A 68,611-nucleotide genomic window follows, 5' to 3' on the forward strand; every position below is an offset into this window, starting at 1 on the left:
GGAGAAAGATGTGGCAGTCTGCTTCAGTCAAGTTTTACAGCTTTGGAAACCCTATGGGGCAGTTTTACTCTGTCCTATAAAGTCACGACTCAACGGCAATGGGTTTTACCTATTCTTTGTTCAATATCCTTTCCTTTCTAATGCTCTCATTCTGTCTTGGTTCCTGCTCAAAAACCAGAGGCTCCCTCTTCTTACCTTATAGAATGGAAATGCAATGTGCCTTTCAGCTCATCTTTCCCCTTACACCTAACACAACCTTTATGCTCTAGCCTGGGGGCAGCAAACTTTTTCTGCCAGACAGTAAGTATTCTGGGCTTTGTGGGCTGATGGCTGCAACTACTTAACTGTCATTGTGTCATGAAGGTAGCCATAGACATTAGATAAGTGAATAAACACACCTGTGTATAAAACTTCCTTTATGGACACTGAAATCTGAATTTCATTTAATTTTCAGATGTCACAAAATATTAGTCTTGGTTTTCCTTCAGCTATTTAAAAATGTAAAAAGCATTCTTAGCTTGTAACTACACAAAAACAAGCAGTAGTCTGGTTCATGGGAGAGCTAGTTTGCTGACCTCTGCTCAAACCCTGGGTTTTGCAACCAGGTAGCAGGGAAGTAATGATGTCAATTCTTGTCGTACAGTCTTTCAACATTTACGAATTTCTCTAGAAGTTTCCTGCATTCAGAAATTATCTGGCAGGTTAGACTTTGTTCAGTACTCTGGAGTGATTACACCTGCTACTCCCACTTCCCCCTCCCCCCATCCTTTAACTGGTCCCAGTCTATGTATGTATACTAGTTGGGATTTATTGTCAGTAAAACGCTGTTCTGTGTGGGTGTGTAAAATATTGTTTTTCTGTTGATTTTCTTTTCTTTTACTAGCCCAGAAGACTATTATTATCATCTGGCCTAAGATGTACCTAAACAGAACACAACTGATTTTGTTAAAGTCAAGCCAAGTCTAATTTTTGTCTTGGAACTGTTTTCAATTTTAACTTTGAAATAATCACACTTACAGAAAAGTAGCAAGTACAGTACAAGTGATTTTTATCCTGAGCCATTTGTAAGATGCTCACCTGATGACCCATCACTCCCTAATACTTTAGTGTTTATTTCCGACAAAGACATTGCATACATCCACAGTTCGGCCATTAACATCAGGAAATTGATGCTATTACCATCTAATTCTCTGACCTCTTTCACATTTCACCAATTGTCCCAATAATGTCCTTTACAGCAAAATAATCTAGTTTAGAATTGCATTTTGTTGTCATGTTACTCTCCTTCAGTCTGAAACAGTATCTTCGTCATTCTTTGACTTTGGTGACTTTGACACTTTGGAAGATTATAGGCTAGTTATTTTGCAAAACGTCCCTCAATTTGGATTTGTCTGATGTCTCCTCATGATTACATTCAGGTTTTGCATCTTTGGCAGGAATATCACAGAAGAGATGCTGTGTTCTCAATGCAACCTCCTGTGGTGGAGGATTTAGATTTCTCCCATTACGAACGTTCACATTGTTCACTTAAGGTGGTCTGCCAGGCTTCTCCATTGGGAAGTGACTTTTTCCCATTGTAATTAAGAAATACTTTATGAGAAGTTACTTTGGAACTAGGTATGTATGCTGTTCCTCATTAAACTTTTCATTTGCTTATTTCTTATTTATATCAGTATAGTCACATGTTGTACTTAGATGCCACTGAGTTGATTCCCGACTCATAGCAATCCCACGGGGCAGAGTAGAACTGCCCTATAGGGTTTTCTTGGTTGAAATCTTTATGAAAGCAGATCACCAGGTCTTTCTCCGGTGAAGCTGCTGGATGAGTCTGAACTGCCAACCTTTCAGTTAGCAGCAGAGTGCTTAACCGTTTGCATCACCAGGGCTTCTTATAGACACACAGTTCCCTATTTTATTCAATGAGTTATAAGCAGTTAATATTTATTTTGATGCTCAAATCTTCCTAGAGAAAGTCCCTTAAAGCTGGCTCGTGTCCTTTTGACATGTCCCCATAATTTTTTACTACTTCTTTGCTTTCTGGCTTATCTTGTACTTCTTCTGGCCCAGCCACGGAATCCGTCATCTCTCCAAAGAGTCTTGGCTCCTTTCAGTGGAGACTGTGGTGCCCAGATCTGGATGCTAGGTGTGCACATGCAATGTGGGAGGGGGGTACTGCTCCAAGGCTCGTGCAGTAGACATAGCTAGAATGTTTGTATACACATGCATACAAATATATATACACACATACATTTACATCTATATTTCTGTATCTACGCTGAAATTCACAAGTTCACACTGATATCTCCATTTCAAACCCAACACCAGAGTTTTTCCTTTTCCAATTTGTAACATTGTCTCCAAAAATAAGAAACCTGGCTTCCATTAGTCTTAATGTTTTTGCTTGTGTGATCAAGCCCCCCTATTTCTAACCAGCCTGCAGTTGCTGCTGTCACCCCTCCCCTGCATGGATGCCTTTCTCATCCTACTTGAGGTCTGACTCCCTGCCCCAGGTCACACCACCAGCTTCCAAGTGGACCACTCCTACACCAGGCCTCACATCCTGTGGATACCTAGCTTGCTCTGTCCCACGTAACAGCTGAATTGTGGGTAAGGAGAAAGCACTGTGCAAGTAAGAAGCCCCGAAGCTTAAGCAGCAAGTTTGCTTCTTCAGGGAAGTTAGAAAGTGCCTAGGCCCAGTGCTTGGCAACAGAGCGGGCATAAAACTTCAGATACTGCTGAAGGACTCTGTATCCAGCCTGCTTGTCTGTTAAACACGGACCCATGACTTGTTCCACCCTAGAAAACAGGTCCTAATGAACTTCTGCTGTTCAACCAAAAATGACACAGACTGACAATAAAGTCTTATCATTTTAACTGACTTTAATGATTATTGCTCATCTGCAAGGATTAATATTGCATTCATTAAAAATCATTCAATACAAAATAAACTTGTTCCTCCCAAGTTGCTCTCCACACGCTCCCTCTGATGCCAGACATTTTTCCACAGTGTCCTTTGTTACATGGCTTGACAGAGATGGAGCCCTTACCTATTATTCCTATGGACACAGAAATTGATATGGGAGCTGGGACAGGCCGGAGGGCAGCAGGACCTGGCCCCTTCCTTCCAGCAGAGCTGACGCGTGATATACACTGTTGGCCAGGTTACCGCCCCTAATGTGGATGTGGTGTTCTGATTGGCTGGTTAAGTGCCCTGGGAAAAAGGGCTTGAACCGTTAGCATCTACAGAGAAGAAAGGGTGGTCACACTGGCAAGGAGTGGGAACGGACTCAGTGGGGAGGAACAGAGGACAGGGAAAAAAGTTTTGGCAAGACAATTGTCCCCTGCTAGGAAGCTGCAGGTGAAAGCTTTCCTTTCTTATGTTCCTGTTTTTAACGTCTGTCTCTCTGATCAGTGGCAATAGAGAAATGAAATTTTCTAGTACCTGGCACGAATGCCGACCCAACTTTGAAGGATCACAAGCTAGAACAAGTTGAGGATTGAGAATCTTGGATAATTATATAGTTAAAGCTCGTGAGCAGAATAAAGCTCATCTGACCATGCAGAGATGCTGGTAAGCAGGGTGCACGGCATGGGAACGCAGCTCTCCTGATTGGAGAGAGCCTCCCTGGGGATTCTTCCCGTGCGTGAGCCAGGACCTCCTGATTACTTTCTTTCTCTACACACAAACTGCCCTTTAAATCTTGGTTCATAAAGTTTTTGCGGTATGGGTCTATCAAAAGTGGCACCGTTTCGGTAAAACTAATGTTACATAGGGCCTGAAGTCCCAGACAAATTATACACAGCTAGATTTCTCTCACCCTGGCCCAATTTATCCTTCTTCCTCCCATCCACCTCTACCTCCCTTTAAATATTTTAGGCTGCAGAAGCACAGCAGACCAGAAATTTGCTCTTAAAGGATAAATCCTAAAGAGGGAGCTCAGTGCTTTATACTGCGTAGTGGCTCAAGAAATTCGCCTTCAGCACAAGCTATACAGGGCAGAGCTGATAGACTTTGCTGTTATGGCCCCAGCTCACTGATGCTATAAACTATAGAAACAGAGGGACTTATCAGAGCTTGAGACCAGCATTTCACTAGACTCAACTCGGCACTCATAGCTCCAAAGGTTCAAATAGAGGAACTGGTAACAACTAACCAAGCACTGAAGCAGTTCCTCAGTGTTAACGCTAAGAATTTTTTTTTTGTACAACAGAAATAACAAATGCTAGGGGACAAAATTCAACTTAATAAAGTGCAGTCTGGTTAAAAACTAGAAAAACGAGAGGGTTTACTAGGAGTAGACGAAGGGCTGTACTGAATCCAAGTGGGCCTACTGGACCTTAATAAACAACACTCATTATTACACATCTCTGAACCAGACATACCACCTTTACACAGGAAACAGGGCTTGGAACTTCAGAGGGAAATTAACATGCACCACCTATATCTAACCTACCTGGCTGGTAAGCTACCAACCCCGCTCCTCTGAAGAAGTGAAAGAGCACTGATTTCAGCAGCTGAGAAATGGGCTCTTTTAAGGCAATTTAGACATTGCAGATTGTTCCACATAGAAGGTACCTTAGCATTTCCTGTTAATAAGGTACCCGATTAAGACTAAAGTCCCCAGAAATGGTAAAGAAGGAATCACCTTTCTGGGCTGGGAGAGTAAAATCCTTCGTTAGTGACTAGGGTGAGGAATCTTGAACCTCAGTTTCATCTAAAGAGCCATGAAGCAAGTTCCTGTGTGGTCTGCAGAACTTGGATAATGAGATGAAAAACAAGAATGAAATTATGGGGAAAAAAAATCAAGAGGAAAGGAGTATGAAGAAAATAAAAATTATCTTAAAAAATATTTCTTTTAGATTTGTGTGGTTCATGTGGACTGGTCCTTGGTAATATGGTCCATTAGTATCTGTAAAGAAGGAGAGACTGGTCAGTACTCCTGTCTTCCATATGTGAGTTCCAAGACAAGAATCAGAACCAGCACATTCTCTAGGTCCCTCCAGGGCCCAAGCTGGGGACCCCTGCAGTCATTCCCAGGCCATCTGTGGGCTCAGCATTCTTCCCTGTTCTTCCTCAGGGTTCTGATGATGCCATCTCTGGTTTTTACCTTCTGCTCCCTAATAATATAACTTAGTGGTTTTCAACCCTGACCACACATTAAATAACCTAGATAGCTTTCAAAATAACTTTGCCTGGGCCCCATTCCATTCCATTCCAATTGTATCAGAATCTCTGGGGGTGAGGACCAACCTCTAAAATTTCAGAAAATTCATACTTCTTCACATCTACCACTGGATATACAAGTTCTCTGCCTACTCAGTTAATCTGAAACAGAGTTCTTGTATTCTCCAAAATCAGGTATAGTTCCTCATCTTCACTTAGGAAAGCTGGCTAGCCTGCTTCGTTTACTACTGGGGAAAAGGGCCTTTCAGAAGAACCCTGTGGAAGAACAGGGAAGAAATTACCTGTAATAATTGGGTTTGAATGGCCCATTTTTGTTGAGTCCCAGATATTTTGCTTGGTCATCTGTCAGCTCTGTCAGGTGGGCATCAAATGACGGCAGGTGCAAACTGGCAACATACTCATCTAGGAAGAGCAAAGTGGCAGGGGAGAGGACCACATTTTAAATACTCCTTTCTATTTTCATTTGAAGATCTTGAGAGTGTGGGCAATGGATGGAGTGACTTTGAAAGAATCCACAACTTGAAATGGTCAATTAAAAGAAAACCTCAAAGCTGTCTTTCTGGCAGGGAACTTCTCTCAGTATATCCAGAGTGCACTTCCCTTACCAGGGTGACAAAATGGGGTGGGCTTGTATCACCTTCTCCTTCTCTGGCAAAGTTTTTAGCCATCACCTCAGTGGCCAACATGCCACATACTACTCTCATGTTTCTACAGCAACCTCCTTCAATGGATTAAATTATAGTTAAATTATGAGTCAAAGCAAATACTAGGAAGCTCATAAAGAGCTTTGTGTCATAAACACTTATTTAGGATAAGAACAATAAAGGCCTCAAATCTTAGGATCATATATTTCTAAGGTAGCTAGCACACATTTACTATTCTTCGATAGTATGGATAAGCCTCCCTGGCATTGCCTTTATGAAAATGAAAAAAAAAAAAATTTTTTTTTAACCAATTTGAAGTAAGCTGTGGGAGGGGCTGAGAGCAAGAAATTTTAGCTTTCAGAGGTCAGGGATTTGGACTGACCAATGAGAGATGGGAGGTGGGCACCACTGTTCAAAAAGGTAAAGAACTAGAGATGATGCATTATGTAACATGAATACAGCGGGGCAGTGTCTGGAATTACAGGCAGTCAGGTGAGAGGTGGTCTGCGTATCTACACAGAAGATGGACGATAAAATTTGTGATTGTTTCTCTCTTTTTGGTCCCAGGATATACTTAGTTGCACTGGGGAAATTGAGACAGTTCACGAACTTATGAGGTTACTTAATATAAGAGCATCTACCCTAAGCCACAGTGCTAAGCACTTTTACTCATCATCTGTAATTCTGAATACAATGCTGCAATGTATGCACTGGTATTCCCACTTTACGGATAAAGAAACTGAGACTCAGGGGGATTAGAATTTGTGCCGAGGTCAAACAACCACTACATGCTAGGACTGGGATTAGAACTCTGACTCTAAAGCCAATGCTTTTCATGATACTCATTTTACCAAACCACGCAGCTGTCTGAGGATCAGTGTCGGTGTCTACTCACCCATTTTCTTAGGGAGCAAGTACACATCTTGTTTGTACCGTCCCTCAGGTGCATTGTAGAGTTCTATTAGTGCCAGTGCCTAAAGTGGGAAGGGAGGGTCAGAAAAAACAAACACTTCTTTGATGGGGGCATAAAAATAAACCAGGTCTAACAAGGTCTTAGTAGGAAGTACTACAGTGATCTACCATAGCAACAGCACCCAGGACTCGGCCTGGAATAAACGCTGGCACATACCCCAACAGGATTTGTTGGTGGTTTTGTTTAGTTACTGATAAAAGAACAGACTAAATACAACTAAGCTGGAACACTAGATTCTCAACCAAAACAGCCAACTCAAACGGATGCCAAACACTGACTGTGCCTGACTAATGACTCTTTTCTATACCTGAAGAAGCCTAAGTCTTGACAACTTATGACCTGAAAAAAGAACAGGCTGATAACACAGCACAGCGCTCACTTCCGAGAGGTCTGACCTCCCCCGCCCCACACTCATCGGAACTCTGATCTCTGCCCAGTCCCACTAGTATCACTGCAGGATAAGCAGGCACTGTGTCACACACCTGTGTTGTAGCTGTGATGGACAGAACAAACGTGGGGACTGTGGAGCAGCTCAGATTGAGCAGACGACCCTGAAAAGGTAAAAGAGAGCCCTGGCATCAGCTGTGTCATCCCTGTGTCTCAGATCCAATGTCACACAAGTCAGGCAAGAACAGGAAAGGGCTTTCTATCCCTCTAGACTCAGTCAGAAGAGGAAAAACTACGTTTCAGATCAGAACTCCAGGTTTTATCCTATTTTCCCTAAGTCTACTTGAGTCTGAAAAGCTGAAGAATCAGTTGTGGTAAGGAAATAGTGTTTCTTAGTAAAAAGTAGAATTTTTGAGTGATTCTATTTTGGGGATCAGACATTTTGAAATTATACTTCTATCAAAAAACAACATTCAGGGAAGCCTAGGTCCAAATATTTATTCCCTGCCTCCACCCCAACTGCTATGGTGCACTGCCAGGGCTCTTCTGTGTGTGTACCTCTGCCAGGAGAACGACGCGTTTGCCATCTGGCCAGATGACATGGTCCACCTGAGACCGTACTCGTTCCCATGTCAGCTCAGGAGTGCGGAGGCTGGTCTGAAAAGAAGGCACAGCAGGTTGTGGCTATAATGGAAGGAAGAGGAGAAAGGCCCAGCAAAAATGAATGCGATAAGCCTTACCACATCAATTTCTGTGTTGGAGTGGCCCATATTGCATACAATACAACTGTTCTTCATGCGGTCCAAGTGCTCCCGTGTCACTACATTCTTATTTCCTAAAAGGAAAGAAGGGTGGCTGAGGAAAGAGATGCTGGGGGCAAAAAGGTATCAACTGGCTTTCAGTTAGAACATGCAAGAAGAAGAGGTTTGCTAGCATCTAAGATCACGTACACACTATGAGGAAAGAAGTGTGCATATAACTCTTTCGGCTCAGTTTAGTTTAAAACTGAGCGGGACAAAAAGCCACTGGGGAGAAAGGCTCTTTGCTCTGGAAAACATGCTAAGGTTCTGATAGCTTACCAGAACTCTCTAGTTCTGAGCTTTAAACCTAGCACCAACTTCATATGGAAGTCAGTCAGACAACTTCCAAGATTTAGCTTCTGAGTTAACACTCCTCTATGTACATCAAAGCACTGATACTTACCTGTGCAAGTTATTACGACATCAACTTGCCGGATGACTTCATTTAGCTTTACCACCCTGAACCCATCCATGCTGGAAGAAAAGGAAAGAACATTATGACCAAAGCAAGAAGGCAGTGGGAGAGAAGCTGGTCACAAAATGAGGCAACTAAATCTTCTAAAGTCAGATCAGTGCTACCTCACAGGGATGACAAGTGACCAGCTGTATTAAACGACACACACTGGCCTCTTCAGACTCCCCAAGATTCCACCCAGGAAAGGAAATGCCAAGAAGCTCTAGGAAAGCCTCAGGATTAGCAATCCTAGCTTTCTTCCCCCCTGTGAGATTTCTGCGAGGAAAGGTGAACGTGATCAATCATGAGCCCTCAGGAATATAAGGTACCCAGAGTGAATCTAATAGTATTACCAATCTGCTCTTACCAGGCCTGGAGAGCACAGATGGGGTCGATTTCTGTGATGTAGACAATTGCTCCAAGAGCCTTGAGAGCAGCACAACAGCCCTTTCCCACCTGCAGAGCACAAGAAAGAAGTCAGGCTGTCAGGCTCATTAAGGCATGGGTGGTGGGTTAGGCGGGCTGTTTGGGAGATGGGAATTAACCTTCCTGAAATCACTCAGCATCTAGTGAGCACACGCAGGGATGCTCCAACCCCAGGCAGAGCAGAAATGGACCCAGATTATGCTGTAAATCTTAAAAGTCAGACAGGTAATTTAGCAAACATTTCATAGTAAGGGCTGGAGCTTTGCATAGTAAAAAAGATCAAAGAAATAAAAGGTGTTATCATTAGGGAAACAAGGCCAAGGAAGAGCAACTATAACCTCTAATTTCTTATTCTGAAAAACCTGGTAACTCTTACTTGAGATGCATCTATTTAAGAACCGTCTAGCAGGTTAGGAGCTTCCATGGGTCATAGCTGATGACAATAAAATCCCCCAAAACCTATTCCAGTTTAGAAATAAGCAACTATATACCACTTTGGACCCCACCCTCCACTCCAGAGCAAGTCACCCGTTGGGCTAAAATGCTACATATGCACTTGAATTAAGCCTCACAAAAGATTTTGTTGTAACTGGGGGGAAATGATGCTGAGATTCCATTCCACAAGACAAACTGGTGAAATCTGAAAACTCACTTCATTTGAACGTCTTACTTACAGCTCTGAATAAAAGACTTCTGCTATTCTTTTGAGATACATTCTTTAAAAGCAGACTTTAAACCCTGCATGAGTGACTCTAGACTGACAGCACAAGTCTTCACCCAACATTCCTAGTAAGTCTACGAAAAGACAGAGAGAGACATTGAGGCCCAGCTATTTACCTCACCATAGCCACACACCACCACTTGTTTCCCACCAAACATCACATCTGTAGTCCTCTTGAGGCTGTGGAAACAGACAAGGGCTCAATTCAAACATAATTAACTCAAACAGTCCCTCTGCATGAAGTTAAAAGCGTGGAGCAATGCCCCTGACAACTGCAATTGGAAGCGGGCTGAGCTCAGTACGAAATGGGCCCTCTAACAAACTTTTAAAGCCAAGAGATGATCAGGGGACATGGCTGGAGTGATAGCAGATGAACACTGCAACCCACTCCAAATCTACCCCCCTAAAGTTTCAATCTCTATAAATTTCAACCTACCCATCCAAAATGGATTCTCGGCAGCAGTACAAGTTATCAAATTTCTGTTTGGTAACAGAATCATTGACGTTCATGGCCGGAACACAGAGCTTCCCAGCTTTGGAGAGCTGATACAACCTAAAGGGAAAAGAGGCCACAAAAACCAAGTTAGCCGCTAAAGCGTAAAATGTGGCAAAACCTGCCTAATTCTCTTCAAGGTCCACGCTGCCCTCCCAGCCTTATTAACTGCCCAAGGTACTAGTCAACAAGATCATCTCTTTGTCATCTCACCTTACTTTTTATTTTCTTTTTCCCTGCCCCCTCCCCTACTTTCTTCTTAGAAGAAAAAAAAAAATCCTTTCAACTGAAGAAATTTACTTCTCTTACATATTTCCTTACACCAACATTTCTCAAGCTTTAAAAATCCATGGCTACTTCTGATAAACAAAGATTATCATTGATTCTGAAATGGGTCCCTGTGTGTGTGTGAGAGCATGTGCAATATGCCCCTGACTGAGAAACACACTTTCAGTTATCTTTTATGTATCCCCACAAGCCAACAATATTTTGCCCAGTTTTATTTTCTGGAGTGTGCATAACGAATAGTTTTACAATAGGATGTTTTTCTTTTTTACATATTTCAAATATAAAATTATAATACAATATTGAATACAGTTTTTCAAGGTACACTCACTCCCCACCTCCCAACACTGGCTGAGAATCACTCAGTGGAGTAAATGGGAGAGAAAAATATGTGAACTAGAACCTGAAATAACTTCCTTATAAGGTCACTTTGGTTTTTCAAAGAATAAAAACTCGAAAGTCTTGTCTAGTGAAGATGTTCCCATTTAGTTACTCTAAATCTGGAACACAGCCCTAAAGCCTAACAGAGACCAGAAGAATTTGCTGAGGCAAGGACACAAGGGGCAGCTACTCCAGAATCTGTTACCTGTGAACACCAGTCACGCTCTCTTCCACAATGCCTCGGATCTTCTTAAACACGTTTGGATACTTCTTATAAACCCAGTGGGTTAAGTCTCCCCCATCATCCAGGATCTATAGAACAGCCAGAAGACTTCTATGGGCATTCAGGCTGCTAGAGCTGGGGGGAACTTTGAACCCACTTTCTGCACTAGTAAGAGAGCCCTGTATGTTTTGGCAGAGCACTTCTTAGAGCTCCTTAGAGCAGGCTTAGACAGTGGAAATACAGCGAAATTTGTTGGTGTAAAATGGTTAAAAGGATTTCTAGGTTTGTCCTAGGCTATGACGTAGAGTATTATTAGGCTTATCACAGATTCATCTTTACTCTAGAGTGTTGAAATATGCGGACCCTTTGAACGCAAAGGAGAGCTGGAGTGGAAAGAAAAAAACTAGAATCGTACTAAAAAAAGGTACCACATCATTTCCTTCTAATTCATTCTGCTGTGCTCGAGTCACATGTGTTCAGCTAGTCTTACCCTTCCCCCACCTTTCCATTCAGTACTCAGTACCAATTCTGAACAGGTACCAAGCTAAACACTTTAGCAACAAAGTCAGTGCGTAGGACCAAACATCCAAAACATATTTAGGGAACCATGCTTTGAGGGAAAAAAGGAAAATCTATTGTCAGAAGTACAGGACAGATATGCATTATTACCATGTTGGCCTGCCACCCATCCATGTTCACACAGCGGTCAATACACCACCAGAAGTCGTCTTCTGACTCGCCCTTCCAAGCAAACACAGCAACTCCTATTGAAACAGAACACATCAGCTGATTCTTCCTTTGAGGAGTGCCCTACTCCACTAATGCTTTCTGAGAACCCATGAAGAGAAAAAGACCAAAGAAACTATCTATCCTGGAAAGGAAACAATTACCAAGAGCAAAAGGAGTCAAAATAGTACTTTCAGATCAGAAATTACTTTGGTTAACATTTAGAGATTAAAAATAAATATTCTGGAGCCTTGAAATGTTATTCTGTTAGGGCTAGTAATTTCACTTAGAACTCTATCAGAAGAGAGAAAACAAAATGAGTATAATACAAAGTTGTTTAGTAGAGCATTATTTATATTAGCAAACATCTTGAAACAACTTAAGTGTTTAACCTTAGGAAAACAGTGAAGTAAAATCACATGGTGATGTGAATGAGTATTACAAACAATGCTTTCAGTGTTTTTCAGTGAGCTGGAAAACTACTCTGAAAATATTTTATTTAGGTTACAAAACTGTACACACTCTAAGATTTATTTCATCTCTGTCAAAAATGAATTTAAAAACAGGGGAAGATAGGTCAAATATTATCTCTGTGTAGTAGAACTATGAATTTGTTTCTGGAAATTGCTAAATTTTCTGGAATAAATACTTACTGGAAAAAAGTGAATAACAAAACCAAACGTATTATAAAGTTACTTTCTGAGGATTCCAGGAAGATGAGAGGTCCTTAAAGAAACTTTATGATGACTTGCTTTTGAACATTTTAACATGACAAATTATTTCATGTTTAATTAAATTCACAAGCAGTCCATGTATTTTTCAACCCAATATCGAATACCAAATTGTGAACTATAAACAGAGAAGATACTTCTTCCCTGTGTTCTCTCTCAAAACTGATGAGACTTTTGATGAAAAGAGACTTGTTCAGCTCAAATTTATACAGCTTATATAGTTTAATATTTGTACTTGTTCACTTGATATTAGAATTGGGCATTTCCCCATGTCATTAGATTATTTTCAAAGATCATTTTTAATGACAGCATAATATTCCATCATAGATATGACATTAATTTTATTATCCAATCTCTCCCGGTTGATGTTTTTATTATCCCCCAAATTTTATAGCTCCTAGACATAAATGATACTGTAATGACAATTTTGATACACAATAGTTATGTTCAGATAATTATTTTGAGGCAAAGTTGGTGAAAAAAGTTGAACTTACCAGCCTCAGCCAGTGCTGCAGCCACTTCATTCTGAGTGGAGTAGATGTTGCAAGCAGACCAGCGGCACTGAGCCCCCAGGGCACAGAGTGTCTCAATCAACACCTGTCCAGATGCGTGGGAAGACAGGGTGAAAAAGAAGAGGCCCAGACAGCAGTGGCATGCATGCAAATCTCATTAAGAGAACAATACCCATCACCTCTGAACCAACAGGTGCTATGATGGGAGATTAGAAAAGCGTTTTGTAACCCAGTTAGGTGGCACAATGGTATCTAACTTTACCCAAAAGATATGTTCCTAAAAGTCTTAATAACATTTTTATAACAGTCGTATTTTTGCAAATCTAGATCTTCCTAAGTCAGGTTTGCTAAAAGTGGATTATAACTACACAAAGTAGAGAATTCCATTATTGTATAACAGGGAGGTCCCACCTAATAGTTAGCATCTGGAGGTTGGCTAATAAGGAAGGAGAAGAAGTTTAAAAAAAAAAAGAAAAAAATCTGTTCCTTTCTTCTCCTTATCAGAAGTCCCTCATTTTTCTCCCCATGAACTCACCGCTGTCTGGGCTGTGATGTGTGTACAGCCCACTATTTTAGCACCAGCCAAGGGCTTCTCCCCTTGAGCACGTTTCCTGAGTGAAATCAGAGCAGACATGTCTGTGAAAGAACAGAGGATTTGAGCTAGGTGTGCACTAGCAACATTATCAGTTCCCTTAGTGACATCTAGGGCTGGCCTGGATTTGCTGAGATATGGTGAGACGACGCAGAACAACTCTGAACTTATTTCCATGATGACTGGCAGTGTCAAAAGCAGAACAGTGAGGAGTCATCATCCGATCACTTGGAAATCCTCTCTTCCTCCACTGCTTCAGAGGACTGAATAGAAAATGAAGGAAATTCTCAAAACTGGTAAAAATGGATCAAAATGGAGGATGAGTGTTATTCATTTGGGAGGAGAAGGAAGTAGCTATGGCACTGACTAATGAACTCCTATATGCAATCATCAGACGAAGAAGAAAGATTTTAACCTCAGCAGAAGCCACTTGCTTCTGTTTCCCCAGGCTGCCTGAGCCCACCGTGTCAGTTTGGTTTCCCTACTCCCTCCCAATATAGAACATGCCCTCAAGGTGGAAACAACAGGAGAACCATGAGACATTACTGGAGGTGGGACAGAGAAATCAAGATTTAACCAATTAAGTGTCAGTCACTTTTACTCTTGCTCCAACAGAGGGTGCTCAGGACCAAACAAGATCCTAGGTCACCACATCTTTAGCTTAAAACCCTGCTAGGTCTGCTGCTTCTGGGATATCTGGGTCTCTGTGATTGGCAGAAAGAGCCCTGGTGGTGCAGTGGTAAAGCGCTCAGATGCTAACTGAAAGGTTGGCAGTTTGAACCCACCAGCTGCTCCTTGGGAGAAAGATGTGGCAGTCTGCTTCTGTAAAGATTTACAGCCTTGGAAAACCCTACAGGGCAGTTCTACTCTGTCCTATAGGGTCCTGCAGAGTCTACTATAGAGTTGGAATCAACTCGACGGCAATGGGTTTGGGTGTTTTTGGTTTGGTGATTGCAGGTATGGTAGGATCCTACAGAACTAACCACCATATATAGTGATCTAGGATTTGCTGATTCTGCAACGGAGATCTCTAAATATAGTGCCAGGAGAGAAGAATAGAAGCTACTCTGTGTGTAATTACCACGTGCTGAGAACAGGAAAAAGGGAGAACAAGAACCCTGAGGCTCACGCTCCATACACAGAGAAGTGTTTGTCAAAAAGTCCAGGATGCTGTATTTTGCCGAGAACATCTTCAAAAGTGAGTTTTCAAGGCTTAAGTTGGTTCTGGATCCTGACGACCAGCAAGAGGGCTGCTTCTGGTCCCTTTGCCCATTTGAGTCCCTTACTCACTCCCTTTCTTTACCTTGCTCTGCAATTTCGATCTCCCGGCGTCCAAATTCTGCCTGCTTTATGTTCTTCACGCAAAAATTGCTGCTGCCCTTGGAGTTGGTTTGCTGCTTCTCTCGTGGGGAAACCTCATCATCAGAGCTATCTGTGTAGGATGCAGCTAAAGCCAGGAAAAGAAACAAGGACAGAAAAACCTCAATGGCCCCAATTCTACAGAGCGCAGCCCTGAAGGGACTCCCATTTAAGTTAAATGAACTCTCTTAATTGGAGCCACCTTTTACATCACTCTCAGTTCTAGGGTCTAATAGATGGTATGAATGAAACTGCTGAGGATCTTTCACTGTTGTGGCCCTTCTACCCATCCTGATGCCACCAGTGCCTGTGACAAGGAGCCACTAATCCTAACCCTGTGTCAGCTCTAGTGAAACCCATAAAATAGGACTACTCGGTACCAACCTGGACTAGAACTAGACAAAAACCGAAAACTAGGCAAAAACCGAAGAATAATTTAAGCAATAAGAAATGCTATTTCTATAGATCACTGGTTCTCAAACTTAAGCATCTAAAGCATCTATCAGCAACATGTGGACGGCTGATTAAAACACAGATTTCTAGGCCCCACACCAGAGTTTCCCAGTCAGTAGGTCTTGGTTGGAGGCCAAGAATTAGCACTTCTAACAAGTTCCCAGGTGTTGCTGATGCTGGTCTGAGGACCACACTTTGAGAAACATTGCTATAGATAAGATAATCTTACAAGGGACTTTACACTAAGTCGCACTGAAGGAATATAGAGATGGAAAAAAATGGCACAAAATGCGAGCAGCTTTGGTTCCACTGCCAGTCATGGAAGTCTGTCCAAATGATCAACTTTAAAAAACAGATGCACATAAAAGTTAAAAATGTCATTTTAAATAGATATGCAAGAGGATGTGCAATATTACTCCTTTCCTCTCTGAACTGAAATTTTCCTCATCACTGTCTCTGCCAGAGAATCAGGTCTCTCTCACTGACTGCTACACATAGGTCCTTCTTCAGTCCAGCTAACACAACTACTACTAAAGGTTATCGTCCCCACTATGACAATTAAACTATATCACTAAGCTTTTTAAAATGTTCTTATAGGTCCCCATACTACATGGCCATCAAGATCTTTGAAGACTTCTTAAAACCTTCTTCACCCATTCCATCTTTCTTCCTCTTGTAACTCAATCTTTCAAAATTAATTTGTCTTCTTTCTTAGGTATAATCAGCCTGCTTGTCACCTACCACCTTTCATATTTGTCACTCTAAGGTACCTTTTCATTTGTGATAGCCACTATATCTGGAACCTTTTCTTGCATACTTATCCCCACAGTGAATCCGTATATTCATTTATTTCAGTACTTAATGCTGTATACCACATTTGCTCTTGTCTGCCTATTTTGTCTCAACTAGGTTATCAAAGACACAGGACAAAGACAATGCTTTTTGGTTGGTTGGTTTCCTTGTTTCTTCCTTGCACATCAACATCAAATCCAGTCCATAATGTTAATAATACAGTGCAAACAATATTCTGGCAAAAGACAATGACTAGCTTTTGGTACAAATCTCTTTGCTGACATGATTAGCCATCTGTGACCTTGGGCAAGCCTCTTAATCTCTTAGGGACTCAGTTTCCTCAGTTGAACAATGAGCTGGTTAAATTAGATGCCCCTAATGTTTTTTCCAGTACTCAAATCCCAAGATTTGGTATCTCTTTCCATGTTAATATTCATAACACCTTCTCTATAGTTGAGAGCATCATAATTCTAATCAGAAAAAGACTTTACTGACATAGAGCTAAAATAGGAGGAGAGAATTAAAAGAATTTGGGTCACATAATAGTCATCTGAATCCTTCCCACTCCAGAGGTTAACAGGGGAGGATACTTCTACATAAAGGGTAACCTAATAAATAAAAGAGCTAAAATGTTAATTTTTATTCTTACAATCAAGCAGCGTTGGGACAAGAAATAAAAAGATAGGTGGCAAGGGATATTATATAAATAAACTAAGCTTCCAAAGTACAATTCTTCTTCAAGGTCACTTCTGTCAGCCAGAATACCACTGATTCCCTCCCTTTGTGTTGGAGGGGGAATGGGAGAGGGGATAAATGTGGGAATGGGAACCAGCCCAGTACTATCAACAAGTCACTGGCCACAGACCACACACAGAGACAGCCGGAAGAAAAAAGTCTCAAAATGACAAAAGCTTCCCCAGCTACGAGCCTGGCTGGGGACTTCCCACTGCTCAGCCATTAATTATCAGCGTTTGGCACAAAAATGGGCAGTTCTGACATGAAGTATTTTCAGATTTCAGATAAGCGAAGGACTCTGGGCAGTGAACTAGCTCAAGGCTCGGAGAGGACACGAAGCTCACACCTACCTGAACTGTAGCTGTCAGTGGAGGACTGGGAGATGGAGCGAGACAAAGATCTTCGGCCAGTCTTGGTAGGGAATTTGGTGAACTCCTGCATGTCATCAGCAAACTGGATTTGCTATAAGCAGAACATAAAAAGTTGAAAACTTATAATAACAAAGACTATGAAATGTTCCCTTTTTTAAGGCCATATGCTGTCTTCCCTAAAAGCCAACATTACCATGTGGCTCAGAAGTGAGGGAGAGTAGAGGTTACTCTGATTCCTCCCCAAATGCCAATTACTGTCACTTACCAATTGTCTCAGGAGGATTTTTTTTTTGGGGGGGAGGGGTGGTGGTGGTTAAGACTCAATCTCTTTTAGCATTTATTCAATTTTACAATCCTTCTTTCTCACATTCTAGTTTTCTTTCCCCTTATAACCTTGACATGTTAAAATAAACTCTTTACCCTTCTTTCCAACTCTATCGAAAAACAGACACAACCTCATAGCGCTTCTGTTTACTTCAGAATATTCCCTTGTAGCATATTCTTACCCTGAAGTTGGCAATGGTCTTGATTTCTGAAAGAATCATAAAGAGATGCCTAGAAACGCTAATAGACGCTGAGGTGCTAATAGAGCCCACCCATATTCTATACTTCACAAAGCCAACGTAGCATTCCCTGGGACTGTCTACACTCATTAAAGATTTAAAACAAAGAATATACCGATGAAAAAGATATAAGAAAAACATGCACACATCACAGTAAATTCCAGCTAACTAGGACTAATTTGAAGCGGAAAATAATGACTTGGTAAACTCTGGATTAGAAACTTCCTTAAATGAAATAAACCAGAACTAGAGAATTGTTTGAAAAGTGCTTGAAAGACTGGCTTTAATAAACGGCAAACAGCTTGCAATTATTTATAAATAAATTACTGGATGCTTCTAAAGTACATGGAAATACTTTCTTCTATTAAATGGTTTAAACCTCTCTCCTAAACTGTTTAAACTCTGATAAACATTTTTATCAAAATGTAAGATAAACTTCAGCCTCCTAAAATAAACAGGATGGTATGAGACTATGAATTGCGAATCTCCTCCATATCATCACAATCTGACTAAATCTGAAAAGGTTCCCTTGGAGAATCCATTAAGCTAAACCTTTAGCAAATATCTCTGAAAATGCAAGCTATTACAGATTAAAATCTTCTCTCCATGAGGCTAGCAACATAGCTGTGGCCACTCTCAAGCTAGAACAGTGAAGTGCTCATTAGTTACAGCTGCAAAACCTTTCCCTTCTCAGTCACGAGTACTCTCCAGCCAGGGAAGTACCACCTTACAGACTGAAATTCAGCTTAGGCATAGGCAGCTAAAATGAACAAATCAAAAACTGAATTAGTAGAACCCACAGGTTACAAAGCAAAAATCAAGGGAGCACAGATTTGTGCTTTCCACTTTCTTTCTAGCATGATTCACACCAAAAATGAAAGCAGAGACTAACAGCCATGCAGTAACGATCATGTATACCACTATTTGGCAAGCAGGCCCCAGGGGAAATACCTGGGTATTCTTCCACTTAAAACCCACCCAGACTCAACATCCAATTGAGCAAGTTTTTTCCTTTAGGCTACTCTGTGAAATAAGGAGAGGGCAGATACCACTGCCTGTTTTATTAAGTCTGAGGACAGATCCTAAAGGCATGGAACAAAAAGACCTTCACATCCCAACACGTAACCCAGGGCCCTGCACATAGAAGGCACTCAGTAGATAATTGTAGAATGCCTTACCCCTTCAAAATTCTTTATTCTGTAAGATCAAATCAGTCAAGTTTCAAAATAAATAATAACAAAAACTCAAGCTAAACCACATATACTGCAACTTGGTTAACAAATATCTTTGTAAGTCCAAAGCAGCTTTTTTAGTTTTAGATGCTGAAACTTTAATTTTAAATACCTTAAATGTCAAAAGCACAAGTGCCTTCCAAAAAAACACTCAATGAGATAGTCACAGGTCAGCATTAGTCCTTCTAGATAGAATTTCCCACTGCAAGTTCATGTGACTTCTGCAGTCAGCAAAGCTTGTTTTACTGAAGAGATTAATCCAGGACCAAGGTAATGACTTTCAACCCAATATGCAGTTATTTTGCTGGTTTTTCACAATCAAGAGACCAGCAAAGCCTTTTAGAACAGAGGCAGCCGTTCCGCTACCAGCCTCTGTGCTGCTGGCATAGGCAGCCTATCCGGAAGTTGTTCTCCTCTCACGGCTGTTAGGCCTCCCTCCTCTGTTCATCTTTTTTCAAAAGGTTCTAGGCACATTCCCAGATACCACCTACCTGGGGGGTAGGGAGAAGGGAGGAGAGAAAACTACAGTACCATTTGCAGTTTTTTAAATATGAAAATAGGCAGCTGTGGCAAAACAGAAATGTTTCTTCAGCAACCTAAGAATGGAATTAATAGTCATAATCCTACCTTGTATTAATACAGCTCATCAGTAGCCTAAAGCTTAGCAAAATCTTTCCCATTTAAAAATATTAGACTGTGTTGCAAGAAGCTTACTAATCATATTCAAATAATGAATATGGTCTATATGTGAAGTGGGCAGAACGTTAACTTAAGCCATGACCTGGATGGGTGGCTGCCTGCACTTGAAGTTCTTTTATACTCACTGCTTATAAGGGGATCTAGCTAATACATCAGCTATACAAGCTGCACGCTAACCTTACCTTCTCTCTGACCCCAACCTATAAGCTGAAGATACATTGTATCACAACTGCTGTTGTGGAATGCATCTGCTCTGCCAGTTTCCTCCAGGCCTGCTAGCTCCACTGGTTGTCTTCACAGCTTGTAGCTGTTTTCCCCCTGGTGAAGTACCTCCTGGAGTGTTGTTCACCTTCACGTTGTAAACAAAGACACTGCCGCCAAAAGCAACTTAGATGTCACAAGTTTTCTCTCTAGTGAAACCAGATCTTAATAACAGCCTTCTAACTGGGTTGGACTCACTGCCATTAATGCCAAATATGATAATTTGGGTAAAAACAAAATCCAAAGACAACTGCAAAGCTGTTCTGTTTATATTACTTCCTATCATTATTAAGTATTAATTGGTATGTTTTACTGTTATCTTCAAATCTAGATCTATAAGGGAATTCTGAGTCTTAAATATGATGCAGACAGCAGGTGAAGGAGGGAGGAAAAGGAGATAAAGTGGTTCAAGTACAAAAAGTTATCTTAAAGTCAAAAAGTTCTGTGAAACAACTATTTTGTGCTTGGGTACTCACCACCCCAGAAACAGCCTTACCAACAACTGAGTAAGCACATCAGTGTTCCATTCTTGAACTAAAACTAATCTGAGAAAGGTTAGGAGGTCATATTGACCCATTCTCCAAATAGCACATCCAAATACAGAACTCTACTTGCTGTGTCTTACAAACTCAGTTAAATATCAGGCCAGTTCAACATGCTAACTATTTGAAAGCACCTCTTCGAACAGCTTAGCTGGCATAATGATGGACTCTCTTCCATGAGAACGACACAGGAAAGTTCTACTGAAGAAACGATCTGGGGTTACATTCACCACCTAACGGTAAGTCTGGTGATAGAGTGAGCTGAGAGAATTGTACAGCACTTATTAAGAAAAAGGGGTCACAGGCAAGCCAAACAAGTTATAAGCCTCAAAAAGAAAAATTGTTGTATGGTACTCAGTTGACCCTAATTGATATTTTTTACCATCAGACGTTGAGAAGTTTACTTCCACAAACACACGGCCTATGTACTCATGGTTCTTCCCAAGTACCACCCAATTTTGCCTTCTAGCTCCTGAATAAGAGAGAATTAAAAGCTACCAGAACCCCACTATGGCTAAGGGGCGGTGATAAGGATAATACCCATGGTGCATTACATTCTTTCAGTCAACACATTTAATGGGCACCAACTAAGTACCAGTGGCTGTTGAGTCGGTTTTGACTCATGGTTACCCCATGTATGTCAGTCAGAGTAGAACTGTACTCCATAAGGTTTTCAATAGCTGATTTTTTAGAAGCAGACTGGCAAGCATTTCTTCTGAGACACCTCTGGGTGGGCTAGAACCACCAACCTTTCGGTTAACAGCTCACCACGCTAAACCCAGGGCTATTCCATGAAAAATCAATGAAAGGAGAGATTTTAAAGTAATGATAACACAAATGGCTTTGTCAGTGAATTTACTGTTCCTTTAGGAACATGCTAGGTACTATAGTCTTCATAGTTGTATCTACATATTGCTTAACTTAGGCCTCCAAAAATCACCTTATTAAACTTGTTATTTCACATGACTATCTAACAGCTTTTAATTTTCTCTGAAAGGTTTCCTCCTAAGGGTGAAGAACTAGGCTCAAAGGTAAACAGCAAGTATTAGAAAAACAAATCATTAAGAAAGCATACCTTAGAAGTGAGGAGAAGGACTGGTCTTTTTTACTACTGAGGATTATTTGAAGGGCCTGTATCCCTCTTTTGGTACCCTACCGAATATCTGGAATATTCCCAATTTTATATATTCTGTCCCATTGTCTAGCATATTGTGTGTGCAGACTTTTCTGTTTAGAAATTATGGTCAGCATAAGCATATTTTTTAAATCAACACTTAGCAAATGAGTACTAAAAAAGTGACCATTATAAGCCAGAAATTTTAACAAGGTCAATTACTAAACAGTGTGCTAGAACACCTTCCAGGATTCCTATTATCTTTTCTAATCCCTGTTTCATACATCATCTGGCTAATTTATTCTTTCTTCTACAGATTCTACTTTCACCTACTCTTTTTTTCAGAGGAAAGGAAGAGGGAATGACTGTCAGCCTCAGTACCCTTTCTTGCTAACTTTCAAGCAATCAGTCCGATCCCCATTTCAGACAAATCCAAAGAAGGTTATCAAGAAATACCAACTTCTTGGTACAAGAAACAGACAAGTCTGAATATCTTTCACCTCAATTAGGTAAAAGAAGTTTTCCCAAAGAAGGACATCCCCTTCCCAAAATGATGCCCTCAGGCACACCCACCAGAAAACAACTTATCTCAAGGGAATCGATCTCAGGCCACAGAGTTGGATCCACAGCCACTTTCAGTCACTTGTTCCATTCCCTAGTGCAGAAACCAGTCTTCTGAGACTCAGTCAGTTTTGGCTGCTCCCTGCCCTCCCTCCCTGTCTCAAGTTTCTTAAGTTCTCAGTCTCCCCAGATGGGGCCTGAGTTTCTGGGGAGGAGGAGGTGGGCAAGCTGACTAATCACAGCACACACCTCCCTCCCCCACTCCACCCGTCTGTGTCTCAACAGTAACAGGATACAACACACACACACTGCTAGAATCCAATTCCACAGTCAGAAGAAACGCTCCTTTCAAAATGGGACTCAACTTGATCTTTTGTCAATGCTGGTGGGAGAAAGGGGTGAGGTAACACCAGGCACCACACTGCTGACTCACTTAAGTAGTGAGGAAGGGGGAGGTTGAAAAACTCTGCCAAATTTTACCCTTATAAGCGATTCCCTCCCACCTCCCTTCATATGAGACAACATACTTTACTGGCTTTCTATTATCTCAAGTGCTCTAGTGAAAATGAATGGTCTGGGCCTCCAACTGCCAACTAGATGTAAAATATAAGAGGTTAAAAAACAGCAATAAGTAGGATAGGGCAGGGCTTCCTAATCTTTTTTCCAAAATTTTATTTTGTTGTTCAGTACACAGCAAAACATACGCCTATTCAATAGTTTCTACATGTAAAATTTAGTGACACTGATTACACTGTTAGTGTTGTGCAACCATTCTCACACTTCTGAGTTGTTCCTCCCTCATTAACATAAACTCACTACTCCCTAAGGTTCCTATCTAATCTTACAAGTTGCTGTTGTCAATTTGATCTCATATAGTTCTTAAAATAGCATAATGCTCAAGGTAGACATTTTCTACTAGGTAAGCTAAACTACTGTTCAGTTTTAAGATGACTTCAGGGGTTATTTTTGTTTCAAGGTTTAAAGATTATCTCAGGGCAATAGTTCCAGGAGTTCTACCTTCCATTGCTCCGGAAAGTCTAGAGTCCATGAAAATTTGAAATTTTGCTCTGCACTTTCCCCTTTTGACCAGGATTCTTCTATGGAATCTTTGATCAAAATGTTCAGTAACGGCAGCCAGGCACCATCTAATTCCTCTGGCAAAGGAGGTAGTTCCTTCACGGAGTACATTAGCCACACAATCCATAACAGCCCCCTCCCGTGCCCCACTCCTGACTCTCCTTCTTCCTCTGTTGCTCCAGGCAAACAGAGACCAATTGTTGTGCTTGGAATATCTGCTTGCAAGCTTTTAAGAAACCAGGCACTATACAACGAACAAGGAGGTAGAACAGAAACACTGGACAGGTCAATTAACTGGAATGTCCCATTAAACCATGACCCTAAACCTCCAAACCAAGGAACCAAATCCCATGAGGTGTTTGGTTGTACATAAGCAGCCACAGCAACTACTCTTTTTTTTTTTTGTCACTGTTGTAAATATATCACACAACTTTTTCCAATTCAACTTTTTACAGCTGTACAACTTACTGATAGTAATTTCAATAACCGGCTGTGCAATCCTATCCTTAACTGATGTGATTTTTCCATCACTGTTAACCCTTGTTTCTCCCCTCCCTCCCGCCCTAATAAACTCTGGTCTCTATATATTTGCCTTTTTCATCTTTTTATATAAGTGAGGTCGATGTTTGTCCTTTTGTGATTGGCTTATTTCACTCAGCATAATGTCTTCAAGTACCACCCATACTGTAGCACATATCAAGACTTCATTTTTCCTACTAGCTTAGTAGTATTCCATTGTATGTATGTATCACATTTTGTTTATCCATTCATCTGCTGATGGGCATTTAGGTTGTTTCCACCTTTTGGCTATTGTGAATAGTGCTGCAAAGGAACATTGGTGTACAATTCTCTGTTTGAGTCTCTGCTTTCAAGTGTTTTGGGTACATACCTAGGAGTGAAATTGCTGGGTCGTATGGTAGTTCTGGAGCTCTGCTGGCACAGTGGTTAAGAGCTTGGATGCTATTCATAAGGTCAGTAGTTTGAATCCACCAACCGCTCCTTGGAAATCCTGTGGAGTAGTTCTACTCTGTCCTACAGGGTCGCTATGAGTCGGAATCAACTCGATAGCAACAGGTTTGTTTTTTTTGGTTTATGGTAGTTCTATTTTTAGTTTTTTGAGGAACCATCACACTGTTTTCCATAATGGCTGTACCATTTTGCATTTCCACCAGCAATGGATAAGGGTTCCAATTTCCCCAAATCCTCACCAACATTTTTTATTTTATCTTAGCCATCTAATGGTAGTGAAATGGTATCTCACTGTGGTTCTGATTTGCATCTCTCTGAGAGCTAACGACACTGAGCATCTTTTCATGTGTTTGGTGGCCATTTGAATGCCCCCTTTGGTAAAATGTCTATTCAAGTCCTTTGCTCATTTTATGACTGGGTTGTTCTTTTGTTGTTGAAGTTTAATATATATTTTGGTTATTAAATCCTTGTCACAAACATGGTTTCCAATGATATTCTTCCAGTTGGCAGCTTGTCTTTTCACTTTTTTGGTAAAGTCTTTTGATGAAAAAAACTTTTAATTTTCATGATTCCTATTTTTTTGACTTATTTTTTGCTGTTTGTGCTTTTTATTGTATTAGACAATCTACTATTGAAAGCTAGGCCTGACAGCGTTGCCCCTGCTTGTTCTTCTAAGAATTTTATGGTCTTAGTTTGCACACTTAGGCCTTTAATCCATTTTGAATTTGTTTTCGTGTAGTGTGAAGCAGAGATCCTATTTCATTTTTCTGCATGCGGAAATCCAATTTTCCCAGCACCATTTATTAAAGAGACTCCTCCTTCCCTACTGAATAGGACTCAGCACTCCTGTCAAAAGTCAGTTGACCAGAGACATGTGAGTTTATTTCTGGACTCTCAATTCTATTCCATTGGTCTATGTGTCTGTTGTTAACACCAGTACCAGGCTGTTTTGATTACTGTAGCTGTATCCACTGCCTCAAGTCGATTCCGACTCACAGCTGTATACAAAAACAAATTAAAAAAACCCCGCTGCCGTTGAGTCCATTCCAACTCATAGCAACCCTACAGGACAGAGTAGAACTGCCCCCATGGGATTTCCAAGGAGCAGCTGGTGGATTTGAACTACCAACCTTTTGGTTAGCAGCCATAGCTCTTAACCACTGCGCCACCAGGGCTCCAAAGCTGTATAGTATGTTTTAAAATCAGGAAGTGGGAGTCTTCCTACTTTGTTCTTTCAACATTGTTTTAGCTATTCATTGCCTCTTGCCATTCCATATAAAGCTGAGGATTGGTTTTTCCATTTCTGCAAAGAAGGCTGTTGAAATTTTGATCGGAATTGCGTTGAATCTATAGATCACTTTGGGCAGTTGTCTTAGGATGGGTTCTCCAGAGAAGAAAAGTCAATGAAGTGTATAAATACACATATATAGAGATTTATTTCAAGGAAATGGCTCACGCAGTTGTAGAGGCCGGAAAATCCCAAGTCCGTGTGTCAGGCTGGAGGCTTCTCCTGACTCACGTAGCTGAAGGGGCTAACGAACCCAGGATTGGCAGGTAAGACAGTAGGTCTCTGGCTCACAGGCTGCGGAGGCCGACAAATCCCAAGATCAGCAGGTAAGATGGCAGGCTGCTGGCTCACAGGCTGTGAAGACTTGATGAATCCCAACATGGGCAGGTAAGCTGCTAGCTCAAGTCCTAAGAACAAGAGGTCAGATGAACAGCTGCAGGATCCAGAGCAAGCAAAAGCCAGCAAGCTTTGCCAGAAAGTCCACCTATATTGGATACAGGCCACACCCCCAAGGAAACTCACTTTCAATTGATCTGCTGTTCGTAACAGATTTCACCAATGTTAATTACATTATATAAGATCTCATTATGGAGGTGATTGTATCATTACACTGCTGCCAAACTACATCATAACTGCCAAACCACTGAGAATCATGGCCCAGCCAAGTTGACACACCATCTTAATCATCACAGTAGTACTGACATCTTAATATTAAGTCTTCCAATCCATGAACATGGAACATCTTTGCATTTATTTAAATCTTCTTTAATCTCTTTCAGCAATGTTTTATAGTTTTCATTGCATAAATCCTTCACATCCCTGGTTAGATTTATTCCTAGGTATTTTATTCTCTTAGATGCTATTGTAAATGGAATTGTTTCCCTAATTTCCCTTTTAGACTTCTCCTTGCTTGTGTATAGAAACCCAAATGATTTTTGTTGTTGACCCTGTACCCTGCAACTTTGCTAAATTCCTTGATTAGCTCTAGAGGTTTCTTGTGGATTCTTTGGGATTTTCCATTCATAGGATCATATCATCTGCAAATAATTTTACTTCTTTTCTAATCTAGATACCTTTTATTTCTTTTTTTTGTCTTACTACTATGGCTAGGGCTTCTAATACAGTATTGAACATAAGTGGTGAGAGGAGGCATCCTTGTATTCTTCCCGGTTTCAAGGGAAAAGCTCTCAGTCTTTCTCCATTAAGTATAATGTTGGCTGTTGGCTTTTCATATATGCCCTGAATCATATTGAGGAGTTTCCCTTCTATTCCAATCTTCTCTAGGGTTTTCATCAAGAAAGAGTGTTGGATTTTGTCAAATGCTTTTTCTGCACTCACAGAGATGATCACGTGGTTCTTTCCTTTTGTTCTATTGATGTGGTATGTTATGTCGATTCATTTTGTGATGTTGAATCATCCCTGCATTCCTGGAATAAATCCCACTTGGTCATGGTCTATGACTCTTTTAATATACTGTTGGGTTCTGTTCACTAGTATTTTCTTGAGGATTTTTGCATCTATATTCATAACAGATATTGGCCTGTAGTTTTCTTTTCTTATAGTGTCTTTTTCTGGTTTGAGTATCAGGGTTATGTTTGCTTCACAGAATGAATTAGGGAGTACTCCTTCCTTCTCTATCTTTTGGAAGAGTTTAAACAGTACTGGTGTCAATTCTTCTCTAAATGTCTGGTAGATTCCCCAGTGAAGCTGTCTGGTCCAGGACTTTCTTTTTTTGGGAGGTTTCTGATCACTGATTCAATCTCTTCACTTGTTATGGGTCTGTTAAGACTCTCTATTTCCTCTTGAGTCAGTTTGGTCAGGTTGTGTGCTGTTCCTAATCTTTTTAAAACCACTATTTACAACAGGATATAGCACACATCCACACTGTTTCAATCCTATTTAGCTAGCTACCTGTTGCCTGGCCTGTCATACCTCCCATCCTCAATCCCACCAACCCCAATGTTATATAAAAACATGACAGTTATCCTTTTTTCCCGAGTTATCATTAATTCTAGGTTTAAAGAAGAAGGAAAAAAAAGCACAGGTGACTGAAAAAATCTAGGTCCCTGGAACATACCCACAACTTTGGTGATACACCAAATTTTCCCCTCCACCACTGCTGCACTTTCATGTTATTTATTTTTCCAACTTTATTATGATCATTTTCAACAGATAAAAAAGTTAAAAAAACAGTATAATAAACACCCATGTACTCTCCACCTAGATCGAATCTTTCCACTTTCCAAATCAGTTTTCTTTCCCTGTACTTGTACAAACACTCATATACTTTCAAATGGTTCTGCAAAAAATTACAAACATTATGAAAATTCAACTATAAATTCTTCAGAATATATCTTCTAAGAATAAGGATATTCTTACATGCCATCAGGATAACATCACCACAATTAAGAATATTAATTATTCTATACCTTCAAATATCCAGTATATCTTCAAATTTCTCCAAGAATATCTTTCATAGTTATGGTTCCAACAGCCTCTCCCACCCTTCCAAGCCAGAACTGAGTCAAGGTTCACTAAATACATTTGGTTGTTAGGTCTCTTCAGTCTCTGATAATCTAGAACAGTCCCCTCCCTGCCTTTTCCCCAAGAGATACTGACTTTTCTTTGAAGAATCTAGGCCACTTGTCTTACAGAATCTTCTGTATTCTCAATTTTCCAGATTGTATCCTTCCTATAAACTGGAAGTTCACTTTTGAGGGTTGATTAGAAAGAGAGATAAAAAATTTTGGCAAGAATATTTTATAGATGATATTATATATTTCACTTTGCACCACATCGGTAGGCACATGTCAGGTTGTTGCACTATTCCTGATGCTAAGTTTGAACTCTGGGTTAAAGTGATGACCATCAGACCTCTCCTTCAAAAGTTTTCTCCTTTGCAAATAAAGGTTTACTTGCAGGGTGATCCCTGTCATTGTGTTAATATCCTAGTGACTTTAAAAAATGAGTTGCCATCAAGCTGATTCTGACTCACGGTGACCCGGTGTGTTTCAGAGTAGAACTATGCTCCATAGGGTTTTCAATGGCTGTGATCTTTTGGAAGCAGACTGCCAGGCCTTTGTTCTGAGGGGCCTCTGAGTGGATTCAAACTGCCAACTTTCAGTTAGTAGCTGAACACTTAACCATTTGTACCACTCTGGGCCTCTCTAGTGGCTTTAGCATTCGTTAACAATAATCCTTACCTGAACCAATTATAACGGGGAAGGAGAGACTATAAAATCATGAATTTTTAATAATTCCTTCCACGTTTATTACTTGGCATTCTTCTGTAAAGAAAAGCTTTCCTTTTCCCTCTTTTCCTTTTTTATTTATCATTCACATTTTTATTTATCATTCACATTTTATTTACTCAATATGCTACCATCAATTGCACACTGAGCATAACACTGAGTACAGTGAATGCTCAAATTGTCCCATATTTGGCTAGTGTCCTTCTGACCCAACCCCATTAGTCTTTAAGCACTTCCTTCCTTTCTTTCTGACATATGAAGATATACCAGGCTCATCTTGTTCTTTCTCTGCCCCAGACCTGGAATCAGCTACTTCTCCAAGGGTCCTGATTTCTTACGGTGGGAAATATTTAGAAACTCATTTATGGGGGCAAGGTAAGCTAATTGCTATTAGAAGAGTCACTGTTTCTAGGTTCTTTCAGAGGAATGAAATATATCTTTTTAATTCTGAGTTCATATTGATATTTCCATTTCAAATTGAACATTACCACTTTTTCAAACTTTAAATTTTCCTATTTGCATTTCTTTTCTCTTATGTTGACAATCTTGGTCCTTAATAACAATATTTACTTATTTGCTTTATTCTGTAATACATATAAAATAGTTTAGAAATTACAAGACTAATATTACTACTAACAATAATTTGTTAAGTGAATTTTAAGATTTCACTGCAGTTCTTCTTGTTCTTAGAATACATTTTACTAAGGATGTACAGTCAGAGTAAAGTTTTCTGTGTGACTGTGTAATCAACTTGATATACAGTTAGGTTCATTTGTTTCTGTTTGTAAGCAATTTTAAGGTTTCTTTCTTTTCTCTTTGGTTTATTTTTTGACATATAAAACATTTACATGTCTCAAAACTTAAAAAGGTATACTCAGAGAAGTCTCACTTCCATTCCTATCCCTGCCACTCTGCTACCCTCTTCCCTATTTTCATTGGTTTCTGGTTTATCCAGCCCATGTTCCCTTTTTTTTGGGGGGGGGGGATCAAATATATATTTATAGTCTCATTTCCCCCTCTTTCTTACTCAAAAGGTAGCATATTAAAATATTCTGTACCTTGCTTTTTCTCACTTGGAAATAACCCTGTAATGGTTTATAAAGAATGAACGTTTCTTGGTGTTGGGAAAGACTGAGCTAGGTTACTGTGTTCACCTTACATATTTGTAATAAAAAAACACAAACCTTAATTCTCAGTCCTCTCTAAAGCCAATCCTGATTTTAAATGATGCTCACAAGAAGTTAGCAACAGGCAAACCCTACTGCAATGTATGCCGGCAATTTTTTTTTTTTTTTTAAGAAGATGAAAACTTGCCAATTGCTTACAAATAGGCAAATATGTATTCCTCAGATGACTTTCCACAGAAGAAAAGTTAACTCATAAGCAAGTGAGCAGTAGACAGCCCTAGAAGGAAGATGAGGTGTCTGGCATTTTGGAAGGTGGCCACACAGATTGAGTAAATGCCATCTGTATAATTTCTTAGCCTACCAAGAAGGAACAAGATTAGAGATGTATAAGAACAATTCTTCTTTCTTGGATTGATCTGGTGAGGCTGAAAGCCAATTGCATCCTACAAATCAAACCCTTTTCACATATTGCTTGAGTGAATGAATTTCAACTATGAGTCAGCTTAGCATTTGGGAAGGCTAGGTTACATCTAATTAGAGGTGAAAGACATAGAAGTCCTTGCCAAGTAGTACATGGGTGGCAGAAGAACTATAACCAACTCTCAGTAAGTGGCAGCCAAGTCTATGCAGGTGAGCTTTCTCACCAGGCTAACACTCAACAAAAGTTAATGAGACAAAAACCATAACAGTTTTTTAGTCACAACTTCAGTATAAAATCATAACGTTAAAGGGTATGTATGAAACAAGCTGACTGAAAGAAACTGTTGGCTGAAACTTCTCTGACACTATTTAAAAATAAGAGCTACTGGATATGAATGGAAACCCTGGTGGCGTAGCGTTAAGAGCTACGGCTGCTAACCAGAAAGATGGCAGTTTGAATCCACCCAGGTGCTCCTTGGAAACCCTATGGGGCAGTTCTACTTAGTCCTATAGTGTCGCAATGTGTCAGAATCTACTCAACGGTAACAGGTTTTGGTTTGGGGATAATGAATACAGCATAACTCCCTACTCTCTCTACCTCCCAGACCAAAATATAGCAGTTTGGGTTTTCCTGACCTATGACTTTTCTAACAAGTGAACAGAAACACAAAGATAAACGTCTCTTTCTTTAGGCTGTATGGCGAACCAGAAATCAAAATAAAATTCTGTATACAGGCAGTCCCCAGATTATGAACTTCTGTACAACCTGTAATTATGAATCAACCCCCATAAAGCCTAATATATTAAAAATTTGAGGTACATACAATGGTTTGTAAAAACAAACGGGCACTACTTTGCGATGTACGTCAAAACAATATTATTATATTATTATGTTAAAGATGTTTTAGTGTAGCTAAGTCTCTTCAATGTTTTTTATGCATAGAAAGGTACACTATATACTAACACAAACATTTGACTGACGTTAGATAAGAACTGTACCTGTTTCAATTTACGTATAAATTCGACTTAAAGACAGACTTAGGGATAGAACTTGTTTGTAGGAAAAGCCATTCAGCAAAATATTTCAATAAGTAACACTGCTAGAACATCACTGACGTAAATATTTTTCAAACCATTTTTGTTTAAACTTTGGCATATAAAGAACAAGCCTCACTGGTAAAACCACCTGAGAGCACTAGGTCAGATTTTTACTTAAAGCTGATTAAAAAAGTCTGAAATCTACACTTACTAGTATCTGAACACAAAGGTCCTAAATGTCTAGATTTCTATAACTTTCTAGTTTAAATGCTTTGCCTCAACATTAGTGGCTAGCGATTGTGATTTCCTTACAGATGATTTGTATTTGAAGCATTCTGGAATCATGTGAGTGCTGTATCTATACTTCACAGATAAGAAAACAGAACGCTAAGGGGTGGGGGAATGTTGTGACGTGACTCGCTCAAATCAATTTGTTACCAAAACTGACACTGAAAAAGAACAAACCAAACCATCAACCAAGGACTATTTTCCTTCTATCGGAATAGGCAGGGAGGGGAAACACCAGCTTTCCCTTTTATTCTCAAGGGGTCAGTTTATGCAACAGTCTACTATTGCAATGAAGCTTTCTTTCTGAGCTTATAATACCAGGTGAATATTTGTGTGCTTTTGGGGAAGGAAAAGAATTTTTTCAGTTCCAAAATCTAGATTGATTTTGGGGGAAGTGAAATAATGCAGACAAAGAAATTTCAGTTACCAATGAAGTGCCATTGAGAGGTATTGTTCCTTAGACCCAGAAAGGATGAAGAAAAGAAAAGCAGAGCTCAAACACTGTGGAATCAAGGTGTTTCATTCTAACATATATGTCCACTGTCTTCTGGGAATGGAATGAGGAGGAGGGCAATGTATGGGTAATCTAATCCTGACCACTTTACCAGGACAAAGGAAATGGCCTTAGAATTTCCTACTAGCATCAAAAGCAATTTAGAAAACCCACCTGTATTTATAAAAGGAGATTTGCAATTTTTTATGGTTAAAACTGACCAACGATTTTTTTTTTTTTTGATCACCTGGAAAACTCATTGGTTATTTTCACAGTAAATTACCATAACACACAATAATGAGTATTTTAAATGGGCTTTTAAAGAGTTTTACTTACCCTGTGCTAAATGGGGATGGGGGAGCTTTGGTTTCACAGACTAACACTTAGCACAAATCAAAGAACACATCCTTAAAATTAGAACATTCTACTAGGTTCCTTTCTCAACTGTAGTGTGCCACTCAAAAACTGCTCTCTTCAAGTCATCTCCCCATTTTATAACATGCCTGAAATACCTAGTGAGGTTGAATTTTCCCAATACAAATGAGTTATATTAAATTTGAGGATACAAAGTTTTTTTTAAAAAAAAAAAGCTAAATTTTATCATTGATGCTTTCCCACTTTTTGGTATCACCTCTCTGACTCTACTATGATTAGAAAAAGTTCTTGTGAGGCTATTAATTCCACTGAATATTCTGGATTGAAATAACATGATACACAATTATTGAATTGTGGTTTCATATCCATGGTAGACATTTACTTACTCAATTAATGAAGAAAAACCTCCAGTTACATGGTTTTTAAGGTATGTAAACTTTTCCCAAAAACTAAGTAACAGGTTTTAACTATACAGTTTCACTGACTGAAGAGAACCTCAAAACAAATTTAATCAGTCCCAGGAAGTGAGTTCTGAAATTCCTTTGGTCATCTTAAAGTGTTTCTTTAAAAATAAAGATAATTGGTGGTGTGCTTATATTCCTCTTGGCTTTAATGCATCACTAAGCAAAAATGAGACATTCTTATATTAACAGCAGGTTGGAAGGTTTCAGAGCAGAACGGTTTTTCCATGTGCTGGAGAACAACTGGAACCATCTAGATTTTCCTGGCTCCTCCGGGAGGACTGTGGGCTCTGTCCTCTAATAGGCTCTGAGTTTATAGAAGTTTAGCCCAGAAGGCCTTAAATACAACACTTATTCAGCAATCTCTCAGTGTGACTATGGAAAGTTCCTCTTAGACCTCAGGCAGAGAAAAAGAATATCCCTGTAAAGACCACCCTAAAGAGGCCTTGGCCTGTGGTTCTACTAAAGATCAGATTTCAGAGAGGTAAAGGACTCTGTGTGCTTATCGTGCTTAAATCTCTAAATCTGGCCATGTCTTTCTACATAATTCTTTCTCCCATGCCCTAAACTAAATTTCATTCATGTTTCTGCAGTACATGTTACACACTGTACTAACCCTGAGGCAGGGTATGGCCATTCGTTCAGGTCAAACACTAACTTTTCTCAGGAGAGACACATACTAATATTGGTATAAAGCAAAGCCTTATCTGCCTTCCCTTTTTCACCTTGAGTCTTATTTAATAAAGCAATGGTCAACATAATTAAGGGCATGTATACAAAACCAACAGTCAACATTATTCTCAATGGAGAGAGATCAAAAGCATTATTCTTGAGAATGGGAATGAGCCAAGGATGCCCATTATCACCATTGTTACTCAATACTGTACTGGAAATCTGAGCCAGAGCAATGTGTCAAGAAAAGGAATAATGGGCATCCAAATTAGTAAGGAAGAAGTAAAACTATCCTGATTTGCAGATGACATGAACCTATACATAGGAAATCCCAGAGACTCCACAAGAAAGTTACTGGAACTAATAGAAGGGTTCAACAAAGTGGCAAGGTACAAGATCAACATACGAAAATCAGTTGGATTCCCCTACATTAACAAGGAGAACTCTAAAATGGAAATCAAGAAAATAATACCATTTATAATAACCCCCCAAAGGATAAAATACCTAGGAATAAATCCAACTAGAGACATAAAAAGACTTATACAAGGAAAACTACAAAATGCTACTCTAAGAAACCAAGAGAGACCTACATAAATGGAAAAACACACCATGCTCACGGACTGGAAGACTTAACATTGTGAAAATGTCAGTACTACCCAATGTGATCTATAGATATAAAACACAATCCTGATCTAAATCCCAACATTCTTCAACAAAATGGAAAAATGAATCTCCAATTTTATATGGAAAGGAAAGAGGTCCTGAAAGCAGTATTAGAGAAGAATAAAGTAGGAGGCCTCATACTTCCTGATCTCAGAACTTACTACGCAGTCACAGTATCAAAACAGCCTGGTAACTGGTCCAATGTCAAATACATAGACCAATGGAACAGAATTGAGAACCCAGAAGCAAATCCATCCAGCTATGGACAGTTGATCTTTGACAAAGAATCAAAGTCCATTCAATGGGGAAGAGATAGTCTCTTTAACAAATGGTGCTAGCAAAACTAGACATCCATTTGCAGAAAAATTAAACAGGATCCATACCTCATACCATACACAGACTAACTCAAATGGATCAAAAACCTAAATGTTAAATTTAAAACTATAAAGTTCTGGAATAATAACATAAGGACAAAGCTAGGGGTCCTAATTTATAGCATAAACACACTATCAAACATAACTAAAAATGTGCAAACAACAGAAGATAAATTAGATAACTGGGACCTCCTAAAAATGAAATACTTATGCTCATCAAAAGACTTTACCAAAAGAGTAAAAAGGGAACCTACAGACTGGGAAAAAAATTTTGGCAGTGACAAATCTGACAAGGGACTAATCTCTAAAAGATACAGAAAACTTCAACACCTCAACAAAAAAAGACAAACAATCCTATCAAAAAATGAGCAAAGGACATGAACAGACACTTTACCAAAGAAGACATGCAGGTGGCTAACAAATCCATGAAAAGATGTCATTAACCATTAGAGAGTTGCAGATCAAAACTACAATGAATACTATCTCAGCCCTGCAAAAATGGCACTGATCAAAAAAACAGAAAACAACAAATGCTGGTGAGGTTGTGGGGGAGATCGGAACTCTTACACACTGCTGATGGGATTATAAAACAGTACACCCACTATGGAAATTGGCAAGGTGCTTCCTTAAAAAGTTAGAAATAGAAATACTATATGATCCAGCAATCCCACTCCTAGGTATATATCCTCGAGAAATAAGAGCAGTGACATGAATAGACATATGCACACCCATGTTCAATGCAGCATTATTCATAAGAGCAAAAAGATGGAAACAACCTAAGTATCCAATGGATGAGTGGATAAACAAAATGTGGTACATACGTACAATGGAATACTACACAATGATAAAGTAACAGTGATGAATCCATGAAACATCTTATACATAACATGGATGAATCTAGAGGACATTATGCTGAGTGAAACAAGTTAATCACAAAAGGACAGATATATAATACCACTTTCATAAAAAGCCAAGAACAGGTTTATGCACCGTCATGGTTTGAATTATGTCCCCCCCAAAATGTGTGTATCAGTTTGGCTGGGCCATGATTCCCAGAATTGTGTGGTTGGCCTCCATTCTGTGATCATAATTTTATGTGAAAGAGAATTAGGGTAGGATTTTAACACCACCCTTACCCAGTCACAGCCCTGATCCAGTGTAAAGGGAGCTTCCCTAGGGTGTGGCCTGCACCACCTTTTACCTTACAAGATATAAAAGGTAAGCAAGCAGAGAATTGGGGACCTCATACCACCAAAAAAGCAGTGCCAGGAGCAGAGTGTGTCCTTTGGACCCGAAGTCCCCGTGCGGAGAAGCTTGTAGTCTGGGGGGAACGTCGATGAGAAGGCCGACAGAGAGAGAAAGCCTTCCCCTGGAGCTGTCACCCTGAATTTGGACTTTTAGCCTACTTTACTGTAAGGAAATAAACTTCTCTTTGTTAAAACCATCCACTTGTGGTATTTCTGTTGTAGCAGCACTAGATGACTAAGACATGCACAGAAAGCAACGTTCTTTGATGGTTACCAGGAATGGGAGGGGGAGGGAGGGAAAATTATTTACTTGATAGTAGACATGCGTTAATTCTGGTGAAGGGAAAGGCAATACACACTATGGGGGAAGTCAGCACAACATGAACAAGGAAAAGGAAGACAATGAGAGGTACAAAGAGAACAAAGGACAACTGTGGTAAATTTTACAATGTACACAGTTCTGCAACAACAGTAATAACTAAAGATTTGTGAGTGGTTACATAGGTAGATATGTATGCTATATAAGTGTGGGAGGGTGTATGGGAGTACATGTGTGTGTATACATAGGTACAGTTGTAGGCATTTGCATATACATATTTGTATGTGCTGCCTATATGTTCATATATATAATACAGGACCTAGGGGGCACAGTTATGGAAACCTCCTAAACATATCTAAACACCTCACAGGACTGAGTTACTGGTTTGAAGGCTCAGAACAGTCTTGGGGGAAATTTAGGTCAATTGGCATAACATAGTTCATAAAGATCATGTTCTACATCCTAGTAGCGTGTGAGGTCTTAAAAGCTTGCGAGCGGCCATCTAAGATACAACTGTTGGTCTCCTCCTGTCTGGAGCAAAGGAGAGTGAAGGAAACCAAAGTCTCAAGGAAACAATTAGTCCACAGGACTAATCGCCCACATCAACCACAGCCTCCTCTAACCTGAGACCAGAAGAACTAGATGGTGCCTGGCTACCACGATCAACCACTCTGACCAGGGACACAACAGAAGTTGCCGGTTAGAATGGGATACAAATGTAGAACAAAACTGAAATTCTTGAAAAAGACCAGACTTACTGAACCGATAGAGACTGCGGGAATCTCTGAGACTACTGTCCTAAGACACCCTTTTAATCTCGAACTGAAGCCACTTCCAGAGGGCACCTTTCACCCAAATAATAGATTGGCCTATAAAATAAACAATAACACCTGTGAGGAATGTGCTCCTTAGAACAATCAACTATTTGACTGGCAACATTTGACCAAAAGCAAAGCTGAGAAGGCAAGGAGAGGCAGGGAAACTGGATGGATGGAAACAGGGAAGGCAGGGTGGAAATGGGAAGAGTGCTAACATATTGTGGGGACAGCAACCAATGTCACGGAAGAGTTTGTGTATGAACTGTTGAATAGGAAACTAATCTTGCTGTGTCTAAAATGTTCACCAAAAAAAAAAAAAAAACAATAAAGCAATGGTGACAGACCCCTTCAGGACTAAAAAGAAATCTTCTTCTGCCTGGATCTTAGATCCACTGTGGCTTAAGGTGGAAGCTGGTCTCCTGACTACCTGAGCTCACCAGCTTAGTCAACTGTCTTTCTGAGCTCTGCCCTCCTTTTTTTTCCCTATCATCTTTCTCCAAACTTTACTCTTTGGCTATTTTCTCAGTCCCTCTACCCTCAATCAGCACTTTCTGTGATTTTCTGTGCTTTTTTGAAGCCAGAATTTCACTAAAACACCGTCTGATGACCTTTATAATTTTACTATCATTCTCAGCCCAGGAATTCACAATATAAACCAGTATGTTAAGGAAATCGTCATATTCTGACCGGAATTTTAATCCACTGAGTTTAGAAAGCTCGGCCAGCCAGAAACTAGAGGTGGGGGTGGGGATAAACAGTCAGAATCATTCTTAGCATTTCAAATAGAACAGATCCAAGAAATGTTGTTTGCTAAATAGAGTTCCGGCTATTCCTTATATATTTTCTAGAGATACCTCTGAGTTCTTTGCAAACTGCATTGACTGAACAGATGAAGAAACCACAATCCAGTCTGGTTAGGAGATAGTAATCCCAAACACCCAACTCAGAGCCTGGCTTTGTCCTAATCACCACATCCTCAATGCTAGGCAAGCATTCTAGGTTCTTAATCTGGGTTCTGTGGATGGGCTGCCAACAACCCTTATGTGTAAACTTTAATGTGTACGTGCATTTTTTCTGGGAGACGTATGTAGCTCTGCTAGGGCTCCAAACCCCAGTGGGTAAGAACCTCTACACTAAACTGAAATGACCCAAATAATAACTCCACAATAATATAAACTTCAAAGGGTATGTTTTGTTCACTGATGTACCCTAAGCGTCTAGAACAGATCCTGGGCCACAGTAGATGCTCAATCAATATTTATTTATTCATTCACTCAACAAAGAACTTAAATCCACTTCCTAAGCTGAAAGGGCTGCACAGCAATTTCTGACTTACTCAATACCTTGGAGAAGAAGAATAAAGGTAGATTATTTTCAGGCTCTCCCACATCAGGTACAAGATTTTTCTCAGGGCCGAAGTCATCCAAGATAGTGGTAGCTGTACTACCATTCCAACATCAGATTTTTTAAAAATTTTGACCAGCCTTGCTAGATAATCTAAAAGAGTGGTTATAAATCTGGGATCTATCAAGTTTACCTGAGGAAGCTGTTTCAAAATGCATATACCAAACCATTCTTCATCTGCCCCCTTACTCTTGTCCCCTCCTCCATTCTAATTCAGTAGATCTAGGTTAGGGCCCAGGTTAATCTAAGTAGGGTGTGGAAAAGCAAACACAAGCACACGAGTTTACCAGGCTCTTGTTAAAGCAGCTCGATGAACATGGGGAACAAATGGGTTAGATATGCCTTATGTAGAGATAAAACAAATACGGTAAAGGAAGTAGAAAATCTTTAATACCAACTCCACCTGTCAGATACGGACAATCCATCAGGTAGATCCACAAAGGTTTAGGAGAGCATGACAATAAGCCTAAGGAAGATGGAGACAGTATTTTTAACAATGGTTTGGTTTAAATTCAGTAAAAATTGGCAAGGTGTTCTCATTCCAAACATGCCCAGCACTTAGTTAATCTCCTCCCTGTGGAGTCAGAAAAGAATGTGCAGAATTCTGAACCCCCTATTCCTCAAATAGGAGGGGCTCCTTTTCCTGAATGTGAGAGTTGAAACTAATCTGATCAACTATCCACTCCTAATTACAAGCTAGGTAGAGAAAAACGGTGCTGTCCAACATGGGCATTCTCCAATTTTTACTCTTTATAAACATCCTTTCCCCACCCAACTAAGAACCAAGTCTCTGCCAACCTCAATTCATTCTCAACTGGCAAACAAGAATAGAAACCACCCCAGAGTAATGTCTCCCTCTGGAAATCCTGGGGAAGGGGTACAAAGGGTCAGCCCCTCCAGCATGCAGTTTCTTTGGACATACAATACAGTCTATTGCACTTAGAACATCATGTCCCCAACCAGCTTGATCTCTTTTCTGTTACAAACCTCAAACAAACATTCTAGAGCAGCTACAAGTCTGTTACCAAGGCCACTGTAATGATCAGTATAATTAACATTCACAATTCATTTAGTCCAGCATGACAAGCCAGCTGGGCTACTCCCCAGAAGAAGCAAAGATCGGGAACCTTCATGTCTTGCTTGCTACGAAGTCTGGTGCTCAGAAGCTGGGCACTAAAAACTCAAGCACTAAACTAGAAGCTGGATACTACCTGGCCACCATCAGGAAACTTAGTTACCAGAGCAAATGAACACATCTGCCATTTCTAAGAAGCAACTCTAGCTCTATTTCCAAAGCAGTAAAATTCTGAAGGTGTCTATTTCCCCTGAAACCTGCTTAGGTCACGTACTTTAAGGAAACTACTCTAGTGCCAAGCCTGAGCTCCCGGCTAGGACAAGCATTGGCCCAGTTCCCAGAAGATTGTTATCTATAAGAGGTGTGTTTCAAAGACAAGGACACATACAGCTTTTGAGCACAGAGCTCAGCTTAGGCTCAGAAGGGCAGCCAGGGTTGCAGAATGAGAAGAGCCAGAAGTTTGCCTGGCACTACTGGGCAGGGCTCTTGCTTTATTACTTTCAGGACTCCAACACACATTCCAAAATCAAACCGCTCAACTCATCCCTGGTCCCAGACCCCAAGCACCCTAAGAGAGTCTTCTGGTCCTTAAATTAAGAGCATCTATAAACCAGAATACCAGTTTGAACTTTGGGCAGAGTAGCCCTAATGCTAAGGGTTTAAAATTTGTTTAGATGGTGAGAAATTCAAGTTACCTTCCCCATTATGTTTAAGGATAGTCCTAAGCTTCTAGTCCACTGACTTATGTTCCCATGCTACTGGTCTAAAAAGCTCGAGGCTACATATTCAGAACAGTCTCCTCCCTTAACTCCTATTTCTGGCATTACAAAAAGCTCTAATAAGCTGTTGAGAACCCCATTAATTTCTCACCTGCAGTTCTTGATACTCTGTTATCACCCATGTGGGAGGGACCTAAGTTAGAACAACAATCCAGATCAATTGAAAGGGAGTGCGCCAAGGCCACCAAGTGAGTCCAACTCATTTTCTCCTAGGAAGGATCACCTCATCACTTTAGCCATAATACAATAAATATTTATTTGTATTATGCGCCAGAACTATATGTAGTATGTATATGAGATATGGTCCTTGCCTTCGTAAGTTCAGTCTAGAAAAATCAAATGAAGAATCATCAGATTAGCCCTTAAAATAGTTTGAGAAGCACAACACTGAAATCAAACCTATTTTTGAAAGACACAGGGAGGCAAATTATTTTGTTTGGATTTTAAACTCAGTCTAGTACATGAGCTCCCTATTCTCAACATTCCCACAGAATCAGCTCTGGAGGGCAATGGGGTTGAGATAGTACAGAAGCCCCCCAAAGTTGCTCAAATGCTGGTTTCAGTGTGCTGAAGTTCGGAAGTGAAGCTTCAAGGCATTTATAATGAGTCTCTTGGGAAGCAGAGAGCACCCCAAAGGGGCGGAGGGGGTAACAAAGAACACCAACAACCCCAGCTTTGTTCCAAGCCACAAGGACAAAATGCAGGCTAGAAACTTAATCTCTTAGCAGTTTCCGGACCTGTGAAGGAAAGAGACTGTAGCTCAGAGGCCTGACCTTCTAAATCATGGCTTCTTAACCAGGACCCATGAATGAGTTTCAAGGAGTCCTGTAAACCCTCTGAAAGTATATGCAAATTTCTGTGTTCCTGAATTTTCCTGAGGAAAGAACCACGATTTGCATAGAAATTTTAAAGGGATCTACGACTCAAAAGGAATCCTGGTGGTAGAGTGGTTAAGAGCTCAGCTGCTAACCAAAAGGTTGGCAGTTCGAATCCACCAGCTGCTCCTTGGAAACCCTATGCGGCAGTTCTACTCTGTCCTAGAGGGTTGCTATGGGTCAGAATCAACTCAAAGGCCAATGGGGTTTTTTGTGTGTGTGTGACTCAAAAGATTAAGAACCACTGTTCTGGAGTCTCTAATCAAGTGAATTTCAAGAGCTTTCCCTCATACAGACAAAAGAGAAATCTACTTAAAATCCCTACCTTCCAGAGTTATCTATTTATTGACCTCCCTCCTGAAGTTAGAAACAGAGACGGGGGTGTGCACTTTGAAAATTCAAAGTGAATGGCTCTTTTCTACATCTCCAAAATAAAGCTCACAGTCATGAGAGCCCAAACAGGTTGTCCTTAAAGCCTTTTAGGAAGGAGACGGGGTGGAGGTAGTCGGAAGGAAGACCAGAATCTCTGCTCTAGTAACTTTCCTGATAAGATTTTTTTACGTTGTTTTGTTTTTAAATTTCAGGATCCTGGGACCATAATGGGAACAGGTAAAGGCCTAAAAGGTCTCACTTCAGGTCAAGGCAGTCCTGGGGGAAAGGAATAAAGTAATTCCCATTATGCCCATGGAAACCTCAGTGCCTCAAAGGTTCACCCTAACACCATTAGTAAGTAATGGAAGAACTGGAGCCAAGGCCTGGAATCTACTTGTGAAAATAAGCCAATGAAAACCTTAAGGATCATAATGGTCCAATCCACAAACGATCACTGGGATGGTGCAGGACTGGTACCATTTCGTTCCATCATGCAGGGGGTCTCCATGAGTGGGGGGCCGATTAAAAACAAAATTTCCAAAATCCTGTCATTGTTCAATACACAGTGATTTCAATAGCTTCATTCAGGAGGCCTAAATGAATGAAACATGGTTACAAACATCTCCTCTAGGCCTTCAGCCCCTTCATTCTGCCACTCATCAACTCACTATTTAGCTCACACAGAGCTACACACCATTGTAGATCAGCACAGCACATGCGCATTCTCCTTGGCACCTTGAACACACAGGTTCGGGGGGATCCCACTGATACCATCATATACACACAGGTTCAGGACAGAAAAATAGATAAACAACAGGGCTTGCTCTAGCCAGGCAGTTGTTCACTTTGTAAAGAACTAAGCCTAACGCTGGTCCAAGATGAACACCATGGAACAGTGAGCAGTCAAACCCCTCCTATTTAAGCCTCATTTCCATCACACAACTGAGTATAGAGTGTCCATTTTAAAAGAAGTGAACTGGCTTGGACTGGTAGAGGAGAACAGTAACTGACCTACAGGTTAATCGACACAGGCACATGAACTGAGCTTTGGGGCTTTCGTGGCAAGAAAGCAGGTGCATGCTTGGACAGTCATCTGTGGTACTGTCAAAGTCCTTTCCCCAATCTCTACCCCAGGATTCCACAAACTACTTTTTACCAGTAGTTCATGAAACACTACCTGTTTGGGTAGTAAATGATTAAGCCCCATGCACACTGCTAAGCTCCACTGTAGAGCATTATGCACATTCTGAGATGAAGGCATCAGGCTGAATCCTTTAGAAAAACTGGACAGGAAAAAAATGAAACCAGTCTAAGTCTCAACAAAGAGGGTGCTCCACCCTAGTGTTGTTAACTGCTATGGAGCAAAGGCCACCTTCTACAGGAGAAAACCAGTTACCCGTAAGTAGGAGCAGGCTGTTCAGAGCAGAGGGAAACAGTACCTGGGGGAGGGAGTTGAAGCACACAGGGATAAGATCAAAGGTGGCTATATAAAAAGATAAAATCACAGCTAAGAAGAGTCTTTGGAATTGTTTCATGTAATTCAAGCATCCTGGAAGTCTGGAAGACCTCCAAACTATTGCAGTTTGAGAAATAAACTCATGTACTCAGCCTAGCCTAGTGTCTGACAAAGACTCACATTCTGTGGGTGCATTGGAAGTGTATGGGGAGACAGTGGGCTGGGGGGGGGGGTCAGGCAGAACATATCCCATTTCCATCACAAGCTCCAGGATTTTCCATTGTCTATGCTCCCCTTTTCCATGAATCAATAAATATTTTAGTGTTCAACAGGTGTAGGCGCTACATAAAATAGCATTTTTGTCAGTGAAAAAATTTTCCTGTTGAAAAGACATACAATAGAAACATCTTTGTTTTTGTTCTTTAAAAATATTTCAAAATTAGGCCCTCCTTTGAACTACTATGTCACATCATCCAGGGAATTATAGACAGGGTGACCATATAATTTATCATATACTCTTCAGAGTATAAGGAGGTACTCATTGGACAGCATGCTGGGATAACAGGATAACCGGAACTGTACCAAGCAAACTGGAATATATGATCACTCTAGGTATAAAAGAGTAAACACACTCCATCAAGTCGATTCCAACTCACAGTGATCCTATAGGACAGAGTAAAACCACCCCATAGGGTTTGCAAGCAGCAGCTGGTAGATACGAACTGCTGACCTTTTGGTTAGCAGCCGAGCTCTTAACCACTGCACCACCAGGGCTCCAATTAGCACTTACTAAATGCTGACTCCTTCAACAATCCAATATAGGTAGTACTATCATTATCCCCATCTTACAGATGAGAAAATGGATGCTGAGGCAGGTTAAATCACTTGTCCAAGGTCACATGGCTTAGCTATTAGATGGCAGAGACTGAAGGGTAAACCTGTGTGACTCCAAAGGTGAAGTACTTAACTTACACTGTACTACTTCTCACAGTTCCAGGAACAAAAAGAGGAAGTTAAAGGGTTCTTATGTAACAGCCAAGCAACAGTGGGATAATAAGAGAACCACCTGAGTGAGTCAAAGGGAAACACGTAATCAGGAAAGAAAAAGTGACCACAATCTTATGTAGATTTCTATTAACTGCTTATCATTTGCAAGACAGATAGTGTTGACAAGAGTTGGAAGAAAAATTTGTGGTAAGAATCTGTCTTCAACTTTGGATTCTCAGATTTCAAGATGGAAAAACTCTGGTCTATGCAAATGTGCTGTCCTTTATAGATGATAGGGGTGTTTCTGACTGACCTACCTCAATATGCATTCTGAATTATTATACCCAGTATAAATCCCACTGCTGTCTAGTCGATTCTGACTCATAGTGACCCTACAGGACACAGCAGAACTGCCCCATAGGGTTTCCAAGGCTGTAAATCTTTATCGAAGCAGACTGCCATATCTTCTCCTGTGGAATGTCTGGAGGGTTTGAACCGCTGACTTTTTGGTTAGCGGCCGAGAGCTTAACCACTGTGCTACCAGGGCTCTCATAACTAATATAGGGTGGTCCTTTTTTAATAAAAATTTAATATTCAAATTCCTAAATTTGAGAAAAGACTGGCATAAAATGATTCTCCTTTACTAACTAAAACCAAAAACCTGACCCACTGCCTTCATATCAATTCCGACTCATAGCGCCCCTATAGGACAGAGTAGAACTGCCACGTAGGGTTTCTAAGGCTGTAATCTTTACAGAAGCTGACTGCCACATCTTTCTCCCGCGGAGCGGGCTGGTGAGTTCTAACTGCTGACCTTACAGTTAGCAGCCAAGCGCTTAACCACTGTGCCACCAAGGCTCCTCCCTTACTAACCAGTTCCTTTAAATAACAGTCTCCAAGAGGGCATTAAAGAGCTTGTTTACAGATCATTAACTACTTGAAACAGCAGAGTAAACTTATTAGGAGTTACAGGCAACTAAACATCCACAAGATTCTATGTATCAAAATATTCTTTGTAAACATCTTTACAAAAATACCATATAGGGTAACACATATCAGATCTAAATGACACAGGCCCGCAAAAAATAAAACGCATGCATTTGTGATTTTGCCAGCAAAGGATATAGCTAACAAACAGATTTCTCTCTGTACAAGGTAAAAGTCTACAGGAATTTAGAACAAAGTAATATGGAAACCAGAATCTAAGTAACTACACCAAAGCAGATAAGAAAAAGAGGGGCAACCAGTATCCGTGGAGAAATCTAAAAAAGTCAAGTTCTTCTTACACCTCTAACTTCTGTTCAAAGACTGCGACTACAATAGTTAAACAGTAGCTGCTCTGATGAGAATCAAGAGAGATACGCATGATGCAGAGAAGACAGGAATGTCAATCTATCAAACCTTTTTTCAATGACTCTGAGAAGTACAGGTGCAAACTCTATAAAAAAAACTGCACTAAGAATTAGCCCTAAGATAACTGATGACAAGAGGCACACCCCAGATTTCACCTGTTAGGTTAACGGTCACGCAGAATTCACTGCGCTCTGCTTCCTAAATTTCAGCTGTTCCTTTTGATGAATTATGGCTATATATGCTTTATTCAAATAAAGAATATACCATAAGCAAAACAGGTTTCTTTTGTGTTTTCCTTTTCCGTTTTGCAGGTGTTAAAGGTCTGACTGCACAGATTCGAGGTCAAATACCTAACCTATCACTCGGAGAGTTCTCTCAAATGTTCAGAAATTTAGAATAGCAAATGCTCTGATAGGCCTTCCAGAGGAACATGTCTATCTTAGGAGGTTTTGTCAACAGGTCAGAGATTTGAGTCTACTTATAAAGAATCAACTTGACACAATGTCAATTTCCAAAGGTCCAAGGACAGCCATCACCCCAGCAACAGAAAGTAGCAGAAAAAGAGGGATAAATACCCAGTGATTATGGTGAGGTGGACAACATATTTGGTTCAACTGATAACTGTCAACACAAAACAAAGTTCCTCTTCAGTTGTGGTACAGCGTACACTACCCTTACCACTCAAGGACTCCTTTTCTCACCTCAAATTATCCTGACAATATAATTTGAAATTACCAGTGATAGTCTTTAACAAGCCTTACCACGTGAATCATAGTACAGTCAACATGTTGCTTAACGTGCATGATACATTCTGTGAAACAGGACGTTCTGTGATTTGGACGTTGTGCAAATACATATATAACATACTCATCTTACTGGCTTATTACAGGTGCAATAAAAAGTCCTGGATGACACAAATGCTGTTTCAGGATGCCCTTCTCAATTGCTATGCTAGTGAAATGGAGAAGTACTGCTTGAAAGAATGCACACCTTTTGAGATTTTGCTAATTGCAGACAATGTTCCAGGACATCCCCGTTAACTGGTGACCTCAACTCCAACGTCAAAGTGGTGTTCCTTCCACCAAACATCACCTCTTGCTGCTGCTATCACTGGCACTGGTTTTGCTGCGTTCAGCAGCCACGATGCACTTCACGGCAATGTTTTTGTAAGAAAATTAAACGAAGAGATAATGCTACAACACTCAAGAGATGCACAATACACAAGATTGGATGCTGCTGCCTATGAGTCAAAGAATACACTGTTATATGGTAAACTTTTTATCTGTAAGTAGGGAAAGTTCACATTAAAATAACAGAAAGTACAGTACGTACATAAGCCAGTAACATAGGCATTTATTATGTCTACCAAAACATACATACTACAGATTATATATGTACTGTACCATTATATGCCTGGCAGTACAATTGCCTTGTATACAAGAGACATGAGGTACACGTGTTACGTGCAGGAAACTGTTGCTTTCTGCTACATCCAGTTAAGTCCGCTGTATCCTGTTCTCCGATCGGGATTTTTGAACTCTATTACAATCTTACGGGATCACAAACATACGCAGTTGCATATAGCCTGAATGGACATTATGTGGTGCATGACTGTATAGCTATTAATACCATCCCGTGAAAATTTCCTCTTAGTGTCAGGAAGACTAGTTTTCCTGAGTAATTGGTATATATGTAACCATGTCTGCTAATGAGATTATACTCTATGATTCCCTATATTATGCTCTGGTCGCCCGGAAATTCAGAGCAGCATATGATAATCAACCTCATCAACTATCTTAGGCTTCAGGGTTAATAGTTCTTTTTTTTCTTTCTATAGTTTTGTATGTGTTTTGTATTATAAGTCATCTCAAATGTTCTTTAAAAAGAGGGACTATAAAAATCCAAGACTTCTTTTTAAAAAGCTCTCTTGCTATCTTAGTTTCCAACATGCCTCTATCTCCATCTAGTCTTAACAACAAGCACTTATCTGACAGATGAGAAAACCGAGGCACAGAAGTTAGTTAATTTGCTAAACACAGTACTCAGTTAGCTTCTTGACACCCAGATCCAGCTTTGAAATCAATCCAACAAGCCCTATTATTTACATAGCACTGTGCTAGATCCCAGGGCCATACAAAACTAAGTCACGATTATAAAGAATCCAGATATCTCTGCTTTTAACTGATGGACATCCACTCAACCCCAAACAAAGCAAACTAAGTGAACAAAAGCTCACCAGAAAGCTATACTGGGATCTGATTCAGGATCATCAAGGTCACCCTGATGTAACCTATATCCTTTGACTGGCACCAGAAATGCCCTCATTTCCCAGGGGCCTCCAGGCTTGGAATGATTAAAGGATTTCTTGGCCTAGAGCCAGGTTAAAATCCTCATAGGTGAAAGGTGAAGGACGGGCACCATTTCAAGAGGCCTTTTTCTCATACCATTCAGTACCATGCCAAACTACTTTTTCCTCTTATTTTTCCCATGCTTTCTCACGTTATCAACATGTGGTAGAGGAACAAAAGTGACTTAAGTCATAATGTCCAGCTGGGCTGAAGTTGTGAAAAACGGATTACCCAGGACTTGCTATGTGACCTTGAACTAGTCCTCAAGTGACCCATTAACTAAATAAATGCCTCTTATCATCACTAGGGGAAGAGTTATTAGGCATCATAAAGTACTTTAATACAAGTGCTGCGTAAATGCTAAACAATAAAGCTCAGAAAGAGTAAGATTAATAAGAAACACAGATGCACATTGACCAGCAAATGGAAACTCACAACAGGGTCTTCCCACATCCCTGGCCAAGACTGCTTCTTTCTTCTAATGGAATATGAATCTCTAAAATCATTAGCACTTGGCCCGACAATAATACACATTAGCAACATTCCTCCTGGGAAGAACAGAGGAAAAAGGATATTTATTCCTGGTAGGCAGCCATAGTGACATCTCAGTTACTTGTTAGCCAGACGGGCAATTAACATTTGAGTATAGTATCTAGGTACAGAGCTAGGCATCATGGATATAATGATGACCAAGAGTCCCTGACTTTATGAGAGTTTACAAACTATAATGCAAACTTTGTCTTACCAACAATGGCATTCGCAAGTAAGAATAAAGACACTTAAAACCCTGAAGCAACTACACAAAAAGTATGGGCTAATGGGGAGAGTAGAGTCCAGGGAATTAGGGTACCAGGGCTTTCCCATTCTTCCTTCTAACTTATCGAGGTACTACCTATAAGCATTCTGCCTCTAAGTGCTGTGACTGTTTCGCCAAAGAACTGTGCAGAATACAAAGCGTTACAGCCCCCAGCAGATAGCTGAACTAAGAGCACTAAAAATATGGTTAATCAAGACTCCTCAGAATCAAGGGATGGTCCCCAATCTTTTTAGGCATTCTGTTAGTAAGATCCCAATTTTTTTTTTTGGTCGGGGGGAAGAACAGAGATAGAGTACACCATGTTTTTCTCAATCTTGCATTTGATATCCGGAGTGGTGCATTAAATTTTTCTTTTTTTAAATGTCATCTCCCACTCTACAGCTTAACTAGTTCAGGTGTAGGAGCCTCAAGGGCTGTAATGATTCCTGCAAACCTTACTTTGTTCAGTTTTTATACAAGCACTGCATCCCATCAAACACTGCAGGCAGAAATAGCCTTGAAACACTGTCTTTATACAGGAGGGAAATATTTATCTGGGTTCTCACTGGTTTCAGAAAGGTCACCTTTTTTGCAAGGTTCTCTGGACTACTGTTAACTGGGTGCCAGGTATGTAGAAACTCAAGATGTGGCTGGCAGCAGATGATCAGAAAGCACAAGGGACCCCAATTCCACCACTCAGAGAGCCATTTAGACTAAAACCTCCAAAGGTTTCCATTTAATCTTCCACAACAAGAGAATCAGAAGGGTGTCCTTTGAGTTCAACCCACAGCACAACAGACTAAACTTGTTCTGCCTCTAATAAGAGCGGTAAAGAATGAGCAATCGTTCCCTACCGCCCACCCTGCCAACCCACCCAAGCTCCTTTCTCAAGAGATGTCTAAGTGTTCTATTCACATAACTCTCGTTCAACCTGTATCCATGACAGTGTCTGCTGTCACCAACCTCCAAATGCTAATTTCTTAGACATGTCAAAGCAACGGGAAGACCGTAGAAGCCGAAAAACAGTTTTCAATCTCATGCTGCGCTCATTCCCTTCACCTGCATAAAACCGCTGGGTCCAGGCATTCTTTTCTCTTGCCTCCAAGCCATCACGCAGTTGCTAGATACACCAACCCCTGTTCCCAAAGACTTGCCCGAAAAAGCTCAACCGGATTTACTCATTCACCTGAGGGGAGCTTTTCTGCACCACCCCCACCCCCTGGGGCTGGTCATAGGGCCAGGTGAGTTTGTTCACCCCCTCGCTCCCGTCTCCGGGGCCCTTCATCCAGGAAAAGTCAGTCGAAAATATAAGGCCCAGCCCTGTCGGGTTTAAGAAAGATCCTGGAAGGCTAGGGCCGAGGGACAAAGGAAAGCGAGGTCAGGGACGGTCTTTCCAGCCCGGGATGGGCCTGGGGCCGCTCACCCGCCACCCTCTACACCACCTCTGCTGTCCCCAATCACTCCAAACCCTCGCCCCTTAAGTCCTGAACTAGCCGAAGCCCAGACCCGGGACTCGCTCGCGCCCCTTCCGCGAGGCCCGGCGGGCCCCCGTCGCTACCCACGGCCCCCGCACCTTCTTGGGCGCCTTAGTGACGGTGGCCAGGAAGGAGTACTTCTCGGCGTCCTCGATCTCCTTGGCCTGCTTCAGCTCCTCCCCGACCCCGGGCAGCGGCATCGCGTCAGGCATCGACATCCCCGGGCCGGCCTGGCCCGCGGCTTACCCGCCGCCGCCGCCTACTTCCCTCACAGGCGTCCGCCCGACTGCCCGCTCCGCGCCCTCCGACACCCGCTCGCCCACTCTCCCGCCCAGCCCCAAGTCGGGCTGCGTTCGGTTTTGAGGTGCTGCGGCCGACGCCTCGTCAGCTTGGCAGTCCAACACAGCGGGACAGCGACGGTGGCGGTAAGAGCACCAGAAGCAGCAGCGAGGTGCTCCCACCGGCCCGCACCGCCCCCTCCGCCACACGCAGGCACGCACGCAAAGTAAGGGCAGAGGGCGGGGACGCCACATTAAGTATTGGCAACTCTGGGGCGGGGAAAGAGACGGGGAGAAATGGGCTCTGTTGTGACGTCATCACGCTGGACTGGACTGGGCTGGGCTGGGCCGGGCGGCAGAAGCCACCCTTCTTTCTCCGCTCGCTGATGGTGAAGCTCTGACTCGGGGTGAGCCGGACCCTTTGCGCCGCCAGGTGGCACCATCAGCCCTGTGAGCTGCTGTGGTTCTTGCTTGGACGCCACGGGATTGAGAGTATTTCCACTGTGGGGGGAACCCTGGTGATGCAGTGGTTAAGAGCTCCCCTGTAATCAAAGGGTGAGCAGTTCGAATCCACTAGCCGCTCCTTAGAAACCCTATGGGGTAGTTCTGTTCTGTCCCACAGGTAGCTATGAGTCGGAATCCACTCGACAGCAACGGGTTTGTTTTTTGGTTTGGACTGCGGAGTTCCCGGCGAGACCTCCGAGGGGCGTTAAGAGGGATGCTTGGGAGCAAAGACCGGAAACACACACAGGTCACATCCTACAGCCATTCCTAGGAATATTCCAGGGCCAGTGACAGCCGACTCACTCACTGCCTCGGCCCCAGGCCCTTTGGACCAGATGCCCCTCGCAAGGGACAATGTTTGCCTTTTCTGACCCCTTATGGGTGGGCAGAACAAAATCAGAGCAGTCTGGTTGCTGCACAACCCTTTGTAACCTGCGCTGACACCGCCTCTGCCTTGGCCTTGTCTGTTTACAAGACCTTCAGGCCACATAGCTGATCTTTGCTGCCGCAGCCATGCTGGGTCAGAGAGTGAAAAGCAGGAGGAAGGAGGGAGAAGTCCCCGGCCTAAAAGCTTTCCTGCTCCATGCTCCACCTAAGCATTAGGCTGTGCCACCTCCCAGTGTGCACCCAAGGCACTCATGGACAATTCACACACTTTTACTAGGCCCTACCTTTTTTTTTGGGGGGGGGGGGATTTGCTATGTGCAGCCCCTGTTCTAAGACCTTGGATGGCAAAGGCATGTGTGACACATCTTGTGTTTTGCAAGGGCTTAGTCCAGCTTGAAGGAGTGCTGGTGGTGCAACAGTTAAGTGCTCAGCTGCTCACTGAAAAGTTGATGGTTCAAACTTACCCAGTTGGCTCCAGGGGAAAAAGATGTGGCAGTCTGCTTCCGTAAAGATTACAACCAAGAGAAGACTATGGGGCAGTTCTACTCTGTCACATGGGTTCGCTATGAGTTGGAATCAACTCCACAGGACCCAACAAGTCCAGCTGGAGAGGCAGAGCCTGTATGGAACCCAAATGTCAGCTGAGGTAGTTTGTCCCTTGAGATTGAAATGACATTGGCTCAAACTCCCATGTCCTGTGGAAAGTCCAATGCCCTCGCCAGGATTTCTGTGAATTACTGAGTGGACTTACATGTTCATGGTCACCTCTGGCCCCAGTTTTCTGCCTCATCTGAAGTTTTACTCACTACACTGGTCTTGTGACTGTTTCTTTAGCTCCTGTTTATTCAGATATGGAACACAGCCCCTTCTCCTTTCAACCCCCACCCCTACCCCAAAGCAACCACAAAAATAAGGCTGTGACATGTAGCAGAACTTTTAATGAAGGTTTGTGGGTCACAGGGGAGAGTTTACATCACACAGCAAACAATTTAAAATCACATTTCTGAAATGTTCTGAGAAGTTATTTTGGCTGTCTCACCACCTGGGACTTCTCACTGGCCATACCACCCCACAAAGCTCCCTAGCCCACTGCCACTAATCTAACTCCCCCTTGTTACTCCCCTCCCATCCCTCTGCCTCACCCTCCCTTCTTGATTGACTCTGGGAAGCCAGATTCCTCTCTACGATGCTTAGCAATTCAAGCCTTCCCAGTGCCTTGTTCCTAAATTCCTCTACAAGCCTATCTTATAAAATCCAGAAACCCACCAGGTCTTTAACAGGGCCAACACTTTCAAGAACAAAGTTGTGGTCTGAAATGACATTTTCTTCACGGGCATGTGTTCAAGGTTGGGGAGAGTGTGAAATACTTGTGGGGGTCCCAGAAGTCTTAGTTGGAGAAGTGTCTGCTTGAAGCAAGCTATGAAGTGCCTAGAAGGATGCCCACTTCTGCAGACCTGGTCTTGGGCTGTTAGGATTCTCTCATCTGCCCACTCTTCAGAGCACCCAGACCTCCCTCTCAGGGACATCCCTGTAGCAGAAAGGGCAAAGAGATGGGAGACCAGAGTACCAGATTCATCCATAAGGGTTCAGAGTGGCACCTTTCTCTTCATCTCCCAGCTGGAGCCAGGCAATACACTCAGCCCACCCAGGATTCTTTGAACATAAGACCCATAGTCATTTTTGTTCTATGGGTTTGCCCAAACTGGTGTCAGAGCCTCAGGATCAGAGCTACCTGCTCGAAGAACAGAGGCAGAGCCAGTTAGAACCTTGAATGGAAAGGCAGGAGACTTAGGGTAATTTATTTAAAAAAAGCAGAGATGTGTCTGGCTTTTGGATTTGATTTTTAAAAATCACATTGCCCAAGTGCTTTGCCTCTCAGTCTCCTGCTGTGCATTCTAGCTTTCAGACTGTGAGATTCCTGGAAACTGAAGTTCAGCCTCTCTTTGCCTCCTCCTGGACCAAATTCACAGGCTTGCCCTCACACCGGGCTCATAGTGTTGGCTGCTGCTGCAGCATGGTGAACACGCGGCCAGGAGTAGAAGAGGCAAAGCCTTAGCAGTTTGGGCCAAGAAGGAGACCAGCAGGTCAGACTCCACTTACCTGAATGCCTGGCCCAAGGAGAGGCTTAGTGAGTCTGACCTAGGGGAGCTGGGGGTGCTTAGGCTGGAAGATGGAAGGGGCAGCACTCGCTGCCCTAGTGGAAAGGCAGCAGGCCTATGTAGTTCATGTCAGGCCAGGACCCAGGGGCATTCCCACTTCAGGGAGCATGGGTGACTGCCACCCTGCACCATACATGGGCTGGAGATCAAAGAGCTCACCTAGTTAGGGAGTGTGGCAACATAACGTCGTGGAGAACCCTTGCATGTTGCCCCCACACTCCTAAGATGGCACCACCCGACCCAGCTAAGGGGGTTGCCTCTCATGGATGCCAAGGAATGATTTGTCTTCAACCACCCACCACCTGACTCAGTGCCCACTGCTCTGAACAGCACAATCCAAACACAGATGAGAGAGCTGTCCAGGGGCCAGTGATTGAGAAGAGCAGGGACCCAGCAACAGGTGCATGTGTTGTATGTGGTGGGAGAAAGTCTCCAAAGGGCCTGGAGACCAGGGGGGACCCTGTTCTAGAAAGAGATGGGGTAAGTGTGGAGGTGAAGTAGGAGAGGCTGTCGCCAGAAATGTAGTGGCCCTGGGGTACCACATACGGGCTTGTTCTGGTTAATCAAATTCACTCTTTTGTCTACCCCCAAATTTACCCTCCCCATTAACTCATTTGTTCTTTTATTCATAAAATGTATATTGAGTGCTGAAGACATTCAGGAGTGGCCTAGATGTTGGGACTACAGAGACAAATGAGAGGAGGTTCCTGAGCTCTACCTGGAGACGGGAGTAGGGGGTGATCGGGGAAGGCTCCATAGAGGGAGATGCTGCTTGAGCTGACTCTTGAAAGATAAGCATCTGGACACGGCAGGGAAGGGATTCTAGGCTGAAGGAGCCGAATGAGAAAAGGCAGGGCAGCTGAAACAGCCTGGCCTATTATGCACTGTAAATATCTCAGCACAGGTGGGGCATAGGGTACAAAGTTGGGCAGAGGGAGAGATGAAGCCGGAGCCAGATCATGCGGGGCCTGGTAAGCTGTAGGTGGGTGGTGGTGCCAGCCACTGTGATAGGTCTGGGTAGAGGGGCTGTCAAGATAAGGAGTCAGCTTTAGACATATTAAGTTGGATACATCTGCAGAGCACACTGTCCCCGAGTCCCAGGGGAGCCTCGGTTGGCATCTTTCACACCCAGCCTGGCACCCCACCAGAGAGAGGCTGTGCTTTCCCTGTAGGCTTTCCACTTCCTGCAGGTCAGGCCCCACTTCAGCTCTTGGGAATGTGGTAATATGTTTTTGAAATATTGTAATTCAGTCAAAGCAGAACAGAAAATGACTTGCACACACTGATGGCAGGTAGGTAAAAATGAGCTTCTGCAAATTGATAAGAATCAAGTGAAATTAGAAACCTTAAAGAGACTTTTATCTTCACAGGTTTTTTTCCTTCTGTAGACTACATTCAAGAAAATAAAAAAATATGATCATAATAAGCAGAGGAGGCAGCAGAGGAGAAGGAGGAGCCTTGTGGGGGAAAATTACGGGAGATCTTGGATGACGTTGTTGTTGTTAGTAGCTGTCGAGTCGATTCCGACTCATGGTGACCCCATGTGTACAGAGTGGAACTGCTCCACAGGGTTTTCTTGGCTGTCATCTTTACGGAAGCAGATCTTTCTTTCCTTCCACAGCTGCTGGGTGGTTTCGAACCGCCACCCTTTAGATTAGCAGCTGATCACAAACTGCTTGCGCCACCTAGGGAGTTTGGGTGATAAGAAACTCATTGCAATCAAGTCAATTCCGACACATAGTGACCCTACAGGACAGAGTAGAACTGCCCAATAGGATTTCCAAGGAAACCTGTAATATTTACAAAGGAGCCCTGATGGCGCAGTGGTTAAGAGCTATGGCTGCTAACCAAAGGGTCGGCAGTTTCAATCCACCAGCCACTCCATGGAAACCCTGTGGGATAGTTCTTCTGTCCTACAGAGTCACTATGAGTCAGAATGGACTCAATGGCAATGGGTTTTTAATCTTTATGGAAGCAGACTGCCACATTTTTCTCCTGAGGAGCAGCTGGTGGGTTTGAACCTCCGACCTTTTGGTTAGCAGCTGAGCACTTAACCACTGCACCACCAGGGCTCCTTTGGGTGACAATAGCAGCAGAGAAACAGGCGAAGGCACAGAGACTTTGCTTTCCTGGGTAAGCAGAACCCCGCCCCCCCGCCCAAGTCGTTTTTCTGTCCAGAACTGCCATGTTGTGCAACTCCAGGGACACTATTGACATTGTCATCTATGTGAAGCGTGTGCCTGGAACACAACTCCACATTGATCATCTGCCCTGCTGGCCCTGAGGGACCCCCAGGAGCAGGGCTCCCAGACGCACCTCTGCATCCTGGAAGAGCAGCTGAGCGCTGAGCACTAACCCCCCAGACAGGCGTGGTTCCTGCTCCCCTCTGAGCTCTCCATGCCCCACTTCCAGCCTCCTCCCCTCCCGTTTCTGCAGTTCCAGCCCTTGTGAGAAGATGGGCAGGTCCCCAGGGGCAGGGAATGACTCCTTCTTCTGCTCTGCCTCCTCCTCTGCTTAGTATGATCATATTCATTATTATTTTGAACATCGTCTTTATAGGAAAAAAAAAAAAGCCTGTGAAGATAAAAATCTCTCTTTACACCTAAGTTTACTTCTAGTTCTTATCAGTTTACAGAAGCTCATTTTCTACATACCTTTAATCAGTGTGTACATGTCATTTTGCATTCTGCTTTGATTGCATTACAACATTTCAAAAACACATTACCACATAAAAAGATTATTCACATACTTGTCATTGTTAGCGTTTCTCAAGTGTCGCAGCATACTGACTTAGGAGCTTGATTAACCATTTTCCTGTTGTTGGGCATTTGAATTGTTTCCAGCTTATTGTTGTTAGGTGCCGTTGAGTCGATTTTGACTCATAGCGACCCTATAGGACAGAGTAGAACTGCCTCATAGGGTTTCCAAGGAGTGGCTGGTGGATTTGAACTACTGACCTTCTGGTTAGCGGCCGAGCTCTTAAACACTACCCACCAAGGGTCCTGTATCCAGCTTACTGCAATATAAATAGTGTGTCAGGGTAGGAGAGGGGGTGGGATAGCTTTCAAGTAGGACAAGCAAGGTTGGGGCATAGCACCAGGTCCTGCCAGGACAGAGGGAGCAACCATGTATTCAGTGGTGCCAACTGCCCTTGCTGTAAACAGGGACAGGGCAAGGCACTTTTTGGCCATTAGGGGACGTGAGATCCAGTGCCCAGAGCTTGTGATGGCTGACTCACGGGGAGGCAGCATGGTGTGGAGGGAAGCAGAGGATCTGAGCAGAAGGAGATATGGGCTCAAATCTTGACTCTGCCGCCAACTCGGCCACTGGGATCCTGGGCCTTCCTGGGCCTTGGTTTCCTCATGCAAAACAGGGCACTAGCTCTCCATCTGGGGTTGATGATGATCTAATCCAACAAAATAATGAATACGAAAGAACTTTGAACAAGTTACAAAATATTGTGCAAATGTGAGTTACTAAGATGTGGGTCCAGGCTAAAACTCTGGAGGGGGATGGGGCTGTTGTCGAGGATTTGGGATTCTCTGTGCCCGCTTCCCAGAATGACAAGAGTAAGCAGAAACCAGCTGCAGGAAAGGATGGTCATTGCTGGTGTTGAGAACTTGTTTGCACTTGGATTGTGCTTCCCCGAAAGGAGGGCTGGAACTGCCCCAGCCATGAGCAAATGCCACTTTCCTGGCCCAACTTGGCCCCGTGGTCCAGCCACTGTGTGTCAAACAGCCCCTCGAAATGTCCTCAAATGCCTTTTTCGGGGTTGGAACAGAGTCCCTGCTGTATCCTTCTTCAGTTCCCAAAGCTGCAGCCCATTAAATTTAATGCTGTAAAGGCATCCAGTGATTGTAAACAATGTCCAAGGAATCTATTCAGATGACTCTTTGGGCTACTTTGTGTATTTTTCTGTGCCTGTGAGTGTGTGTTGAGGAGTTTGCTAAAAAAGCAGGCTCCAGAAATTGTGGAACTGGCCCTGGATTTCAAGCAGAGGACTAGGCTTCTGCCCGGTCTGTGTTTTCTTAAGCACCAGCTTTGTATCAGGAGCTATGCTAGGCACTAGACATCAGCAGTAAAAACAGATACAGTTCCTGTCCTCATGGGACTTAGAGTTAATAGCAGGACTTCGTCAGAAAATCTGGGTCCTTCAATACCTTCTCACATAGAGGACCTCCTCCTTACTCTCTCCATGTGTCCCGTCCTGACAAGGCTGTCTCAGGAATAAATGTTATGTCATCCTCTCCCTGCTCAAGACCAAGTTATACCCCAGGGTGGAGAGGAGGAGAGCAGTCTGTCTCCAGAGTAAGATAGACTTGGTTGACCTTGGGGTTGCCCTGAGCCTTTTAGAAGCTGCTGGAACACTGTCTCCTGGGCAAATATCCTTTCCCATGATGATGGGGAGTGGGCTGACTGGGTGGAGGGGCCTGTTTGCCAGGTCACATCCTGCATCACATGACTGTGCTCTTGCAGGCCCTCCCCACACCCCTACTTGCCACCTGCCCCTAAGACTGGAAACCGAGGGACAACCGGATTCTTTTCCCGAAACTGGAAGAGCTGAGGTTGGACAGGCTGATTAGAAACCCTATTGGGCACTCACTCCCTGCCTGCTGGGGGCTAGCAGAGAGGTTTTCCTCGTTGCTGGGGCTGGATAGAGTGGGACAGGCAGAGACTGCAACTCCCCAAGTCTCTTGCCCTTTTGCCCCAAAGGGCCCGCCCTGTGCCTGGTTTGTTGTAGCCAGAGGAAGAGTGAGTGGTCGGCTGTTGGTTGTGTGTAGGCTGCTGCTGGGTGGGAGCCCGCCTTCCTCACCCTCTCTGGTGTGCAGGGCGGGCCCCATTGCATCACCCTTGGAGCCTCTGCTCCTGGCTTTGCAGCCAGCTGGGCCCCTGGAGGAGAGACTCTCCCTGTTTTTCAGTAAACATTAACCATTTCACCCTCCTTGCCCTCCCAACAGCCATCCTGGATTCCCAAGGCTATCCCTCATGCCTCTCTGTGCTGATCTTGAAAACCTCCCTTCTGCTCCATGATAGCCTGGGGCTCTGCCTGGGCAGCCTTCTGCGTATTGAAGACTCCACCATACACAATGCAAACCCGGCCTCTTCCCCAGGAAAAGGGTTAACCTCCCGTGTCCCCACCCTCAGCATTTGTCCCATTCTACAGCAGTGAGGAAAGAGCTCCTCAGCCTCCAGCATGAGCTCATGCCCCTTCCACACTCCAAACAGGGCCTGGACAAAGGGTCAACACAACTTTTTCGACCAAGAGTGAGAATTGGGGCCCAAGCCAGAGACCAGGAAATTGAATGCAGACCTCTCCCCACAGCCCCTCTAACCATTTCCTGCAGACCTGCTCCTGGCCTTTGCCCCTCTTTATAGGGGTTCAAGAAAGAGGTGGGCAGAGTGAGGGCACTAACACCCAAGGTTCTGACTGAAAAGAGTCCCAAGTACACAGTGTTTCTCTGCTTCTGTAGGGGCTGGATGAGGAGGCGTTGAGGGAGCCGGGGGACTGCTTTCCCACTCAGGACTTTTATCTCCCAGCACCAGCATTCTCTTCATCACCCCACCCATTCCAGGGCCTGAAATAGCCTGGCCGACACTTTATCCAAGCCTAGGCCCAGGTCCCAGTTTTAGTTCCACAAACATTTGGCTGCACCGTAACTTGCAGAATCCTGTGCTGGGTCCTGCGGGGGATGTGGAGATGAATGAGGCCCAGCCCCTGCCTTCAGGGAGCTTGTGGAATGTACCAGATGAGTGGAATGAAAGGCAAAGAAAAAAGAGAGATGGCTTCCCATGGAAAGTCTGGAATGGCCTTGTGAAAGGAGAGTTGTTTTTGTTGCATCTTAAAGAACGAGTAGGATTTCAATAAGCAGAAATGAGGGACACTCATTCTAGGTAGAGGGAACAGCAAGAGCAAAGGTATGGTGATTGAAACTTTGAGAATGTTCTAGAACATGGGCATCAATCTGGTTTAACTGGAGCACATAGGAGAATATGGAGCTGCTTATGGTTTCCATGATGTGTTGTTTAAGTTACCCGTGGGTTTGTCTAGACTTCATCACAGGCTAAGACCTATTGATTCATGAAGCTGTACAGGTCAGAAAATGAAGGCTCAGAGAGGTGAAGAAATTTACAAAGCATGCTAGTAACAGAACAAGAACTAGATCCCAGTTCCTCCACCCTTATCTGTCTTGACTCAGTCACCAAAAAAACCAAACCTGTTGGCATTCAGTGAATTTGGACTCATAGCGACCCTATAGGACAGAATACAACTACCCCATAGGGTCTCCAAGGCTGTAAGTCTTTATGGAAGCTGACTGCTACATCTTTCTCCTGTGGAGTGGCTGGTGAGTTTGAACTGCTGACTTTTTAGTTAGCAGTCGAGCACTTAACCACAGCACCACCGAGGCTCCTCTTGGCCCAGTACAGGTCCCTTAATCCAGGGGTTTATCTATGTAGCTGGCTGACCCCACAGACCTTGCCACCCTTTAGGGGCCAATAAGTCATTTGAAATGAACAGGCAGTAATCATGGAGGAACACAAAGATTTAGCCACATGAAAGCTTCTCATAATGTTGTACGTAAGTGAGGAATGACATTTGATGGAAAAGAAATGTTGGTATTCTTTACTTTTCCAAATTTATTTAAATCTGGCCCCAAATCCCACCCACAGTTGGTGAGAAGTCTAATATTAGGGCTTCCTCCCTTGGCTCACTGGATTTTACATCAATTAAAACAAAAAACAAAACAAAAATCCAAAACCATGCAAGCAAACAAGGGACTTGGTCTTGTGGAACAGGGGCTGGCTCAGGTCCTTATTCTGTGGAGATGCCACAGTTACATTGCTCCTTGTGCTACATATGGAGTGCTGGGCCTCCCTCTCTATGGTATTGCCTCTCTAGGCAGGCTGGGGAGCTGCCTGCTCACAGCAGCCTCTCTCAGCAGCAGGCCACGTGGTGATCTTTTTTCCAGCCTCCTCACAGCCATCTCCTTACCAGGTTTTGTCACCCCTGGGATTGTGTGTTCCAGTTGGATCTCAACTTTCACCACTTGTGAACACCCTTTTCCCAGGTGCTGGAAGTCACTGCGCACAGGTAAGGCTAGGAAAACTGCTGCTTCCAAACCTCCCTGACCTCTGGTACTTGAAGCCCTGCCCGCTCTCTTGGGAGGATGTGGGGAAAATACTTTACATTCTTTTCTGAAGAGTCCACGGCCAAGAAAACCAGACATGGCTGATTTCTCAATCACGTTATTTTGCCACATTAAATGTTGAATTAATCACCCTGTTGCACTTTCAACAGCAAAAGAAAAGTTCAGTAGTAGGCAATTATAAATATGGTACAGTACCCCTGAAACTATTGCCCTGAGATCATCTTTAAACCTTAAACCAAAAAATATCCCCTGAAGTCTTCTTACAACCAAACAATAGTTTAGTTTAGCTGATAAAGAATGACTGCTTTAAGCATTACGCTCTTTTAAGATCTATCTTTATGGGATCAAATTGACACCAGCAACTTGAAAGATTACATAGGCAACTCGGGAGCAATGAGTTTATGTTAATGGGAGAGGAACAACTTGGAAAAGGAGAGTAAGAATGGTTGCACAACACAACCTGAAGAATGTTGTCAGTGTCACTGAACTGTACATGTAGAAATTGTTGAATTGGTGTATGTTCTGCTGTGTATATTCTCAAAAGCAATAAAAAATATGGTACAGTAAATAATTTCTCTCTCTCTCTTTATATATATGTGGTAGTCATACAAGGGAATACTGTGCAGCCAGGCAGAACCGTTAATGATGTGGAAAGATGCTTATGGTGATACTGTTAACTGCTGCTTTTAGTGCGATGTAAGTTTTAAGCTAGAATTATATATTTATACAAAGAAAAAATGAACGAAGAGGTAAACACAAATGCTTATTTCTTCTGTGAGGTGAGATTAGAGGTCATTTTAATTTTCTTATTCTTGCCTGTTTTAGGTTTTTGTTTTCTAAAAATACATTTTTTGGGTGAGTAATTTGAACAAAAATTTAATTTTAAATATTTTAAATTTAAGAAAGAATACATACTCATTGCAAAAAAAAATGTAAGGGAACAGATGTATGTGTAACAAAAGTGAAAATCTTCTCTTTCCCCACCCACTCCAGGGCTCTCCTTAATTAGAGTGGGGAATCTCACCTCCACATAATAGTTTTTGTATTTTCATACATGGATTTTTTTTTTTTTTGCATATATGGGACTATATCTATTATCCTTCAAACCCTCTTATGCCAGTTTTCTAGCAAAATTGAGATAACAATGGTACCTGCCTTATTGGGGTTGGTGTGAGGATTGACTGAGTTAATATACGTAATGCACTTCGAGCAGTGCCTGACATATAAAAAGCGTTATGTAAGTTTTGGAGCCCTGGTGGTACAGCAGCGGTTAAAGAGCTCCACTGCTAACCAAAAGGTCAGCAGTTTGAATCCACCAGCCGCTCCTTGGAAACCCTGTGGGGCAGTTCTACTCTGTCCTATAGGGTGGCTATGAGTCAGAATCGACCGCAACGGGTTTTATATAAGTTTTAACTATTTTTTAATGTATTTATTTGTTATTTATTTTCTTATCCTGTTTTGTAGACATCCTTCCACATTAGGACTGTATCATTAGGAAAAACTTAAAAATTGTTTTTTGAAAAGGAGCTAACTTCCCCTACCACTTGGAGAGGGGCTGCCCGGTCGAAAATTCCCCCCTTTGTCTGCTTTCACACATCCTAGCTGTTGTCCAGGGCCGCCCTTTACCCAATCGGCCATGGGCCTGAGATGGGCAGTCTACTCCACCAAAAGCCATGCTTACCTACAGAGACCTGGGGTTACCTTGCTGAAGGAGAAGGAAGAAGAAATACTCTAAGCCCCCCTAGAAATCTTCATAGTTGTGGGGCTGCACAGAGGCGTAGGCTGACCTGGTTGGTAGATTTCGTTTCATTCTGGATGTGGCTGCAAAACACAAGGAGAAAAAGAAATCAAATTGACAGTGCAGCTTAAGGAAAACCTGAACCCTTGCTGCATCAGTCCCTGAAAATGTGTAAGCATTTAATAATTGGCAATAAGTCAGTAAGGCATAAAACTCAGTAAAATATTAGAAAATCAAATCCAACAATATGTATAAATATATATATATCATGACTAAGTGGAGTTTAAGGAACCCTGGTGGTGCAGTGGTTATGGGCTCAGCTGCTAACCGAAAAGTAGGCAGTTCAACCCTACCAGCCACTCCGAGGGAGAAAGATGTGACAGTCTACTTCTGTCTTAGGCTGTGTTCTCTAGAGGAGCAAAACCAATGAAGCATATATATATAAATATGTACAGAGAGATTTATCTCTAGGAAATGGCTCACACAGTTGAAGAGGCTGGCAAGTCCCAAATCTGTGGGTCAGGCATCAGGCTGGAGGCTTCTCCTGACTCTGGTGGTTGCAGGGACTGAGGAACCCCAAATCAGCAGGTTAGGCAGAAGGCTGCTGGCTCACGGGGTTGCAGGCACCGGCAAATCCCAAGATCTGCAGGTCTGGTGGCAGGCTGCTGGCTCACGTCCTAAGAACCAGAGGTCAGAGGATGACAAGTCGGATGCAGGATCCAGAGACCGTTTTGTCAGAACATCCATATGTATTGGATGCAGGCCACACCACCAAGGAAACTAATTGCCTTTCAACTGATTGGCTGTTCACATCAGATCACAAAACGGAGGATAATTACATAATATCCACCAAACCACTGAGAATCATGGCCTAGCCAAGCTGACACATAACCTTAACCATCACAGCTTCTGTGAAGATTATAGCCTTGGAAAACTTATGGGGCAGTTCTCTGTGTATAGGGTTGCTATGAGTCAGAATCGACTTGATGGCAACAGGTTACAGGTTTTAAGTGGGGTTTATCTCAGGAATGCAAGGCTAGTTCCATATTTGAAAAATCAATGTAATCTACCATATTGACCAAAAAACACATGATTATAGCAATTGATGCAGAAAAAGTATTTTTTGAAAAAAGTGAATATCCGTTTATAATTTAAAACAACCAAACAAAAAAAACCTCACAGTAAGCTAGGAAAAGAATAGAACTTCCTTTTTCTGACAAGGGGTATCTACAAAAAACCCCACAGTTAACATCACATTTCATGGCGAAAGACTAAAGATAGGGAGCAAGGCAAGGATGTCTACTTTCGCTATTCCTATCACCATCATGCCAAAAACCCTAGCTAGTGCAATAAAGCAAGAAAAAGAAATAAAATGCATACAGATACGAAAGAAAGAAAGAAAACTATTGCTATTTGCAGGTGACATGATTGTCTATGTAGAAGAGCCCAAAGAATTCATACACACTTTTAAAAAAAAAAAAAAACCCAACAAAGAAACAACAAACTCTTAGGAGTAATAAGTTTATCAAAGTTGCAGTACCTAAGGTCAGCACATAAAAAAATCGTATTTCTATACACTAGGAATAAAAGTTGGACACAAAAATTCAAAAATACAATACAATTTATAATAGCTAAAAAAATGAAATAAAACCAAACCTAAACCTATTGCCATCAAGTTAATTCTGAGTCATGGTGACCCTATAGGACCAACTAGAACTGCTCCATAGGGTTTCCAAGGACCAGCTGGTGGATTCAAACTGCCGACCTTTTGGTCAGCAGCCAAGCTCTTAACCACTGTCCACCAGGTCTCCAAAAAAAAAAAAAAAAATACTCAGGTATAAATCTCCCGTAACAAGTATAGGATCTATGTGCTGAAAACATTAAAACATTGATGGAAGAAGTCAAAGAAGAGCTAAATAAATGGAGAGACAGAATATGCTCATGAACTGGAAGACTCAAGATTTCAAATTTATTGATCAATAAATTTATTGGTCAATTTTATTGATCAAGCTTATTGATCAATAAATTTAATTCAATTCCAATTTTTTAAAAAAACAGATTTTTAGAGGATATGGAAAAGCTGATTCTACAATGTATGCAGAAAAGGGAACTAGAGTAGTTAAAACAGTTTTGAAAAAGAACAAAGTGGAGGAATCATATGACCTGATTTTAAGACTTACTAAAAAGCTACAGTGATCAAGACACTGTGGTGTTGGCAATAGGAGCGACACACAGATCAATGGAAGAGAATAGAGAATCCAGAAACAGATTCCCATAAATATGGCCAATTGATTAAAAAAAAAAATTTTTATTTTTGGTGAAAATACACACATCAAAATATGCAAAAGTTGCTCCCGTTTAATAATTTCTACACATATTGTTCAGTGACATTGGCTACATTATTCACACTTGTGGTACAATTAATTACTTTTGTGTGTGGCCTTTCTAGTCATAGTCTTGTAATGCCCACCCAGGTGATCGTGTGATAGGTAATTGTGGCCTGCCAAGGGGATTGGTCAGTTTTGCCTTAAAAGAGAGCCAATTCCAGCGCAGAGAGAAGGAGTCTGCCACCACGAAGGAAGGGAAGACCAGCAGCAAGGACTCAGCAGCAGAGATGGCGTGGTGGGCTTCCCGGCCCGTGGAGAGAGAAAGCTGAGTGCCTTTCGGCAGAGACTGAGGGCCAGGGAGAGGCATGCCTGCAAGCACAGCTGGGGAGAGGCTATCCTGATGGAAAAACTGTATCCTGAGTGTTCTTGAGCCTGAATTGTAATGGTTACTTCCCTAATAAACCCCATAATTGTGAGTATGGTCTGTGAATTCTGCGTAGCCACTGCAATAAATTATCGAACCCAGGAGAGAGTGCTGAGGGAGAGACTGTTGCGTCAGCACTGGTAGAGATAGCTGAGAGAGGAGGCATGTCTGACCTCCACCTCATAGGAATCAGCCTTGGGCTGTTGATCTTGGTTCTCCTTCCTCCTTGTGGGGTTGGAGGTCAGATACCTCCCCCACGTCGTTTTCACAACACTATATCAATATTCTCAGGATTTCTACTCTAGTTATTTCACCTCCATTAATTTAGACTCACTGCCCCCTAACTTCTCATCTATGCTTTAGAGTTACTGTTATTCCTTTGCTTTCATACAGATAATTTTTTAAAACAGCACAATACTTAGGTGTGACATTCTTTGTTTTTGACCTAAACTGTTTTTTTGATTTTTTTTTTTTTTTTTAAAATGACTTCAGGAGATAGTTTTGGTTCAAAGTTTGGAGAGTATCCCAGGGCAATAGTCTTGGAGGTCCCCAGCCTCAATGGGTCCAGTAAGTCTGAATTCTTTGGAAATTTGAAGTTCTGCTCCACATTTTTTCTCTTTCTATCAGGATTCATCTATTGTGTCCGATTGAAACATTTGGTGATGGTAGCTGGGCACCATCCAGTTCTTTTGGTCTCATGTTAGAGGAAGCATGGTTCATGAAGGCAGTTAGTCTTGCAGTCCAGTTGCTTATCTGAGTCTTAGGTTTCTTTCTTCCTCTGTTGCTCCAGATAAACAGAGACCAATTGTTGTATCTTGCTAGTATCTTGGCCAACTGATTTTGTTTTTAATTGTACTTTAGATGAAGGTTTACAGAACAAACTAGCTTCTCATTGAACAGTTAGTACACATATTGTTTTATGACATTGGTTAACAACCGCACGACACATCAACACTCTCCCTTCGTGACCTTGGGTTCCACATTAGCAGCTTTCCCGTCCTCTCCTGCCTTCTAGTCCTTGCCCCTGGGCTGGTGTGCCCCTTTAGTCTCCTTTTGTTTTATGGGTCTGTCTAATCTTTGGCTGAAGGGTGAACCTCAGGAGTGACTACATTACTGAGCTAAAAGGGTGCCTGGGGGCCATACTCTCAGGGTTTCTCCAATCTCTGTCAGGCCAGTAAGTCTGGTCTTTTTTTTTTGTATTAGAATTTTGTTCTACATTTTTCTCCAGCTGTGTCTGGGACGTCTGTTGTGATCCCTGTCAGAGCAGTCAGTGGTGGTAGCCGGGCACCATCTAGTTGTGCTGGACTCAGTATGGTGTAGGCTGTGGCAGTTGTGGTCCATTAGTCCTTTGGCCTAATCTTTCCCTTGTGTCTTTAGTTTTCTTCATTCTTCCTTGCTCCCAAAGGGGTGAGACCAGTGGAGTATCTTAGATATTGGCCAACTGATTTTTGAGAAAGGTGCAAAGACAATTCACTGGAGTAGGATAGACTTTTCAGCAGATGGTATTGGAATAATTAGACCTCCACATACAGAAAAACAAACCCTGCCTAAAGCTCACACCTTATCCAAAAATTAACTCAAAATGGATCATGGATTTATGTATAAATAAAAGATAAAACTACAAAACTTTTAGGAGAAAATCTTCATGACTTGAAGTTAAGTAAAGATTTCTAGGACATGACAAGAAAGGCATGAGCAAAAAAAGATAAACTGGACTTCATCAAAATGAAAAACTTTTGTTCTATGGAAGACACTATTAAGGGAATAAAAAGACAAGCTATATACTGGGAGAAAATATTTGCAAATCATATATCCAACAAAAGACTTGTATCAAGAATATATAAACAACTCTTATAACTTAACAGCAAGAAAACAAACAACCCAGTTAAAACATGAGTAAAAGACTTAAACAGACACTTCACTAAAAAAGATATACAAATGGAAAATAAGCACATTGTTAGCCATTAGGGTAATGCAAATTAAACCCTTGATGAGATACCATGACACATCTTTTAGAATGGCTAAAATTAAAAAACGCTAACAATACCCAGTGTTGGCAAGGATGCTTTCATACACTGGAACTCTCATATATTGCAGGGGGGAATATATGCAAAACAATACAATCATTCTGGAAAACAATTTGGCAATTTCATATAAAATGGAATATATGATCCTGCAATTGCACTCACAGGTATTTACCCTAGAAAAATGAAAACTTGTGTTCATACAAAAGCCTGTATGGGAATGTTTATAATGGGTCTATGTATAATCATTCAAAAATGGAAACAACCCAAATGTCCTTCAGTGAGTGAATGGATAAACACACTGGGGCACATCCATACAATAGAATACTACTCTGCATTAAAAAGGAACAGACAACTGATACACAAAAGAACTTTGGTAAGTCTCAAAGGCATTATGCTGATTGAAAGAAACCAGTCTCAAAAAGTTACATATTGTATGATTCCATTTATATGACATTCTCTAGTGATGGAGAACAGACCAGTGGTTGGAAGGGGTTACAGGAAGGGAGAAGATGTAATTACAAAGGAATAGAATTGTAACCGAATTCCTGGATTGAAATAAGTTGGATGCTAGTTGCAAGGGAAACAAAGTGGCAATTTATTGTCTGCACAGACAAGGAGTAACTTGGGGCCTAACCGCGGAAAGACCAGGAGCTCCCCACCTGAGGGAATGGAGTCCTCAGGTATTGGTTCCTGAAACCCTACACCCGGAGCCCACCCATGCCCAAATTTGGAGATCCAGGTGCTGAGTCATGCTGAGTCACTCCTCATAGAAAGTCCGGGTTGTGGGGCTTCTCCCTTTGCAAAGGGGCTCCAGTGGCGCTATGTGCCAAGAATATCTTCCCCTTCCGCCATGCTCAGGTCTGGGGTCAGGTAAGGACACAATTCTCCAGATCTGCACATGCGCAAAGATCTGACGCCAATACAAACCGAGGTTAGAGGCTGCGGTTTGCGAGGGCTGCGGGCTGGGAGCAAACTGTAGCGGGCTCTGAGCAAACCGGGCTCTGAGCAAACCGTAGTTAGAGACTGTGGCTTGCAAGGATGGTGAACCAAGGAGCGGGGGAGCTGTGGCGGAGCAGGGTTTCAGCCCTCCCTCTAACATGTTCCTTTTAGTCTTAAAAGGGGTTTAGGTCTGAAGGTCTCATCTTCTGTAGCTTCTTCATGGTGGCTAGGGGCGCTGGCATAGAACTGGGCTCTGGCTGGAACCGGGTCTGGGGAGATGGTGCGATATCCCTGTCATAACATCATCTGCGGGTGGAACTTCTGAAGCCTGGAAGCCACAAACTTTACTAAAAGGTTAAACAAACAAGGTCTGAATACAGGTAGCAGGACGACCATGATCAAGGGTCCTAGAAGGGAAGAAACCAGGTTAAGCTCGGGATTACAGCCTTTACAACATCCCAGATATCCTGTGAAGTTGGGCCTTGGTTGAACTTCTGTAGCCATTTAGCTTTCTTTTTTAAATTTTTTTATTGTACTTTAGATGAAGGTTTACAGAACAAATAGTTTCTCGTTAAACAGTCAGTATACATACCTTTTTATGACATTGGTTAAGAACCCCACGACGTGTCAACACTCTCCCTTCTCGACCTTGAGGACCTTTTTTT

The 68,611-nt window shown here is 42.1% G+C and overlaps 1 protein-coding gene across 3 annotated transcripts; it reads right to left on the minus strand.

The window, feature by feature from the left end:
* Window positions 1-4,204: 4,204 nt before the first annotated feature.
* On the minus strand, window positions 4,205-50,599 carry AHCYL1 (adenosylhomocysteinase like 1). Of its 3 annotated transcripts, XM_004390427.1 has the most exons (17): window positions 50,114-50,599; window positions 17,223-17,334; window positions 14,837-14,980; window positions 13,477-13,577; window positions 12,924-13,026; window positions 11,642-11,736; window positions 10,955-11,061; window positions 10,027-10,143; window positions 9,707-9,770; window positions 8,811-8,899; window positions 8,393-8,463; window positions 7,930-8,024; window positions 7,748-7,846; window positions 7,285-7,353; window positions 6,725-6,803; window positions 5,467-5,587; window positions 4,205-4,910 (listed from the first exon to the last, which is right to left on the minus strand). In XM_004390427.1, the coding sequence occupies exons 1-17, from the start codon at window positions 50,231-50,233 to the stop codon at window positions 4,904-4,906; spliced, it is 1,593 nt and encodes a 530-aa protein (XP_004390484.1). In that variant the 5' UTR covers window positions 50,234-50,599; the 3' UTR covers window positions 4,205-4,903. The 3 variants fall into 3 exon arrangements, with proteins under 3 accessions (XP_004390484.1, XP_023581095.1, XP_004390487.1); XM_004390430.2 differs by lacking the exon at window positions 4,205-4,910 and having other exon boundaries at window positions 5,463-5,587; window positions 50,114-50,484; XM_023725327.1 differs by lacking the exons at window positions 14,837-14,980; window positions 17,223-17,334; window positions 50,114-50,599 and having other exon boundaries at window positions 13,477-14,340.
* Window positions 50,600-68,611: the final 18,012 nt, after the last annotated feature.

Source organism: Trichechus manatus, unplaced genomic scaffold (genome assembly GCF_000243295.1).
Source record: "Trichechus manatus latirostris isolate Lorelei unplaced genomic scaffold, TriManLat1.0 scaffold00297, whole genome shotgun sequence".
NCBI lineage: Eukaryota > Metazoa > Chordata > Mammalia > Sirenia > Trichechidae > Trichechus > Trichechus manatus.

Excerpts from the sequence above, each read along its gene's own strand:
- AHCYL1 (XM_004390427.1), bottom strand. The coding sequence starts at position 50,233 with ATGTCGATGCCTGACGCGATGCCGCTGCCCGGGGTCGGGGAGGAGCTG. Across the intron at positions 13,027-13,476 it reads ACATCACAGCCCAGACAGCG|GTGTTGATTGAGACACTCTG; the intron begins GTGAGTTCATGG and ends GCATCTGGACAG. Across the intron at positions 9,771-10,026 it reads CGAGAATCCATTTTGGATGG|CCTCAAGAGGACTACAGATG; the intron begins GTAGGTTGAAAT and ends CTGTTTCCACAG.